This window comes from Cheilinus undulatus, linkage group 8 (assembly GCF_018320785.1).
Source record: "Cheilinus undulatus linkage group 8, ASM1832078v1, whole genome shotgun sequence".
Classification (NCBI taxonomy): domain Eukaryota; kingdom Metazoa; phylum Chordata; class Actinopteri; order Labriformes; family Labridae; genus Cheilinus; species Cheilinus undulatus.
Genome location: NC_054872.1, coordinates 41,864,786 through 41,936,874, shown reverse-complemented (window position 1 = coordinate 41,936,874; position 72,089 = coordinate 41,864,786). Strand labels below are relative to the sequence as shown.

At 39.1% G+C, this 72,089-nt stretch overlaps 1 protein-coding gene across 1 annotated transcript; it reads left to right on the top strand.

Moving 5' to 3' along the window:
- The first annotated feature begins 17,518 nt into the window (after nucleotides 1-17,518).
- nr2f5 (nuclear receptor subfamily 2, group F, member 5) lies at nucleotides 17,519-57,599 on the top strand. Its single transcript, XM_041792565.1, has 4 exons — nucleotides 17,519-18,649; nucleotides 42,602-42,882; nucleotides 47,247-47,493; nucleotides 55,716-57,599. Exons 1-4 carry the CDS (start codon nucleotides 18,283-18,285, stop codon nucleotides 56,033-56,035), a joined length of 1,215 nt encoding a protein of 404 aa, XP_041648499.1. The 5' UTR covers nucleotides 17,519-18,282; the 3' UTR covers nucleotides 56,036-57,599.
- The last annotated feature ends 14,490 nt before the right edge of the window (nucleotides 57,600-72,089 follow it).

Here is a 72,089-nt window from a genome sequence, read left to right as displayed (position 1 = left end):
CTTTTAGTATGAAGAAAACACAGGAAAAAATCAAACTTAATGTGTGCTGCCTGCCTTCTTCTGCCTATTTTATAAAAAACTCCCACACATCCTTACATCACTGCTGTGTGCTGTGTGAAGATTGATTAAAAGAAGTTACAAGTAGCGCTTTCTTTTTGAATTTGAAAACAGTCATGGGTTCACCTTGGGCCCCAGGATTGCTAAGTCCACCACTGTTTTGTATTCGTTCATCCTCTGATCAGCGCCCTCCCATTTTTGTGCACATGCAAGAGCAACCATACTATGCTGAAGCCCACCTCCATCCATGCCAGGACCAAGGAAATGAACAGTGCCTGAGCAATGTATGGCGCACTCAAACTGCTTAAACTTAGGACCCAAATGTGTGACAGCACCCTTAGAAATACTTTTTTTTTTTTAATTTTAGAATTTGTACTCTTATTTTCTCTATTTGAAAATCTCTCCAAAGGTCTTTTTTGGTAGATGTGAAACTTGTGCAGATAGATGGGTAACCTATAAAACTATGAACACATTATAGCTTTTTGAGAAATTCATTACTCTTTTTCAAAATTTGTTGATTTGTTTTACATAAAATCTATTTATATATAATATCTTTAACATGCGGAAATACGGATGAGTGTAAGTTTTCATGAACCGAAGACTTAAGTACTTAAAAGACACCTTAATTCCATCTTATTTAATTTAATATTCACGGTTGTAGTTAATTTATTTGTGTTGGAGCTGATTGTATGTTGCTCACTGTGCTGTTCTGTTTGCATGTTTACCAAATTTACTTATGCAATAAAACATTTTATATTATAAAACATGTCTGGAGGGTATCCTGATTTAAGAACAGAAATAAAAGAGTTTATATTGTTGGTAAAAAAAAAAATCATCAGTCACTCGACTGACTTGGTAATTCTTCAGAGACGACATAGAAACTGCGTACGTGGATTAGAACTCAGCCATTCTGAGACAGGCTTGGAGCTCATCCTCCCTCCCAGAACAGAAGCCACTTTACGATGAACCAAACTTCCCTCCTCTATCTCCCGCCTCATCGCTCTGACCTCTCTTGTTGTCCTAATTTTCCCCAGCCCCCTTATCACGGCCTGAGCATACACTAAGATGACATCTCTCCAAAGACACAAGTTGTGGTAGAAACACGGCAGTCACGTTGGGCAGTCATCCAGACTCTGCTCCGCGACCAGGAAGACGTAGTGAAAAACAAGGTTATCTCCTGACTCAACCCCTGTGGTGCAGCGTCAACACTGCGGCTTGCCTCGACCCGAGAGTCACAAGGGCTCTGCCTTCAGCCAGGGTCCAGAGGTTAATTTATTGCCTAATCGCATGACTGTGGTTTGGAGTAAAAAAAAGGCAGTAAAAGTTGCATTAAGACAGAGGAGGAAGGACGGAGAGAGAGTGTCTGCAGAGAGCGTACGGAGCTTTAAGAGCATTGGTCACAGTCTGATCACCTGACAGTTCAAATTAGGGGAAAATGACATAAGTACTAAACCTCTCCTGGTCATGGCTGTTGAATGGGTTAACTCTTTATTTCAAATGTTTCAGAAAGAAAAAAATTAGAGGAAAGTCTCTGTTAATGGAACGTTAACCACTAAAGGGACTTGTGTTCTCTGTCTCTGTAGCTGAGCTCAACATGAAGTAGTTGTAGTGAGTCTGAGAGGTTGTTTCGTATTATGTTTCCTATTTTTTATTGTCTTATGCTATAAAAAAGCCTTTTGGGAGCCAGAAGAGTCGTCTCTTCTTGCTGAACTGAGCCACATGACACAGACCACTGAAAAGAGCTGTATTTTACATCACTAATGTCTGTCATCTTCTCACTCTCACTTCTCATATTTACTTGAATACATGCTGTGGCTCTTTTGCTCATCACTTAAATTAAATTGAGAGCTATTTCAGTGGGCGGGGCAGAGATCATGCTGTGCTGTAAAGGAGAGGAGGGTGCACTCATGTACAAAACAAGTGCTACGCAGTGTGTGGCAAAGTAACGTTCAGTCTCATTCATCTTGTTTTCATAAATTCGGAAAGCAAAATTGTCATTGAAATTGAGACTCCATTCATCACTCAGTATTATTGTAGTATTAGTATTGACAAACATGTACAGCCTAGGTTGTCAGATGCCAGTCAGTAGCAGCACAAAGTAAACAAAGAGAAATAATCTGGCAGGAAACTGGGCGACCCTGAAGAAGCTACAGGCCAAACGCGATCTTTGCTATAATAAAATCAAATAAAGTCATTTTCAGAATGCGGCAGGTTTTTTTCCCAGGTGTTGGGTGAAGTTTGTGTCATAAGAAAGTTCAAGATCAGCATGCCAGTGGTGTATATACACTATAAAAGTGTATTAGGGCTGTTAAATAAAAGGGGAATCAGAAAGAGAATCAGTGAATATTTGAGGGGAAAACACTAATTTTTTCTTTTTACTTCAAGACATACAAGGAATGGGTGTGCAGATGGCCTAGCGGTCTAAGGTGTGACCCACGTACGCGGGCAGCCCAAGTCCAAGTGCGGCCTTTGTCGCGTGTCTCTCCCCACTCTCGTCCCATTTACGACTCTATCCACTGTCCTCCTCTGTCAATTTCGGCACTAAAAAGCCCAAAAATAAATCTTAAAAATAAAAAAACACTTTCAAAGGAAAAAAAATACTTTTATGGTTTAAAAAGTCAGAAATTTTCGCTCAATATACTAAAAATGTCAAGTTTATAAATTCATAAATGTGTGACATTAAAAAGTACAATCTAATCCCCTTTATTTATATAGAAAAATATTAATGGTTATCAAAGTGCTGCACAGTGAAAACACTGTAATAGCAAATAAGAACACCATAGAATTAATAAAAGAAAAAAAAAATGCATAATAAAAACAAATAAAAGGCATTAAAACAAAAGAGTTAAGAAAATACAGTTTTTTTCAATTGCTTAAACACAATTTTGAAAACAGGGCTTATTTTGTCAAACACTACACACAATTCACACAACCACACACACGAGTAGCAGAACACCTCAGATCCTTTGTAAAATGAAACATTTTTGTAAAAACTATACACTAATTTACAAAAAACACATTTTGTTACCATATGTAACACACACTTTTAATATGACTTAATTCTGTTTGAACCAGTTACACACTGCTGTTGCTAACCTAAAACACTTTCAGCATTTCTACTACTCAGTGATTAGAGTACTGTGAGTGCAGTACACAGAGAAAAAGCAAATATACAAGAAATTCACCAAACACGACACAAGACCAATGCTGACTGATGAAAATATAATTTATTTCTCTCCATATACCCAAATCAGTCAACATGTCAGCATGGAAAATCACAACAACACATGTCCCATGTTCATGCTACTACAGTAGTGTGCATAACACTGAAAGCTCAGCAAATATCAGACAAACATAATATACTGTATCCAGCACAGGTTACAATTACAGTTAAATGAAAACAAATCTGAAAAAACTGAAAATACAGAACAGAAAATACTAGACATTATCTCTTTACCTAGCTGGATCTGGCCAGAGAATTTCATTCGACTCCATCCTTGCACAGCTGCAGCGTCGATTTGGTCACAGGCCTCCTCCATGGCATGAATGAGGGGTACCTGAGCCTGGGGCTGGAGAACGTAAACCCTCCACTGCCATGCCAAGAAAAACTCTTTGATTGGGTTTTGATGTTTTTGATGAATTTGGTCCTCTTCTTTTTTGAGCGTGTTCTCTTCTTGCTTCAGGTCTTCCTCTTCCTCCTTCTCCTCCTTCGTGGATTCCCCCTCTCACCCTCACTCTTCTTCTGACTCCTTCCATTTTGGTTGAAGACAGGTGAACTCACCTGCTGCATTTTTATAGCGCTTAAACCTGATTGGTGTGTCTACAATTAAGCAATCGTATGTTTGTGCACCTGATAGCTGTGTTTAACCAATGACTCATTGGTTTGGTAATTTGACCGTCAGTGCTTTGGAATTGCAAGGAAGTGACATCGTGACATACTTCTGTGTCTAATGTATACAAGTGTTTAGTGTTTTGCAAATCACTGTGTGTATTGTTTTGCAGAAAGTGTGAGGCTGATATTGAGCTGATAGTGGTGCAAACCTGAGCCGATGTTTTGCTCCTTGAGTGTAAGGTTTTGATAATTAAAATAAAAGGATAGCTATCACAACTCTCCTGCTGGGTTGGAGATTAAAAATAAATTGCATGGAAGAATCTGATTCGATTTTTTATAACTGAAAAGTTAACAGCTACGTAGTCCTCAGAAGTGTTGGCGAGAGTGTGGGTCTTGTGATGTGGACCATACCCATGTTTTTTTGGAAATGCCTAAAAATGACTGTGAGACAGTTTGTAATGAGTTGAAACAAATACTAGGATATGAAGTCCCCAAGAATTGTTTGGTACTTTACCTGTGCAAATTCTGTGAAAAAAACCCTTTAGTGCTAGGATACCTATTTGATCAAAATGTTGTTGGTAGCATGTAAGAGAGCTATTACTAGAAACTGGGGTAAGGAAAAACCACCAACAAAGAACCAATGGACAGCAATTCTGGATGAAACTTTTTTATTGGAAAAGTTGAGCCACATATTAAAACTACAAGAACCACAGCTAGAAGGAAAATGGGAAAAGTGGACTCTGTACAAGACTCAGAACAACGGCATCAGACAAGAACAATAACTGACAGATGTCGTAGCCTTACAGTCTGTTAGAACATGAAGGCTCATTCCAACATAATGCTGTAACGTTTATGTGTCAAATTAGTTGAGCCAATGTCTGAATAAAGCAGAAACTATTTAGGAAAATGCACTACGAGCAAAAAAGGTTGGGTTAATCTAAATCTTGGAACTGTTGGCACCCCTTCGACCAAGATTTGCATAGTCATGACGTGAATAGATGAATGAGAACGAAGGTTGGGGTGAGTATGTTTATGTCATTTGTTTCACTGATATCATGCAAACAGTGTGCAACCAGTGTGATCATTGCGCATGTGATACCAATACTCCAATGCACTCTTGTTGCTTCATCTGCTATCTTGGATTACAGCAGCGTCTTTTTCTACGTCATGGTCGGCCCCCTGGGACAGTCCCCCACTACCATCACCTCTGTTGGACAAAGAAAACTTCATGCAATAGGGATCAAAAGGCAGGGCACTAGTACTCCACTGTTTTTCAGTCTGTATGAATGTTTTATGGTCTAATGAATACGGCACTTTGTTAAGGTGCTGTTGTGGAAATGCATGATGAAGAGGGAAAAGAAGGATTTCAAGAAAGACTGCATGATGTTATCCAGTCATTTTCAGATAGATAGATAGACAGATAGATAGACAGATAGATAGATAGACAGACAGATAGATAGATAGATAGACAGACAGACAGACAGACAGATAGATAGATATTTCTCTCTGAGTCCACCTCTGTCTTTATTTCTCTCTGTCCGTCCTTCTTTCTCTCTGTAGGCATCTTTTTATGGAGCTGACATTCCTGGAGTGGTCGAAACAGAAGCCCTTGTTTAGAGGCGAAACCCTCCCACCCTCTCCCCTTTTTTCATCTTCCTAGTTTTGGAGCCCTGAGGTCAAAGGTCGAGACCCCCTCCAGCTTCAGAGACATGTCAGGTCATGCAAGCCACATAGCATTCCCTGTATAGCCCCCACCACCCTATCCCACCCCCCCTTCCCCCCACCAAAAGGCCCGCTGCCTCCTAACCGTGGCAACCCCCCCCCCCCCCCCCCCGCTGCCTCCTTACACAAGAGGTGTGAGAGTATGTGCGGCTGAATGAGCGTGTGTGTGACATTTTGAGAGATAGTGAGTACTAGCGATCACTTGAGGATTGTTGAAGGAGGGTTTTGAGAAGTTGTCTTAGAGATGAAGTTGAAATTTTAACTCTGGAATCAGGTTTAAGAGGCAGTTAAAACATGAAATGTGATTTAATTTTGTAACACAGCAGCATAAATTGGCAAAGCTGCAAATCAAGAAAGTGGCATTCAACACAAAAGTGTTTTGGTATGGAAAAGACTGACTGATTTCTCCTTTAACTATAAAACATGAGTGTAGTCTCAGGGATGACAACATTGGTGTCTATAGAGGCATGAAACCCAGCAAAGGTCATCATGGTGAAAAAGCTGACGCCAACTTACCCTTGCTAAGGTGGAAACTGGCAAAAAAGTGGATTTTCTGGTCGGCAAACAGCAGGGGAAAAAAGCAAGTGCAGAAGTGCAAAAAGCTGCAGTTCCTTGAGTGACCACCAGAGGCCAGTTGCAAAAGACCCAAAAGTCAGAAGTAAACATGTTCTGTCTTTTCTTTTTCTCATCATATCACAGCAAAGCATTATGCTTACTTAGGGATGTTGCTGATTTGACTGACATACTGCAGCTATTAGCACGGAGGCTGAAGGCCCTCATTAGTGCCACCTCTTTGCCTGTTTCTAGGAGAACCAAAAGTTAGTTTGAGATGGTGCTTTCACCATCGGTGGGGTTCAAATCTCCACTACAGTAACCAATTGGTGACACCGCCTAGACTACATCCCATTTTTTATGCAGTAAATGGATTCTAAGGCTGCTTTCACACCAGAGTTTTTTACTCTGGGGGGGGGGCTTGAAAAACTCTGTGCATGCCACTGATTTGGACCCTGGTGAGCACCAAACAAGTGAACTTGAAAATGGGGGTCTGGGTTCCCTTCCAAACAAACCCTGATGTGGTCCCTGTTTTGTGATGTGAAAGTAAAGCGGACCAACTTGCGAACCCCAGGCAGGAATCCTTGCTTAATGGTAATAATGATACCAAATCAAAAGCAGAAATTCCAAGACGGCATAAATATGGTTTTGCTTTATTGTTTATGTGGTTAAAAAACACAGCTGAAGGAGACTGATTTTTGGTTTCACTTCTGGCTAACAGATGAGCTGTTCTCTTCTTCTTCTATGTCTCAATGTTAGCCAGATGGTTTAGTTTGTTTGGCCAAGTGCAATGTGAAAGGGAGCCAAACCACTTGAAAGAGCAATGATGTTGCAATTTTCATCCCCAATCACACTGAGTCCCCTGGACTATCAGGTGTGAAAACGACCTGAGCCATCAGTCGGGCTTACTGTTGTCATTTTAATAATTTTGATTTGGTGTTTTTAACACCAGCTCTGAGTTTACTTTGTCATGTTTCATCTGTTGTTTTGTCATGTTAGTGTTCCTCTTAGCCATTTTTTATCACTAATGATATTTCCAGGTAGCTTTTTTTCCCTTTTCAGCCAAATGCCTACTTAAACTGACCATTATAAAGTGGAGAAAATGCTCAGGAAACACTCAAATTCATCACAGGGTCATTGTGTCACTGTGTGTTTGATGTTAGGCCGCTGTGCTGAGAAGAGCGTGCCTTAAGTTAGCAAGTAGCACCGCTAGTCTTATTTCCTCTTTGCAGATTAATATTGTGCTTCAAGTGTTTACTCCTCACGTCAGTTGAGTAACTTTACATGGGTATAACCCTCAACAGCCTAAAAAACAACTTTATATCCATTTTCTAGTTCAAGACACCGTCATACTGCACTGTTCCTACAACATGCTGAATGCTAAGCTTCTCATATTTATGTCGTACGTATTAACTGAAGTTGAAGGGACTCAAAAGGGACGCTTCAGTACAAGTTCAAAAGAGCACCAGGTTTCAGGCCTGTGTTTATAAAAACGAGAATCAGTTTAACGAACTCCAAAATCTTACACCAGCGAATTTGATGCCCAAATTTAGCTTTTTAGCTGGCTGTCGATTTTCATAATTATTATTAGAATTATTATTTTTCTTTCCTTTGCTTCTTTACCTCTTTACCTAAACCTTTTGTTTTAATTACAAATATAACAACCCCATTAATCTGTGTAGAGTTGTTTTTAATTTAACTTTATTCATAAATGGCAGTTACTTTCCAGAAATAACCACATAGCAAAAAAACAAACAAACAAACAGAAACAACAACAACAACAACAAAAAAAAAAACAGAAAAAAATGGTCCCATGTCAAATCTCAGATTAAATTATGTGCAGACCTATTTTAGAAGTAGTTATTAGCTGTAGCAAAAGCTAACACTGCTTTGCTAGCTAGGTAGTAAATGTTACTACATAAGACAATGAAGCTATGTCACGTTAAAGCTAATGAAGCCAAAGCAAGCGTTTGCATAACTACTTCTAAAACTGGTCTAGCATTAGCAAACTTTGCATTGTCTAGCATAGCTAACCTAGCTTTGTTTGATTTAGCTTTAGCTACACGGGTTATGTTGTAACGTTTCCAACATAGCTAACCTAACTAGGTTAGCTTAATATTTAGCTATGCTAGCAGAGCTAATGTAGCTTCATTAGCTTCAGTTTTAGCTATGTTAGCAGCGCTAAAGTATTTTCATGGAGGAGAAGCTTTTTTCCTGTTAGCATGTTGTTAACTCTGCATTATTAAATTTTTTTTGATTAGGTTTTGCAGGTCAAATTTGGACTTTTAACTTTTGGTACCCTGGTCTGGCAAACTGATGACTGATGAAAACAACCCACCCCCCAGGACTGTTTATTCCAATAAACGAGCTATCGAGACCAAAACCATTTTTGCACCATGCTGTAAACATGTTTGTGTGCTTTATAAATGGGCACTTTAAAATGGATCTTTGTGGTGATTCCATGACTTTCAGCTAGCCTCTAGTGGACAGTGGAAGAAGTGCATTATTCTCTTTATAGGCTTTATTTTCAACCCTGGAGCCATTTGCTTCCTTTTCCCTCATTAAAACTGATCTAAAATTTTATTATTAAAACTTTTCATTTTCTAGGCGTTGTTTGCGATGTTCTGACACTGTGATGAATCTAAATAGCAAAAGTAAATAAGCATGAGTTGGTGGGATGCAGCAATAAATTGATGATGTGTACTGCTGATGTTTTTACAAAAACATTTTCCTGTGTCAAATGATAAAATAAAGTTTCATCTGTCAGGATTATAAACTGTGGTTCACCACCTTTGAGCAAAACACGCCAGCACGTTCATGAATTAATGCAGAAATAGGAAATAAAAGACCATAAATTCAAGTGGAGCTGAATTAAAACTGTCAGGAAGCAATTAGGAAAACACCATAATTCCTCTGAATGGGGGCCAAAGTTGAACAGATAGCAAAATACGTGTTAAATGAAAATAGCCAAATTTGGGAGTGCATCGCCGCCAGATGTCAGAGGCCAGGAGACTCAGCGGGGCCTTCGCTCGTGTCCTCTTCGCTTAGTCAGCAAATGGCACCAGCGCTACGCATGATCCCACCAGAAACGGGATGAAAAATGGGTTTGAGACACACAAACAGGGCTGAGATGTAGTGCAGAGAAAAGAGTGACCCCTCCGAACAGATAAACAAATAACTAAATAAATCCTGGGGACACTGGGGGTGAGGGAAGCTTCCCCTGAGGGGTCAGAGCAGGAACAGATAAATCTCCCTTAAAGACGCCATGCTTCTCTGCAGTTAACCTCTTAATCAACCCCAATCGGCCAAAGGAAACAGCTCTGACTCTCACAAACTCTCAGCTCTGTGTCTCTGTAGCCACGAAACAGCCTCATAGATTTGCACAGAGTCATTTAAAGCTGTTTGGGTAAAAAATGAAGGGCTATGTGCTCCTGCATAATGACAATTTAATTATAACCCACTCAAATCTCATCTTTCCTTTTTCTCTTCCTTGTTCTCTGTTTGCACATGCTCTTTTTAAGTAAACTACAACGTTCTTCCTCCTTGTCCGTCCGTCAGCGAGCCTTTCCACAGCAGATTGACCTCCAGCGAGCACAACAGCATCCTGATACTATCTGTCCAGCAGAGCTTCCTAACAAACATGTCATTCTCAGCTTTGAATTTCTATTTCAGTAGCACGCTCAGGTTTCATACCTGCTTTCTTGATGGCTCCTTTCCTCAATGGGATCATATTTAGCAGTGACTGAAACTGAGCGTTGCATTGTGGGCCTTAGTGTTGTCAGGCAGTCCATAAATTAAGGAACAAGGCGACGGCCTCTGCGTTTCCTAGGCCGTCCGCAGCGGTCATGTTTACCACCTCTTGCCCTCGTCCTGACACCCTCGTGTGTCAGAGCCCCGACCCGGGCCAGTTGGTCCAGACGTCCATCAACTAAGAATCAAAGACTTTTCTTTACATTTAAGATCATTTTAAGAGTGTTACAGATGCAAAATCTGGCCTTGGAAACACTTTTATTACTGCAAACATGCAAGTTATTGACTGCATAAAAGGTCAAGCTATAATCCTGAACTGGAATCTCACACAAGCACCAAGTTTTCTGAGCTGTTTTTAAAAAACTTTCAGGGTTAACTTCTGTTTCATATGTCGTTTTTTACTAATGATAAATCAATGCAGCAAATAGCGCTATATTGTTCTTACAGTCAAAGCTGATCACGGGGGGATGAAGGGGGAAGCTGTCTGAGGCTCAGCCAAGTTGGGGGGCCCATTGAGGTCAGCAAAATCATGGTCCATTTTAAAGACAAGCTGTGAAACCATGTTTTATTTTAAACCTGAATAATAACCAATCTTATTAAAGCGACAAAAATGAGTTTTATTAATTCATGCTATAGTAAATAACCTTTTTCAAAATCTATAATTACTAAACCATTAGGAAGGTAATGTCAGACTTCATAGCTTAGCCATGATGTGCACAAACATAAAGATGCAAAAAGATAGAGTAGAAGAAACTGAGGAAACTTTGATGGAGAATAATGACATAACCGTTAAAATTGACAGAAATGGAAACCAGTGGCAAAAAACAGCAATAAGTGGCAAAAGAATCTGCAAAATAGGTTAAAGTGGCAATAATGGGTTAAAAGCGGTCAAAAAAGGGTGATGATGGCAAAAGATGGGATGAAAGTGGTAAAAATTGATGTAAACTCGCAAAGAGCAAAAGAGGCAAAATATTGGCAAAATAGCTTACACTGGGAAAAAAAATGATTAAAAGTGTTGAAAGAATCAACAAAAATGGGTGAAAAGTGGCAATAGAATCTGCAAAAACTGGTTGAAGCGGAAAACACGGGCTAAAAAAGACAAAAATGGGTTGAAAGTGGCAAAAAAAATCAACAAAAATGGGTTATAAGTGTTAAGAGAATCAACAAAAATGCATCAGAAGTGGTATAGGGACCGACAAATATAGGTGAAAAGTGGCAACAAAAAAAAAAGACAAAGATTAGTTAAAGTGGCAAAAGAATCTGCAAAAAAAGGGGGAAAAGTGGCAAAAAAAATGGGCTAAATGTTTAAAAGTGGTTAAAAGTGGCAATAGAATCTACAAAAAATGGGTTAAATATTAGGGTTTAAAGTGTCAAAATCAGACAAAAAGTTTTAAAAGGGGTTAATGTGGCAACAAGAATTGGAAAACATTGGTAAAGGGGGATAAATACTCTGGTTTAAAGGAGCAACAAAGTTGACAAAGGGCATATGGGGGCAAAAGTGGACTAAAAGTGGCAAAAAGCTGCGGAAATGAGTAAAAAATGGTCAAAAAATGTAAAGCAGCAAAGTGAAAAAGGGTAAAAGTTTCAAACATGGGTGGAAAAATGGTGAAACAGGTTAAAAAGTGGTGTGAATAAATAATTGAATCATCAGATCCTAACAACAGTGTGACAGACTTTTCAGCTCTAAGCTGAGTTAACTGTTAGCAGGACTGACATCATCAATAAATCTCAGCTAAGGAGGACCCTTTCCCTGGGGTTATCAGGGGCCCGGCTAATTCTGCCCTCGACAGTACTTTAAAGGTCCACATGACCAGGCGGTCAGAGTAAAGCTGTTTCAGTTTTTTTAAAAGAGAGAGCCCTGAGGTTTTCTTGCTTTTTTTATTACTTTGTGTATTCCAAATCCAAAGAACACTTCAGAGCTTTAGTCTGAGAATCGCTTCTTCCTGCATTTTTAAGTGCTCACATGCTCTAAGGCAGCATTTCTGAACCTTTATTTCCTGTTGAGACACCCTTTTAGAATTTGCAACATCTCAAAATGTATTAATAAGGGAAAACATTCTGTACCTCTATGGTTTATGAGGGATTCATGTATTCATAGAATTAGGAAGAGAAATCTCCAAAGCAACTCTTAATTCAATTAAAATGCCTTCATTTTCATGAAACGGTGGTGCAGACCTTTAAAACACACTTTGATGTGTTTGTCACTCACACACCTGCTGAGCTGAAGAAAAACTCCTGAATGATTCTTGCACAGCATCATAATGTTAAACTCATTCAACTTCTTTTCAAAATTTACTGGTGAATAATTCCAGAGAGGCTGGTCCTGGTTTCTCATCCAGAAATCTTTGGTCCCGAGGCCTGAACATGTTGAAAACATCCAAATAATAACATTATTTATAAAGCAGATTTAGAAACAGATGCCTGTCGTTTCTTGCTCGTCAGTGTTCTCACTGTCTCTGTGCTCTCGGTGTCATCCTCTTGTGTTGAACCTGTTATCAGTCTCCATTAATGAGGGCATGTGGGGATAATGGCTGCTGGGCTTTATTGGTGTTTCCTGTAAATAGATTTTTAAAATGAAGTTTTTTTCTCTTGCCTGAGCTGTAAACCTTTTGTCCTTCAGTAAGATAAACCGGAGAGAAAACAGATGCATTTCAGACAAGTGTGTTTTCAATGGCAAGCCGACAGACTTGCAGTTTCTTGCCAGAGTAAAAGCGGTTCAGTTTTCTTTCCCTTCTCTCCCTGGTGTCTGGCTTTGCTTTAATGACATTTTAATGTGTGTTCAGTGGTAACAATGACGGGCTGGGTTCCTGGGTGGGGAGTGGAGGGATGTCTGATGAGGATTTGTGCAAGGACTTATCTATGTGTGTGTCAGGGCTGCTCAGTTGGTCGTAGTGTTATGGCTGTTTGCATGCTCTCGGTCATTCTCTCTGTGATTTTGGAGGTTTGTAGAGGGAACTTCTTTCTGGACTTGTTGCTGATTCAAATTGAAATATGAATAATAAAAGACAGAAGATGCTTATACAGTTCAAATAGATGTACCATTATTTATTGCTGCTCTGCTCTCCTTGTTGTGGAAGCATCTTTTAAGTTCTATATGAAGGAATTTGTGAAGAATTAAAGGCTTTGGCTGGCTTTTAATCCAGAAATAAGTCTTGTTTTTCTGTTGTTGTTCAACTTTTATGCCTCTGGCTGATTATGATGGTGTTTCATATACCGTGTGCATGCTTCTTCTCATTGCCTTAAACTTTAGACTCTATTCCCTTAGTTCTAAATTTGTGGGTTTGGACCTAAACGAGGATCATGAGGCAAGAAAACATCCCAAAAATATAAGATGTGCTTTTATTTTGAAGGACATGTCTCCATCTCTTTGTTCTGTCACATCTTTTGCTCCATCTCAAGTACAAAGTGCCACATTTTCATGAAAACATTCGGTTATGATTGAAATTTTTAGAAAAAGTTGGGCCTTATTTAGTTGTTAAGGAGGTACTGAATGGTCCTGATGCTCCATGAGGCTCTGGGCTTATTACCAAACTTCAGAGCACAGGATGGTCGAGCTGGGTGGCCTTCACTTGCTGATTAAGCCAACGGCGTATCCTTATTTATAAGACTATATTTAATTTACTTCCTGCTTACTGGTGTGATTTGATTCATGTGGAAAGTACTGGATACAGTCTTCATTCTGTGACTCAGTTATCAGACTTACTTTTACTATCTGTGCCCAAAATGAATCAGGTAAATGGAGGTTCAGGTATGCTGCTCCTGCAGGCTGGAATCTGCTGCAGGAGCATTTGTGTCATGGGTAGTGGGTCACTTTAAATCTTCTGGAGGAAGATTGATCAGGTTGTAGATGTTTTTGACCAATGACTGTCTGCTCTGTGACTCTGGATTTGGTTGATCAATGTCTGAGACTTTGTTTATTGTGCTGTTAACTTTTTTTTGGCCAGGATGCTCTGGTAAATAAGATTCATGATCTCAGTGAAGTTTTCCTGGTTGAATTAATATAAACAAACATATAAATGTTAATAAATTATGATTTTAGACATGACCAGTCCTTACTTTTTCTTTTGTTCTCCTGTCCTTTTCTCCGATATATATTCTTTTCTCTCTTTTTTTTTTGCCATTTTGTGCTCTTTATTTTCTGTGTTGGTGTGTATATTGTTCAGTTATTATTTCATAATTCACAGGGATATTCTACAATTGAAATAAATAAATAAATAATCATTTTTTAAGATTTAAAAATTAAAAATGGGTTAAAAGCAGCAAAAGAATAGATGAAAATAGGTTTAAAGTGGTCAAAGAATCAACAAAAATAGGCTAATAGTGGAAATAGGGTCTGCAAAAATTGGCTGAAGTGGCAAAAATGGGCTCAAAAGACAAAAATGGGTCAAAAAGTGGTAAAAGAACAGGTGAAATGGTTTAAAGTGGCAAAAACAGGTTAAGAAAAAGAAAACAATGAGTGCCGTTAAAATTGACAAAAAAATGGGTTAAGGTGGCAAAAAATGGGTTAGGTTTTAAAAGACTTGCCAAAATAGGGCAGTGGCAAAAATGGGTTGAAAAATTCCAAAAATTGGTAAAAAGTGGCTAACGGGGGCAGTAGTGTCAAAATTTTGTTAAAATGGCAAAAGATTAGAAAAATGTGTTAAAAGTGCCAACAAATGGATTAAATGTGCAAAAAGAGTAAAAATTTGCAAAAGAATGTGCAAAAAAGGATTTAAAAAAATGGACATAAGGTTGTAAAATGGGTTCAAAGTGGAAAAAGAATGGGAACACATTGGTAAAGGGGTGAAAATACTCTGGTTTAAAGGAGCAACAAAGTTGAAAAAAGGGCATATGGTGGCAATAGTGGACTAAAAGTGGCAAAAAGTTGCAGGAATGAGTAAAAAATGGTCAAAAAAAGTAAAGCAGCAAAGTGAAAAAAGGATAACAGAGGCAAGCATGGGTGGAAAAATGGTGAAACTGGTTAAAAAGTGGTGTGAATAAATGATTTCACCATCAGAGCCATCAGAATGTCTGATTCAAAAATAAAAACACATCTAAAAAGTCCCTACATGCATTTTAATGAGAGTGGATCAGCATCATCAGATGGGCTGGACAGAGATGAATCTAGAAAATTCAAACAAAAAGGAGGAACAAAACGCAAACACAAAGATCAGCAAGTATAAATACTAATAAAGTATAATATTCAAATGTAAAGCTCTCCTGTTTCATTGGTTTTTATTAGTGTTTCCCTCACTCTGTAAATGTGGGTGCCACCAAACTTTCCGTTAATACAGAGTGACCAACTGCATGTAAACGTGTTTATAGTGTTTATTTAGAGGCTAATGTGTGGTGATCAGACTCCTGACCAAACCTGTGGTTGATCCTCCTTTAATGAATCCTGTTTTCAGTGAAGTCCCCTCATATTCATCATAAGCCTGGCCCCCGTATAGAGTTACACTCTTAATTATCAGGCCCCCAAACCCCGAGGTGCCCTCGGTCTGCGCCTGCAGCTCGTGGAATCTGCTAATAGCGAGTCACAGGGCTAATTGGGAGACAGGTAAGGTTACATGTGACAGCAATTAAGCCGCGCGCGGGGCCAAACTCGTGGCCTCAGGCGTTAAAGGCAGGAGCCACTGGAGCAGTTTGGAGGGTTTGGTTTAGCGCCTTTTTTTACAATTATAACGAGAAAAGAAGGAGATTACTGTTGGCTTTCTATGCAAAGAGAGGAGGGGTTGTTGAAGAAGTGTGTGAGGATCTGTTACGGTTACGTCACCAGTGAGCAGGTTAATGATCAGCTGATTCACCATTCCTCACCATAAAACTCACTTATTTTATCATTAGACCTGTAAATTATACCTCTGCATTGTTGTCTTGTGTTTCCTTTAGAATTAATGATAATCTCTACTTCTTTCGTTCTTTCTTTCCTTTCGTATTTTCTACTTTTTTGTATTTATTTCTCTAATTAATTGTAAATTATACGTCTCGTTTATTTGTAGTCCAATGCTCATTTGAGAGCATTTTTATGTTAGTTTATAAGGTATCATTTATTAAATTGGGATTTCTTTAATGCGTAATGCGTAAAAGTGCACACAGATAGAGCAAAGGCACATCTAAACCTCCATAGACTTGGTTCCTCTGTGCGTAACCATTATCAGAAATAAAGTCCTAATCTGGGAAATAGCTGAGGTCCCTGCTGCTCTCCCCGCAGTAAAAGCTCCATTAGAGAACAACAGTGTCACTGTTAATTACTGCCGCGACCACAAACTGTACAACACAACAACTGCGACAAAATCAACACTTTCTGTGCTGCTAAACCCATCTCAGAGCCTGCAATGTCTGGTGAGAAGTTTGGCACCTTTTGTTTTCGTTGTTTTTGTTGACCTGGTGGAGCTGAGAGCTGAGGTGTGACAAAAAAAGAAGCCCATTAATGCTACGAGATTTGTCTGTTTTGGAACAATTTGTGTAAACGGTCTTGGTGTGCGTGCAAATACACGTTTTTTTTTTTTGATAGCAGTGTACATCAGTGAGATTAATGCCGGGAACAGCTGACCTCAGATTGATGGCATTGCTGCACGGAGGTAAAACGGTTGGTAAACTATGACCTCCAGCCCAGCATCAGAGGGCAAACCAATAAACAACAAGATGAAATTCTTGCAGAAATAACAAGAATGTTTATTTAATTTCATCTAAATGCTCCACAAACACAGTAAAGCACCATTTACCATCCCTTAGAGAAATTTCCAAACATTTCAAAACACTCTGCTTTGATGTATAATCTAGAGCACGGTCACTGCACAAAACTTAAAGGAAAAAACGCTTAAAATGTGCATTGACTTTTCCCTATTTGTGAAAACTGGAGGATATGAAAAATATTCCAGTAGGTATTCAGTGGAAGAAAAAAGAAGTCTGCAAATAATGCAGATGTTACATTACCAGTAAATTGCTCTCGAATTAGCTGAGGGCTCTAAGGATTTTGCGTCTAAAACTGAGATTTAAGGTCTGAAAAATAATGTGAAAACAGCCTCTAGCCTTCACGAGTTAGCACATGAAAGGTCATGCATGTAAATCAGTACAAATAAAAACTGAACAGCATTTTTAGTAGAGGAAGACGTATTTTTCTTCGTCTTGCTTCGTCTAAATCTACTCTTTATAGGTTTAATTTTCAAGAAAATCCATAAAACATTTAAGTTCATTTAAATTCCCTCTGCTTCTCTACAAATCTAAAATCTAACACAACTTTTACAGCTTCGTTCTAAAAGTTTTATATTCTCGTATGAGCTTACAACAGGTTCATTCTTTACTGTCAAAAATAACAGATTCAACATTTATTTTTCATCGCTTCGCTTCTGTAGCTCCACTTGAAAGCACTCGTATCACAACAACCGCTCCTGTCACTCAAACTCATCTTTAATCGACCGCCGTCCAATCAGAACGCTCCTTACATTTTAAGGGACTTTTGGGGCCAATCACAGCCGCCACTTCTCCTTTCACCTCTCCCGCTGAGGGGCGGGCCTATGACCTTATTTGGCCGTTATGACCTTACATGGAGCGCCACCAGGGGGGCAGCCGTACGAGGCAGAACTGCGAGTGACACTTTCCCCCAAATTGTAGCTTTGACTCCGAGAGGAGGGACGGACACACGGAGGGAGAAGCGAGACACTCGAGCGGCAGAGCTGTTTTCTGGCGAATCTCTTCTTCGCTGGGGATATTTCGACTGCCTCTTTTTGGCGAAATAAATATCACACGCGTTTTCCGAAACCTTTTCACGCGCGCGAGAGCAAGAAGAACTGGGGTTGACTTCTCCCTGGGACTGCGCTTTATTCTCACTCCGAGAGCTCTCTGGGACTGTATAAATCCTCCGACGAATACCATGAAATGTGGTCAGTATTAAATCAAGCGTGTCTGTCAAGAAGAAGAATTGATCTGAAGTGAAAGACAGGCTGTGTTAACAGCGAAATTTTGTTGTTTTGCTCCGTGTGATTTGACCTCTTTCGGCTTCGAGAGGGAAGCGAAAATAGGCTATTTTTGTTCAAAGACTGTACACGGACTTTTCGGACTGACTTTGGAGAAAGGTTTCACTTTGGGGAAAACGTGTTTATGGATTTGTGCACAGCGAGGAACACCGGGAGTTGTCTGCTACGATCCCATGCATCGATCATGTTAATATCTCGCTGTTTCTGCAAACTTTGATTGATGTTTCCTGAAGAAAAACTCACCAATATCGGTAAAAGGTTTAATAAATCAGCGTAATCAACTCGGTTTGACCTCTAGAGGAAGCGGGAAGCGTCTTTTCGCTCTTCCTCGTGTTTTTCTCCCAAGACGTCAGCACGGATCTCTATCACTCTCTCTCTCCTGTGATTTAAACAAAGACCAAAGTGTTTGGGGATAGCATGGCAATGGTAGTAAACCAGTGGCCAGAGAACATTTCTGCAGATCCGGGCTCACAGCTCCAGATTTGCGGACAGGAGCCCGGCGGGGCACCGGGAACCCCTAATGGTTCCACCCCGGGGAACGATGCTCTTTCCGGGGATAAGCTCCCCAACGTGGACTGCATGGTGTGCGGGGACAAGTCCAGCGGGAAGCATTACGGCCAGTTCACCTGCGAGGGATGCAAGAGCTTCTTCAAGCGCTCCGTGAGGCGGAATCTGACGTACACCTGCCGTGGGAACCGAGACTGTCCCATCGACCAGCACCACCGGAACCAGTGCCAGTACTGCCGGCTGAAAAAGTGCCTCAAAGTCGGCATGAGAAGAGAAGGTAAGGCTGAAGGTGTGCAGCGTGTGTGATGGCTGTCAGTGTGAGAGACATTTGTTTACAAAGCGTAATTCTGTGCGTAAACTTGCGCGTAATGACGTTAAATATCAATCTTAACAAGCCATTACGTTTGGAACTCGACCGTAAAAGATTTTACTGGGTTGAAATGAGTCTTAACATTGGATGTGGCTCTTATTCCAGCACCGTTTCACTTATTTTATTGTATTTCTGCAATCGATAATCCTCCAGCAAGTGCAAAAATGTCTCAAGAGAACGCGTGGAGCAAACCATGTGCAGACTTCTGGCTTCAAGAATATTCCCAAACATGTCACTTTAAAAGTGTTTGGTGATTTCAGCTCTCAAATGAAAGCGCATATGGGAGATTTTGTGCGTAAAATACGCGTCATGTTTTCACGCCTGTTGCGCTAAATGTTTATTCCACAGCCGCTGTTGTTATGGGTAAATAATCAGTCACCACCTGCGGCTCCACAATGCTTATTCCACATTCATTTACCAAATCTAGCGCATTCACTGCGCCGCGCTGTGTCCTGTGAAATCCCTCCTTTGTCCCTCTGTTTTAATTACGCTGTTTGCTCACCGACACCCCGAGCCGCTATAAGAGGATGCCGCTACATTTGTTGTATTGTGTTGGATTAACAACGGGTCAGTTAGTGCCAAAGAGGAGCAGAGCAAACGTGTTGGTGGAGAGGAGCGCTTCCCTTATTAATTATCATTCAGCCCATTCAGGATAGGAGGGATGCGATGGTGCATATGTAAAATGTGAAGCAAAATGGAGCCAAGAGTTCTTTCTGTGAACATCTGCGTTGGCAGAGATTCATTTTTTTGTTTGTTTACGCACTTTGGATCAACTCCAACCATCAATAAATCATTTAGAAACCTCCTGATGTAGAGACATTTTTGAATTCAGAGACTTTTTTTAGGAGGAAAAGGCAGTGAGATTAGGCAAATTTGGTTGTCTGTGCCATAGGGTTGGGCAATATGGACCAAAAATCATGTCTGGATATTTTTAGCTGAATGGCAACTTTGTATCTGGAGTTTTGGTGTCTCAGTGCCAAACTTTGATATAATTCTAGTAAACAGTAGCCATAGCTAGCCAATAATGGGCAATTTTTCCATCTTAAAGGACCAAGTTGCAAACAGATGTCTGCACACTGTCTGAATTGTTGCAAACATTTGAAAAAGTGGCTGGAACTGGCGAGAAGCCAGGGAAACGCTTCTTGCCAGTTCCAGCCACTTTTTCAAATGTTTGCAACAATTCAGACAGTGTGCATCACTTTGCATGCAATTTTGGCTCATTAAAACAATAATTTATAACTTAAAAACTGTATATTAATCAGTAGTGAGAATTTTTTTGTCTTATCAGTGCCAAAAAGGTGCATTTCATCCTCTTTTGACCCCACTTCCTCTCAAATTTCTCTGAAAAGGATGCCCTGCTTTGCCTCTGATGCATGCTCCCCTCTCAGAGAGTCAGCTGCAGCCTCCCAGAGAGTGAGCAATCTTGCTCAAGGACACTTAGGCAGAGGTTGTTGAAGGACACGCACTCGGCGTATCTCCACAACACGACGACCCTGCTGCCCTTTGTTACCGATCCTGAATGTAAACACACACGCCGGTGGAAATACCCATCCTCCTCCTCCTCGGAGCGGAGAGGAGATCATCCCTGAAGGGTTCTCGCTGCTTTTTCTCTCACTTACCTCATGTAAAATACCCGCAAGCCTCAGCACACGGACGCTGTGCTTTCTGGCTGAATGAACCCGAGGAGATCGCCTGACGAGCCGCAGCATGTTTACTGCAAAAAATGCCAAATTCAGGCACCCTCAACTTTTCAACTTTCAAACAGCTTCTCCTTTCCATAGCCCCAAGTCATTCATTAATCTATTTTCTCGTCATTGTATACACAACAAGATCAGTCGCACTCCAGAAGCAGCTCACTCACTCTTGCATGCACATGCATTTAACCACACAGTCCCTGGCCTATGCAACTAAGCTAAAATGGCATCAATTATTGCACTGATTTGAAAGAAACACAGCTAAAAGTTGCACAGCATGAATGTTTTCACTTTAAGAAAGTTCTGTCAGGGCTAAAAAGTCTAATGGAATCACTTCTTTCAGCAAAAGTTTCCTGAAAAACACATTTTTCTTGCAGTGGTGCCCTTACAGCCTTGAAGACAGCACATGCTTCATGAGCATGAGCCTTAAAATTCCATGAAAAAGGAATTTGCTTTGCTATTTAGATGAGATAACATTATGATGCTGTGCAATTAGACTGCAAATATACTGCATAGAAAGTGAAATAAAGTGAGAACGTGCACATTTACAAGCATTTTTGACAGGGATGCATGATGTTGGATTTTTGCAGATATTTGCAAATTAATTTTAGCTGACAGTATGAGATGTTAATGTGAACATTTTCAGCCCTTAGAGCACAATTTAAAGTTTGAGGAATGAGTATGAGAAGAAGACAGTAGGTTCTTGCTAAAACTCCACAAACTTATTCATACATATGGTTAAAGATGAGTGTCAGAATCCAGAACTGACTTGGTACCAACGCATCTGATACCTACTAAACCGAATTAAAACACACATATAGATGTTTCATTTTTAAAACCCCACCACCCCAAATTACAGGCGAGAAATCCATGATGGAATTTGTGTGATCTCTGCTAGCCTTGCAGCCTCCTACCAAGAAAATGATCACAGTGACTGGCACATTAACTTTATTTTGTTGTCTTTGACTACAAAGAAGTTGCACCAGGTTCCCTCTCTTATCCCATGCTCTACTGGCATCTTTCAAAGATATTTCTGTGACACCCAGACAGCTTTTATACCCCTGCCTACTTTCAACACACTTATCTTTCTCAAAGTATTGATCTAGGCACAGTTTAGGAGGCTGCACCATATAAAAAGCATAAATTTAGCACTAAAATCAGAAAAAACCTGACCGATACCCACCCCTACATACAGCCGATTTTTCACATCTGTTGATACCAACAGTTGACCTTTTATGGCTAATATCTGATACTGATATGCTGATGATGTCATGCAATTTGTAAGATCCTCCTGATTTTCTCAATATTGAGGAGAGTGGAGCACAACCTAACACATTTTGGATCTGTCTAAATAAAAATATTTGACTCACATTGATCATGTTGTACACATCCATGCCACAAACTAACTCTGGAATTATGTTTTTATGTTTAACTGCTTTTTGGAAAATTGTGCTGAAAGTGACTGAAGTGAAATGTTAGATTTAGAAAGAGTTCTATTTAACATCTTAGTTGTCAGACTTGCCAGAAAGTTAGTTTGGACACAATTAATTTAGCACAGTTCTTATCATAGATATAGTTTAGATAGATAATGTTTGTAGATCTATATACATGTTCACATCTAGTAGCGTTAGGAGAGTTGGAAAGATTATATAGATATTACCTTTTTACTGATAAAATATGTCATAATATAAAAAGAAGTCAAGATAAGGTATTTAAATTTATCTTAAAATGTATCTTAAATATACATATTCTTATCATTATATTATTACAAATGATTAATTGGGTCTTCTGCATATTATGCATGATTTATATCATATGTATTATTCATAATAATTAGATAAGGCTGTCAAACGATCAAACATTTTAATCATAATTAATCAAACCTTTTTTATTGCACTTTAAAATTTCACATTTTTGTTTCACTTTGGATTTCTCAAGTCTTAAACTAAGGGTAATTGACTTTCTGTTTGGACACAAACCTGTTTTTATGGGTAAATTAAAGATTTAAGCATGAACTTTACCACAGAAAAAGGAGCTTGTTATGGATTTTAAAGGAAATTAGTGGGCAGTGAAAAAGTTAATGTTTGTGTGCACAAGGTGCAGATGACTCTTGACTCGTCCACTGAGCTGTCTGAGAGTTTTTATTAAAGTGAAAGGAGACATTTAGAAGCAGTGGTGGACTTATTTTACATCACTGTATGGAGATAATGCTGTGGCTTGACCAAAGTTTGTTGAAAGAGACAATAAAGTGTGAGATTAATGGCAATTAAAACATTAAGTGCACTAATTGTGGACTTTGATTAATTGCAGTTGACTCAATTAATCTTGACAGCCTTACATTATTTCATAAATTAATATTAATAAGAATTAAATATAATATAAAGTAACATTATTCTAATTCTAAGCCATTACAGCTCTATTTTTTAATCTCTTATTCTTGTGCAACATGAGTGGGGTTAGCTGTGACACCATTAAAACTAACCTTGCTGTAAGACGTTTTTATTTAGCCTTCAAATTAGTGCTTTTTTTTAGATAACAACATGGGTGATATAAGGTTAGATTTTGTGACTTCTACAGAATGCTAAAGAAGTTTACTTTCATGCAGGAGAAATACACTTTCCCAGAAATCTCTGCTAAAACCCACCCAAAATGATAAAATATGTAGATGATACCCTGCTGGTGTTTAGCTAGATGACCAGAGACACAAACCACTCAATAAAGTTCAACACCCTAAAAGGTCCATGGAACATTTTACCCTGCTTTCACCCAAACTCTTAGTCACTGTGTTGGTGTATGATTCAAAAAAATATAGAAAACAGCGTGACTTGTGCAAAAGGATGAAAAGGATGTATGAGATTCAGCCATTTTCTTGTTGACTTTTAAAAATAGTCTTTTTTTCAGCACTGGCATCTGGTTGTGTGCAAAAGGCTTAAATGTAGAGCAGGTCAACTTCCATTGGCTGAGCTCATCTGGTGGTGCATCTGAGGTCAGTGGGATTAAACGGTGTCCTGAAATCCTCTTTGTTGGCTGACTTCTGTTTAAAAGTGATCATTTGTCTACTTTGGACGATTTTTGTGAAAACACACGCGATGACATCCTTTATTGCAATTTGGAAACAGGAGGATGATGGATTTCTAACTCTACTTTCCAGTTATCAAGTCACTGATTTCATGAGGCAGAAATCCCCACAAAGAATCCTTGTGTGGACATGAATATTCATGCTTGTATTTTTCTAACAAATCCTGCATCATTATTTCATTGTAGCATGTACAGTAGATTAAACACAGCTGCATCTTTGAATGCAGCGATTCGGTTTGTCAACTGAAAAGTGGGATTGACTGTAAAAGCGCTCAGCCCTGCAGAGGTCATACATTAGTCATGTTTCCTTTGCATTATTCAGCTAGGGTCAGGTGAGGTTGTCAAGGAGATGCAATGCCTATTTTCACTTCAAATCATGTGGGGAAATATGCATTTGGTATTTGGAGGATTGTTGAAGAGATACTTTCAAAAAAAGAGTGGAAATTTTGATGATGCAGAAGTGCAAATGCAGCATACGGAGTTGAAAGAGTTTGTTAGACTGTTAATTATTTAGAGACTTTTTTGCTTGCTTTGGATGTTTTCAGTCATAGCATTGAGGTCAAATGGTGCACTATATTTCCTAACAAAGTCGGGATGTAGTCTGTAGTGGTGCAGCTTTTATTTTCAAGAATTTTCAGACTGGTTTTGTGCACAAAATAAGAACTAAATCTGCTTAAAAATGATACTTTTAGATAGCCGAGCCCCTCGTCTTAAGCTCCCCTCCACTCCAAAGAGAAAGTTTTGTTTTCACTGCATCGTTTAATATCACTAACACCGCTGCGTGACTTCCCTGTTTAGACTGAATTAATATTTATCTGCCTGAGAAGACGTGCTAAAACTTTCATGATCTGACCGCGTCACACTCAGAACTTCTTCTGCTTTCAAGTGAGCTTGTCTTCTTTTTTTTTTTTTTTTTTTTTTTTTTCCCTCTCCCTCCCAAAGGGGACGGTTGACCTCTTTCTGCAGACTGCTGCGTACGACATCATATCATTTGTTGGAGACTTTTATCCCGAGCACCTTTCAACACACCGTGACAGCAAACATTTCTGTGGCGGCCTCGGTGGGAGTCAGACCTTTCTAAAAAACCTTGGCAGCATTAGTGTCATTGTCTCACCACGTAGACGCACACAAACACGCACAGAAGCTGGGCTTGTTTCTGTGTCGGAGCGCTGTTTGTGGGGCTGAATAGGAGGCAGGGAGGCAAAGAGAATCAGCCTGACAGATCCTTTGAACTGGAGTGAATGTTTTAATTTTTGAAGCAGCCCACGAGGACGAGATTCTGACTTCAGCGAGGACACAAATACACGTGAGGAGGTTTACTGTGATGATGAAGGCACGCAAACACAACACCATCCCGTCTGTTTAGCCTGCTTCTTTATTCAAACACCTGGGCAGCCGTGGGGACACCTCAAACATGCAGACATATGTTCACTGCCTGCATTAGTGCTCCACTGGATTTCCAACATTTTAGTGTTACAACCAAGAAACTAATCTCCTTTTTGAGATTTTTACAGTTTGATTTGCAAGAAAAGATAGCCCAAAAGACACATTTTTGGATATGAAAGTTAACCTGCAAGACTTTATTTCACCTTATTTTACAGCTAATCATTTTGAAATTTTAACCAATTCTACGTCTTCTTTTAGGGGTGATTGCATATGTGAAAAGTAAATTAAAAATAACATTAACAGCGCAGCTATCCTCCTAAACCTATATTGTATTTATGCTTTATTTAAAAGCATCCAATTTTAATCAATATACTACTTCAGATTGTCAGGATACCAGACTTTAATATTGTTCTAGTGAAAATACAATGGTATTTATGCTTGTTTTGATACGTTTTGATGCTATTTCATCTTATCTTGTGGTCTTCAGTAATTTCTTGTTTAAAAGTACCAAAAATGCAAGCTAACTCCTGCACACTGTCTAAATTTCAGAACATTTTGGTGATGAAAAAGTGCAAATGCATATCTACAATTTAGATTAGTGGTTCTCAACTGGTCTATCCTCAGCACTCACAATATCCTTCATGAGAAATCATGACACAATTTTCTGAAAAATTGCAACCACTCAGATTTATTTGATGAAAATCTTTAAGTTTATGATGAAACAAAACATAATGATTAAAAAGGGCATCATGACAAAAACCCAGGAACACATGCCTGCATTCATATAATTTATGACACTAGTAGAGAGTTCATATAAAAATCTGCTTTGTTTTCCCAAGATGAGATAAATAAGTCTACATTGCTGGAAAAGTACTTATCATGGCAAAACTGTAAAATAAAATATATTCATGTTAAATATGAATGTTTGGCCACTTAGGACTTCTGTGCATCATGTTTGTCCAGGCATGCATTCCTGACCCACTGAAAATAACTCTGCGACCCATTTTGGGTCCCAACCCACCATTTGAGAACCACTGCTTCAGACAGACACGCTAACTTTTGTTTCCAAATATGACTGAAGATCTACAGCTTCTGATACTATCCATCATTTAAATATCAGAGGTTGCTTCTCTTTATAGTACAGAGGTTTGAAAAGCACCAAAGTGTTAAACTGTGAAGCCTTAATACCTCTAAGCTATGACAACAGTTTTCTCAGTAACCTTTACAAAAAGAGCACGTCTACAGCTTACTCTTTGTTGTATTATTCAAAGGTTGAATAATTAATCAATGAGTGTAAACTCAGGGAAAAACTTCATTTTAAAGGCAGATATCTCCAGCAAGACCAGACTTAGTGGGAGATGAAATAGAGATAAAGGGAGAGGAAGCTGAGGGGAATAGATAGAGACTAATGTAAAGACAGCTACGACAGGAGTCATAATCATGGATCAAATGGTTGAAGAGTAAGAAATACACAACAACAGCTGTGAGAAACTTTCCTATTTTCACACTGGCTTTTTAATAGACATTTGGTAAAAGCTATTGGGATAAATGGACAGAGTCAAATGTACAGACAGCATCAGTAACTGATGATGACACAGATGTAAGAAATGCCAGTAATATTGCTGCACCTGTTACTGTTAATACAGCCGAACAGTATCAACCGTATGCAGACAATACAGTTTTGTTTTACTCTGATCAAAACAGAGCAGTTGTTAAATGAGGATAAAAATAGATAAAACCTGAAAGAATGGTTTGATATAAATAAATTCATCTTGATCAAGTATAGTTGATGGTAGTTAGTTACAGGGAAAGTATCAGTGCTTCCATTAATCTAGAGGGTAATAAAACTGTGGTGGACATGTAAGTTTTTGGTGTCATGACTGATAAAAATGTAAACTAGAAAACTCAGATAAATTGCTAAAATACTATGTTCTGCGATTTAAAAAATTGCAGCAGATCATATTGTGATTTCATCTCATTTGTGATTAATTTCCCAGCCCTACTTTTGGACACACTTTAAGGTGAGAGGATGAACAAGGAAACAAACTTTAGTCCTTGAAGAATGAGGATAAATTAAAAAAAAAAAAAGGCCTCAACTGACATAATGTAGGTCTGTTGGTTCAGCCTTAAACTCCAAATATATTGGTACTGTATGTATGGGCAAAATTTAGAGTTGATATCTGCTGAAATACACAGGCAAATTATGGAATGTAAATACTGGCAGAAATTTTTATATCTGCCAATACTAATACCAGACCGATAATAATGTGCATCCCTAAAATAGAGTTTTTTAAAATTCTTGTACATTTGATACAGTCTACAGTGTTAAAAACAAAACAAAGACACAGTTACATACAGAAAAGAAAGAAAGAAAGAAAAAGATTGAGAACCAAACTGATGTAACATTTCTGTTAAAGGAACGAGTTTAGAAACAATGCTGAAAGAGGAATCAAAATATCTAAATCACTTATTCTTTAAAAAATATTAAACCTACTGTGTTGAAAAAGTATGAGACATGAAGTTTTTGTCAGGTACATGATTTGCTGATGAGTGGTATAAGAATAATTTCTTTTAGGATCTAACAGTAGGATGGGAGTGGCTCTGTTGACCTGCAGTTGTTTTATTTTAGGTCTTTGTGCTTTGTTATAAAATGTTTTGTGAATAAGTGGCAGATATCATAGGATTATTCTTTGGGCTGCAGTGATTTATTATTCTAGTTTGTATTCTATCTGTTATTCTGTCAGTTAATCTGGTAATCTTATAAGAAATATTGCAGATGAGAAAAAAAATGATCATTAAAAAACTACTTGTTCATGTAAATTTGCTGTAATTACAGTTGTAACAGGTTCTCTTAAGAGAAGATATTTTTATAAAGTGCTTTGAGGAGCTTTAACCATTTACTTCCTAGTAACTGCCGTTCTCTGTGTGTTGCTAATTATAATTAATTTATTTTTTTTTTATATACTGAACTCTTTCAAAAGGCTTCAATGTTTCATTGTGCTCCTGACAATAAAGTAGCTATTCTATTTCATCCTAAAGACATAAAGCATTTTTTTTCACTCACAGTGAAATTTAAATAAATAATTGAATGAAATATTATCTAAGTAAATTTTTGGTCTTCACCAGCCTCAGTCTCAACTGCAAACATGAATTTATGTGAACTGCTGTTGTATTCTAACCATGTTGGACTGAAAGCAGAAGACTAGATGAGTGAGGTGCTGCAGCAGAGACGACATGCTGTGGTGGAATTCTCTTTTTACTCCTAGCATCAACTTTACATCTTAAGTTGCAACAACAGCCACAGTTAGTGCATCGTGCCACATAAATTACCATCCATGCAACACCCAAAATAATGTCTGTTTTTAACCCTTCATAGTTGTGAAGCGAAGTGATTTAAAATAGCCTCAAGGTGAAGAATTGGCCCAGAGGAAATGCAGTCATCAAGTTATTTGAATTATTCAAGGAAAGATTTTATCTTTACATGTAACTGTATTGTTCGGTCATAATATAGAATGAACTTATAGAAATAAAATACAAAAAGCTGTTAACCTAGTCTTACCCCCACACTTGAAATTTGAAAGGACTTTTCTGTTGTTTTTTGACGTATGAGTCCATTTGATTGTTCTTTGATCCTGACAGCGTGGGTAAAGTAAAGGTGTGGTGAAATCTAAAGCTAACTGACAGTCTCCTTGTAGCACAAGAATCTCCAACACTCAACACGCGTTCACCAAAGTGCTTCCTCTGACCCACAAAACACCAACAGCAGCAGAAAATATAGGTCAACCAAAACTAAAACATTAATAACAGACAGGCTGGAGTCAAAGTCCAAATGTGTGAGCCGGCCGGGGGGCCTGTGAACGCAGCGAGTAAATACCCCACTGCTGCTCCAAAGACTAACAGACAGCGTGTATCGACTAATCCATACTCCACAGTGGGCGATTTAACAGCAAAAAAACATGTCTGTCTGGAGCACTGTGCCTCTGAAAACCTTCACTTATCCCTGTTATTTAGCTATTGACAAATTCAAATACTTAACCTCTGTCAGCACACTCACAGACTCCATCATTATCAGGGGCCTCTCAGAGGAAAATGGCTCCCATTGACGTATCGTTCAGTCCGCTCTGCTTCCATTAAAAGTGATATGCTGGATTCCATTAACTTTAATATTACATCACAGCTTGTGTGTTTGTTTATGAATGAACTTATCAGTGTTAGAAAACTTCACCTCTTCCCTTTAAATGTTTGTTTTTGTCCTGAAGAAGTCAATCACTGACACGCTGACTCACTCTTCGCGTCACTAAAGTCGCTCAGCCTGTTTTTTGTGTCACTCAGGTCACTTGTAATCACTCAGAAAGAGGCAAATTCTCAGTGAGGAACGTTTAACCTCCCAACAAGGCTTCCTTTCCTTCACTCTGCCTTGTGTTCGCTCTAACACAGCACTGCAGGGAATCTGAACACATTTATATTTTAGGCAGATGGTTGGTGATCTTATCAGTGCTCTATGAGAGGAAGCACAGCAGGAGGGATGGTGGTCTAAGGTGAAATAGGAACAGAAGAACCAACAGCACATCTATTACAGCTCTAAAATCCTCTTCCTTGTGTGTCAAACAGTTTTATATAAACTTTCTAAATGATACTGGCTTATTTCATCTCTCTCTTTATACTGTGTATGGGTAAATTCGGCCAAATCCTCTCTGAAAAACATGTTTCCTAACTTGAGATGTTTATTCAAGGACTGCAAATGGGATTTGTGCCTCTAAATGGGTGCAAATCCAGACTGTTTGACTTGGGTGATGTTGCATAAATATGCACACCCCTAGACTAGGGGAATGGCCCTGCCAGTGCACAGACCTGCTGAAAATCTGTGGGGTGACTATAAGAGAGCTGTGAACAGGAAACGTCCTCATAATCTGACGGGCTTTGAGCTCTCTTATGAGGAAGAGTGGGCACATTTGAGATAGGTCACTCTGAGACACTCCTAACAGAAAACATTGTAATGACATAAAAATGTGTTTCCGCAAAGTAGAAGTCTAGGGGTGTATTTATTTATGCAACCACATTTTTTGGTTATGGTTTTTATTTTTTTTATGAATTCCTCTCACAGCTCTTATAGCCTGATTTTAATAATCACAAAATATGTCATTTTAAAAGGGCTGTGTAGACTATTCATAGTAGCTGTATTGCAATTTAAAGTTATCCACACAATAATGAGGAACCCGGGCTCTCCAAGCATGAAAAATGCAAAAGTTAGGATGGAAATACTCAAAAAGTTTTTATATATAATGGCTAAAAGCTCAGTGGTTGAAACGTATAGGCTTTTTATTATGATAACATGTTTGTCTTTATAACATTACCCCCTGTTTTCCAAGAGCACAGAGGACTTTGCACATTAGTTTTAATCTGCTGTGACTCCTCTTCCTCACACTTCAAAATGCAAATGCAAATAAAGCTACACTGTAGCAGTGTGATCCACGGGAGTCTTGAACCTCCTTGGGGTCCCAACATTCGTTGGGATAATAATTTTAAACATTTTCTGATGTGATTTAAGACAACATCAAACCGATGTGTGTATTCTTTTTAATGCAAATATTTCATAAAAACACACAAAACTCTAGCCAATCAGAACTGCTAAATTCCTGCTTACATTATTATTAAATTCTAAAAAGGAAAAGAAAAGGTATTATATATGTAAGACTACTTACAGAAAACAGCAAATCAAACTAATGTATGAGGATAATATTAGTTTTTGATTGAAAAAAGTGGACAGATTGTATATTTCATTTTTGTTATTTGACACTTTGATCACAAATGAATTTTGCGCGTTTTTCTAGAGGGAGGTCCCAACCATAGGTTTAAACTAGAGGGCGGTCCTTGGCAGGGTTTTTAGAATGACATCTGGGATGACCAATCAGATTTCAGGTGGGTCACTGGCTGTCATATACATAAAGGAACAATCGCAAAGATCTCAATTAGGGATGCACGATATAATTGTATGTTAATGTAGGCAGATATGAACATTTCTCCTGACATTTTGGCTTTGGAAATCTGCCAATAAATATATAAAAAAATGGCTGTATGAACAGTGGAGTTTTAGGCTGAACTCATTCTCTCCTCATCATCGTTCCTCACTTTAAAGTGTGATCTAAGGACCAAATGTAGTTATGAGTTTATCCTCAGAGCTAATATCGAGTGTTTTAACAACCAGAGATTGAGCTCTAAGTTGCATCTAAATATCGGTATCAGCTAAAACAATCTTTTAAATATCGGCCTATTGGATATTGGCACAAATCCAATATTGTACAATCCAATCTCAATTATGCTCTCCATGCAGCACCTATGGCATGAGCTGTTAGTGCGGGCTAGCTTTAGGATATGACTGAAACAGATCCAGAAAGAAGAGTGCTGTTTGAGGTGGTCTGGTGTTGACTGGTTTCTTTTGAAGGCCAAACTGGTCTTTTTCTCTGGATTTGTACTTCTTTTGATAATTGCATTGAATGTAATAAGGTTCAGAATTGTTAATGACTTTAATGAAAATAGAATAATAATGGTGCCATTACAGAAACAAAAACAGAAGTCTTGGGCACCCAATATTAGGAACTTCATGATTTTCAGTTACCAACAACTGAATGATATTTAGGAGTTTGTCTGCAAATTTGATGGATTAATTCCTTTCCTAAGCACCTGTCCTTTAAAACAAATGTTGTTCAGGCGTTTTTAAAGCCATGGTTAATTAAAAACAGAGATTGTATTGTTTAAAAGTGCCAGTCATCTGTTGGCAGGAGCAGTTTTAGAAATGTGGATGAGGCCATCCTTCATTTAGCTTAAACCATAGAAACACAGCCATAGAACTGCAGCACTAATAGAACATGAAAAGTTCACATTTCAGCAGTTTAATACAACTGAGACATGGTTTAACTTAAAAGTAAGTAAGTAAACTATATAAATGCACTGCATGCTGTTAAATCAGTTCTTCTTCCACAAATGAGGATTTTAATTTGTTCCATGTGGTTTTGCCAAACAGTAATTCACTGTTTCATTGATTTGATATTTCTTTATCATCTACCTGGCTATGATATGAATATATGGTGGGACTTTTTAGAGGTTTGAACTCAGTAGGGGGTCTGGGGTCCTTTCGAGGGATTTTTTTTTGGACTATCAAACTCTATTTTTACCTCTGCATTGAGGCCCCTTGGTGCATGAGGCCCCTGGCGATTGCCTACCTTTACTTATTAGTAAACTAACTGTATGGTTCAGCATCCATGTTTGGGCCTCTGTAGTTGCCTTTTCCCTCACATTTCAGCCAAAGCTGCTCAAAAATGAGAAAGTGCACTGCTTCTGCCCTTTGTGTCAGACCAAATTGATGGACGTGGCTTATGATATTTCATTATGGCACAGAAGTGTGAAGATGAAGGCTTTTATTAGAACATTAAAGGTGGCATACCTTTTCTGTTATTCTGCAAGAGTTTTATTGAACTGAATCTCCTCTAAATCAAATCTTTAAGTAATCTTACAGAGAGGAAGGTGGTTTTTTATGCTTTTATTTGAGTTTGTGTATTATTTAAGCACAGAATGTGGTCTTGCAGAGTTGAAAAATCATGACATGAAGCTTAACAAGGTCATTACCTTGACTCTAGCAGAGTTGCAGCAGAGCTTTCTCTAAAGTAGTTAAACTAAAAGTGTATGCATGGCTGCACACCACTAAAGTGGGAATATGTGTTTTGGGTGAACTAGTCCTTTAAGTGTCTTAGCGTCACAATATTTGGCTGCTCAAACAGTTTGATATCAGCTCACGTTAATCAAGCCTGGGTCCCTTTATTTCTAACTGTAGGATGAAAATTACAATATGAACAAGTATCAAAATATGGCATGTCTGCACAGCTTGAGACCTTAGGTCTGAACTCGCATAAAAACGCACACTTTGTCCTGATGTGCCCCGCTGGGTTGAAAATAAAGCGCAGAGAGGAGGAGGGGCTGTGTAAGTGTAAATAAGGATAGCGTGAATCAGAGTCGCTGAGTGCCGCCTGAATTTAGTTTACTAATTAATGCAGGAACTGCCTCATCAAAGTCTGAGAGAGAGAGAGAGAGAGAGAGAGAGAGAGAGAGAGAGAGAGAGAGAGAGAGAGAGAGAAAGAGTGAGTGAGGCGGCATGGCGTCCGCACAGCAGAGCGAGCAAAGTTCCTCACGCAAAGCTCCTCTGCCCTCCATGTCTCTGTCTCTCTCTGTCTGTGTCAGCGCTCACCCGCCCGCTCCTGCTCTGCCTCCGGTTCTTCTGCACTCTGGTTCTGTTGTGTCTGTCACGTTGGCTGCATACCTCTGCTCCTTCATGTTCGACACACAGACACGGGGAAAAGGTTTCCTTTGAGTGTGCAGACGGTCTGCTCTTACAAATGTCTCTGCAAATATACATAATAAACAGTCTGCTAGATTTATTTAATGCTCTTATGGGGGGTTTTGACTTCATGAGGGTGCAACAATTAACATTTTCAGCAACTCTAATAACCCTTCAATGCCCACCTCATCAGTAGAAAACTGAACTCTGAAAATATCCCCATTACAAAGACACATTATGAAGACACTCCAGTCATTGCTTTAATTCCCCAAGCTGGTCTTTTTCAATATTCCACTTTTCTTCAGGCACGGTTTTGCTCATATTTGCTATCCTGTTTAAAGGTCAACCAATGTTGAGTTTTCAGAGCCAATATCAACGATTAGTTTATGACAAAGATAACCAGTATTTAGAACCGCTAAGCATTGGTGATAAGAAATAAGCTTGTTATTTCAGTGCTATGTTAAATTAAGTTGATTGGCCCGGTCAGTCTCTGACCAGGAAAAAATGTTTTTCTTGAAGCTTTGCTAGATAGAGCCACCTGATGACAAACATGGTCACTCTATCAACTTTGCAAGGTTAGATAATCAGCCAAATACTGGATGCCGAATACCTCAGTGATTGGCCAGGGGCAATTTTTGCATCTATTAACCTATTTTGCCTCTTTTAAACCTCTTTTCACTGCTTAATCCAGCCATTTTTTGCAACTTTTTGGCCTCTTTTTCTCCATTTTTGATTATTTGACCCGTTTTATCCACATTTTAACCCCTCTCACCACTTTGTCCTGCCATAATGTGCAAGTGTTTTGCCACTTATTACCACATATGTTTTTCTTTTTTTTTTTGCCAGTTTATTTGCCTCTCTACTTCTTTTCGCCACTTAAACATTTTTTTTTTGCCACTTTTTAACTCCCTTTCACCATTTTTCCCACCAATTTTTGTCCCATTTACCACTTTTATCCAATTTTTGCATCTTTTTATCCCACATTTGACACCTTTTCACTGCCTGTCACCACTTTCTCTGCCAATCACTTTTAACCAAACTATGCCACCTTTTTCTATATTTTACCATTTTATAAGCACTTTAACTACTTTATTCTGTCATAATTTGCAAGTGTTTTTCTCCTTTTATAGCTGCTTTTTAATTTTTTTTTGCCAGTTTTTGCCTTTCTCTTACCCCTTTTCACAACTTGAAACAAACATGTTTTTTTTTGCCACTTTTAATCCTTTTTCACCATTTTCCCCACCAATTTTTGCCCCTCTTTTGCATTATGTCTTCCAATTTACCCCTTTCACCAAGTTCTCTACCAATCACTGGCAATTTTTACCAATGTTATCCAACCTATGCCACCTTTGTCCCTTTTTACTACTTTATAAGCCCTTTAACTTCTTTGTCCTGTCATAATATGCAAGTGTTTTGCCACTTACTGTCCCTTTTTTCATTTCTCGTACTTCTTTCCTCGCTTAAAACAAACTTTTTTTTGTCTTCTTAACCCCTTTTCACCCTTTTCCTCACCATTTTTTTTTTGCTTCACTTTCACATTTTGTCATCCAATTAACCACTTTAATCAAAATTTTGCATCTTTTATCCCATTTTTGCCCCATTTCACCACTTCCTCTGCCAATTGTTGGTAGTTTTTTACCAATATTTTCCACCTTAAACCCATTTTTGCCAATTATTGCAGTTATTGAATTATTTTCCTTTAAATTTGTCTCGGTTCCTTTCACTTATTTTCTGACCTCCTTACATTTGATCATGGCTTAGCTATGAAGTCTGACATTACTTTCCAAGTAGTTTAGATGTCATTGTGCTATCATCAGTGTTAACATTACCAATAAAAGGTAATACTGTTTTAAGAAAAGGGGTTAACATTTTCAGAAAGGATTTATTTTACTACAGCATGAATAAATAAAATCCATTGTTGTTTTAGTGGTTATGATTCAGGGTTAAATATAAAATATGTTTAGCATAGATTATAGAAAGCTCTCCCCTTAATTCCCCCTTATGGGCAGCCTTGATGGAAGCTACCAGCCCAAATGGAAAAAAAAACTGCCCTAATTTTTCTGTCAAACCTCACGTCTCTCTCTCTTTATCTCCACTCTCTCTCCTGCCTGGTTTACTCATTAGCCCCTATCTGCTGCACAGCGCTGACCTGCAAGTCAAAGTTCAGGGCCAAAATAAAACCAGGAGAGCCACAGGGACCTCGGTGTCACATCACACGCTGCCCTCTGATCCGGATCACTCACGCAGACGCACACATAGACACAGTGAAGGGTTTAAAATTACATCTCTCTTTTATCCTTCCAATCCCTTTTTTTAAGCTTTAAACCTCGTGTTCAGATATTTTGTTGATGGCTGAATTTTCTAACGTTCTAAACCTCTTTTGTACACAGACGCACACACGCATAGAGCCCCGGGTTCATGCAGGGTAACATGTTTATTTTCTGCTCGCCAATAGAAGCTTTAGAAATGGAAAAGCTACTTATTAAATGCAACTGTTCAACTGAGCCAAATCTTTAATGCTTCTGTGTTGCCCCGGCACGGTGACCTTTAAGTCCAAATGTTGATAGGCCTTAATTGTATTTAGCTGCTGTAATTCCACTAACAGTCTGACCCAGAGGCTAATCCAGGGCAGCCAGGCAGTGAACTGTGCACTCCGCCAGCTGCCATTTGCTGAAGTGGCATTTTGAAAGTCGCAGCTGAAATGTCCCATGGTGCCTCTGTTTGCATGCACTTTCCTCCTCTGCTTCCGTCTCCTGCCCTCGTTTTATGCCCTACCTACACGCCATGCTGTTTTGTTTGGGGTTTTAGGGATTTGAAGCTCTTTTTATAGAGCTTCGATTCTGCGTCAGAATAAGTTTGATTGCCAGGAAGAATAACTTCAAGTTTGGTTGAGTTTTCAAGCTTTTTTTTCAGCCATTTTTCTCTGTGATGACAACCAAAGTCAATCACATTAAGCTCAGCCATGCTGCAATTAAAATGTAGGAATCAGCTTATGGCAGACAACCAAATTAGACTTTATACTCCCATCCCCCTTTTTGTTCTCTCTGACCCTAGTTTCCCTTTCCCTTATCCTCAGGCATCTGTTTCTCTCTAATGTCATTTCTGTCTCTCCCGCTCTCTCGCTGCCCTCCTCTCTGTCACGATACGACATCTCTCTGTCTCTACAAATGTCTGTCTTTCTCTTTATTTATTCCTTTGGACCTTTCTACAATCACCATGCTCTTTTTTTTCCCCTCTCCGCTCCCTCTGTCTCGTCATCCAGCTGTAGGCGAGGAAAAACAGAGAGTGATGTGTCTCGTCTGAAGGACTCGAGTGCTGTGCCTCTCAGCCACAAGTGACCCCCACAATGAGGCTTTTGAAAAGTCAAGTGGACCGAGTAGATTGGCCACCATCAGGATTAACCACTGATAAATGTGAGAGCAGATTAATAGTTGTGAATTCATCAATCATAAGACTGAATTGTTTCATAACTCGGACTCCCAGGGAAGCAGAAACCAGGCTGTTTACCAGACTTTTTCTTTTTTAGGTGAAAGACATTAACAAGCCACGGCAGAGTGACAGTTTTGGGTTATGAAAGTGCTCTGACTTAGATATGGACAGTCAGGGAAGAGTCATGTCCTCCTGAGAAAACTCACAGAATCCCTCAAAGTGTCCTGAAAACGACATATGCTCACATTCAAGCGACCCAGCTCCCTGGATGCTGAAACTATGCTGCTGTACACTGAGAGCATTAGGGAGCCATTCAGTGGTGTTGTAGACAAAAGTAGCAAGTTTACAGGTTTTTCTGAATCAACACAGCAGATCTAAAAGTTTATTTCTACTTTTGTACTTAAAATCAGAGCTCTCACCATAACAGCTTTTTGAATTTCGATATTGAAATTGCAACAAAATAATCTCTTAGACATCAAAATTGGTTGCACATTAGAAAGATTAACATTCAGACCAAAGATTTGCAACTAGAACAATGCAGCTATCTGCTGTGGGCCACTCTTATCTCTCTTATCTTGTTTCTCTAAAATATCAATACCAAATGAGGACTATAAAATATGTCTTCTCCCCAAGTGCTTCCCTGTCTCTCTCCTCCAGACTGTGTTGCCTTTACTGCTTGTTTGGGTCACGTGACTTTGGAGACCAATCAGACATGTCCATTCTACTGTACCATGTGACTTTGGGGACCGATCACACACAAGTACCAAATCTCAGCAGCTTCACTCCGTATAAACTCGACCATTCCTCTCACTCAGTGTTGCCTCCAAGTCAATGAGACCACATGTACATGCCGCAAATGTAAGACGACCAAATCATAGAAACATAAAAAAAATATTTTTCTGAAAATCTTTGATGACTTTTATTTCTTAAATTCTCTAGTTTACTGCATTTCCCATGCAAAAGCATTTTACTGGTAGCCAAAGCTTGCATTGAAAAGTAGTAACACAGAGGTTTTCTCGGTAAAAACAAAAATAAAATGCTTCAAAATTTTGAACAGTGCACACGTTAAAGTCAGTATTGTTTTGTGGCCCATTTTTCTGAAAACTTGCTAAATTCTGCAGAAAACCTGTCCCCATCTGTTACACTGTATAGCCTAACTCTGTGGCCAGTACAACCAGCAAGTTCTACTTAAAGGAGCAATGCTCACTGAAATCACTGGAGGCTAATGCCTCTTCTACTGCTAGGTACCTCTACTTCAAAAATACTGAAATATCCCTTTAAGAAAAAAAAACATAACTATTCAACTATTTTTGTTTGTATCCAGCGCCCGCTCTCTTTTAATCATACATTTCGGGTTAAATATGTCACTGTATGTCTGTTTTTTTCACTTAAAACTTAGGAACTCCCTGTACATCCAAATATAAAAATAATGGATATATCTATAAGGCAAGTTGTATTTCAAGTATTGGAAATTTTGATGAGCTTATTTAACCTAAGGTTTTTTTTTTTCTTCGATACAATCATGGGTCATCTGTAACCTTAGACAAGAGGAAATCATCATTTTAAAACTGCATTTTGTATTTTCTCTGGTTTTCTTTGTCTAATTTTAAAATTAGTTTGATGGAGTGCTTTTTTCACAGCACTGTATCTTTAGTGTTTTATTTCAGACTGCTGCTCCTCAAAGTGACTGAAAACATCTTTCTCAGGGTAAACTCTGAGTAAATTGTCAAGCTCCAGTCCTCCATCTTCACCCCATCTCCTCCAAGCACTGTTTTATTTTCTTAGTTGAATAAAACCCTGCAGAGACAGACACGTGTGGCTAATCTGACAGCCGTCCTCAAAGCAACAAGAGCTTGTGGAGTGCGAGTGACGAGGAATGTCCCGTTGTGCAACGTCGTCTTAGTGACATGCAACACCTCTACGTTGCCTGCCGCTGTTTGCCGTAGGAGAGCACATTCTTTTCTGGGGAACACGGGTTGACACAAGTTCACGGGGGAAAAACTAGTAGTTTGAGGTCAACACCTTTTGTGCTGCGGTATTTTTTCAGCTCAGAGGACAGGCGAGAATTAAAGGCATTTTTATCACGCTCTTGAGTGATTTGACCTCTCGTTTTTTAGACGTGCCACGCTGCGTTCAATTGACACAGCTGCTGCGTGTGAGGTGACAGGTGATGTGGGGTTGAAAAGCATTTTTCCAAACCCTCCTCTCCCCTCCCTTTTTTCTTCCACCCCTCCTTCCTCCACCTGTCTCTTTATGTAAACCACTGCTCTCGGTCTGAAGCTCCATCTCTGACCATGTTAGGGCTGGGCAGTGTGTTGGAATTCAAGATATGTTGATATACTTCCAATGAGATGTAGGGTAGAACAGTATCCTTTATGCTGATGTTGATTTAAAAACAGAAAATAGATTCCAGGCCTGATGCAGTATATAATAGTTATTTACTGAATCACCACAAGATAATCCGTTTGAAATGTTTAGTCTCAATGTGGAATTATAACATTTATTTTGTTTTATTTAGGAGCATTTACGTAACCAGCAAAAATCATATCATATTGATACCTTTTTGATACCTCTGCTACCAAATTGGAGGTACTAGACATCCAAAATGGGTCTTATGTTACCAAAATTTGCAGGCAAAAACTGTCTAAATTGCCCAAATGCATTGGGAATTCTGAGGAAAGGTTGGAGGTGAGATAAACAGTATTTCAGTGGGGTTTTCCACAGACACATGGAGTAGTGGGCCTAAACATCCCCTCCTCCCTGGATCATTTAATGAAGTAAGGCACAAATGCTAAGATGGCTTGAGGGATCCCCCGAGCTTTTGAGCATCCAACCAATGGAAAAAACAATCTCATTAAACATTTGTTTTTACTTCTTTAAACAATTAAATTAAATGAAGACTTTCAGAGTTCAAAACCTCTGCCACAAACCTCACTTAACAACCAAACCCAAAATGTATAGCCTAAACACTGCCTGTTCCTTTTTTCCTCATAAATGATTGCTGTCGTTCACTGTTTACATGCCTCAGTGGGTTTTAACCAACTTTAAACCAAAAATAGTGTCAAAGAGATGCTATGACTGTTCAGTGTTAAATTACTTGAGTGGTGGATAAGCGGAAGAAGATGGATGGATGGAAGTTTTAAGCCTGCAGCTAGGGACATATTAATTCCTTATGGACAACAGCCTGTACATGCTGTTTGAGGGGTAGATCCTTTAAAAAGAAAAGCATCAGAGAATGACTAGATGAACGTTCTGTCAGATTCATTATGGGCCAATTAGAGCTACAAACCATAAGGGATGGGTATCCAAATCTGGTTCTACCTTCCACTCAAGCACAACCCTCTTCCACTCTAAATGACAGGCATGAAAATGCTTTTCCTATTTTCTAGGGGTGTTTTATTACAATATTTTTCTCAATCCTTTACAGTTCTGAAACAGCTTTGATTCACTCACTAAGTTCAAACCCACTTTCTCTTATCCTATAGGTATCGATTTGAGCACCCTGTGGGCATGGCACTATCTAAGACGTATTCATTTAGCAGTAGTAATGTGAGCTCCGACACCTGCTATAAATGCTCACTATCAATAGAGCTAGATGGTAGAATAAACTCCTGCTGAAGCCAATCAAGAGAAAAGCAAAAACATCTTTTCCACCAAGAAAAGCTAAGAACCCCAAGCCAGTTTCCGCTGTTTTTGTCCCCCCTGTATTCTTTGTGCTAAAATGCCTCTAGAATCTCAACCCTTTTAAGCACAATCAAGTTATAGACATCAATTTTTTCAGGACAATCTGGACTATCATAATATGTGTGCTGCAAGGATGTCAGCTTAATGTATCAAAAGTTATATGACCAGAAAAACCAAGGACAAAACAGAAATTGAATCTTGTAGAACTTTATACAAATCAGACCCAGATCAACAGTGACCAAGACTTTTACATCTTTGTTTAGTTCCTACAGATCTTGTTTATCAGGAGAATAAACAACTTTCTAATAAACTTACAACAGAAGCTATCACAGCCATTTATCTCTGTAAAACCAATTCACATTTTGCACTCAACGGGTATTCCAGTGCGCAAAATGCTCATTAATCCCATTTTAGCAGACCAAATATCCTATTTTCATTTTTAGGCCATAGAGGACTGTTTTTTCTTAACTCTCCAAGTGGCAGATAACTATCTTGCCTCTTTTTCTATCTCAGGCTGGCCCTGATAAGTCACTATCACCAAAGAAGAAGAAATTAGAGCATAGTGATTGGCCAACAGGCTAACAGGAAGTTGTTGTCTTTTACTTCTTGTGTCAGATGGAGGAGAGCTAGCAAGCCTGCTGGGTTTTGTATAGCAAAAAAACGTAATAAAATAGTCATATTATCATGGATTTATGTGGATTGTAGTATCAAAACTATAAATGAGTACCACCCTTTGCACCTGGATTAAAAATGTTCTTTAATGCCAAAACCCATCTGTAGATCAGCAAAAAGGTACGCTTTTTATCACATTTGATTCCATAGAGATCCATCTAACCGTTCCAGAGATATTTTGAATAATATTGCTGCTTAGGATTGCTGGCGTTCTGGTGGGGGTCCAGCATGTGTGGGTCTTTGCTGCTCTTTTAATAAAGTAATGCCTTCCAGTTCTGATACAACTATGGCTGAATCCATGCTGATCTCTTCACCTGCAGCCATTGTTTACAGGCTTGAAGTACTAAACGTTATTCTTCTCAGTGACATTGGTTTGTCCAGTCATTCTCTGACCATGAACAAACGTGTGAGATTGAAGGTTTAACAGACAAATCTGCCACATGACAGTCATGGAATCAGTAATTTATCTCCAATTTATGATAAAAAAGGCCTAATATCAGGTGTCTAGCAGTTCTATTCTTGTTGCTGTGATGTTGATATTTCTATACAGAAAATGTGTATCATGTATCGCCATTCAGCTAAAAATATCGAGGTGTGATTTGTGGTACATACTGCCCAACCCTAGCCTCATTCAAACATATTGAACTCTGCTCCCACAATCTTCCTTCTTTCAACTTATCACCTCTCACTCTCTCCTTCCCTACCTTATCTCGCCTTTTCACCCTTTTACCTCCTTTTCTCCTGCACACGTGGCCTCCTTGCAGTGCCCCTCTCTCCCTCCCCCTCTGTCTCTTTCTCTGTGTAACAGTAGATGGAGTTATTAGTCAGACAGTGGGGATGACTGAACAGGTGTTTTCCAAATGGGCCTTTGAGCACTCGCCGCATCATCATTGCTCCGCGGGCTGGGGGGGCATTTGTGTATGTGTGCGAGAGCTTGGCCTCTGTGTGCCCTTTTCGCCTCGGGCTGAGCCATTTGCCAGCAGAGGGAGGGAGGGGTGAGATGTAAGCGTATGTATTCATGTGTGCTGTGTGCATAACATATGTAGGTGTGAAGAAGTGTTATATCTTTACCAGCTGCTGCTTGTCATTACTCATTGATGCACAACAGCGGTGCAGAATGGCCTTGGCCCCGACCACTTTCCACCGCTCTCCTGAAAAGACGAGCGCTGACATATTTAAGAGTCAGAGAAATGTTCCCGTCTCCACACTTTTCGCCCCCTCTGACCCCATTCTGCAAAGCCCCCCACCCGACAGATTTGACATGCCCAATTTCACTCTTTCTTTTCTGTATTCGTCTCCTCTCCCGACTTCTTTCTCTGCTGCAGGCTTTTAGGTTTCACTTGTTTTGCTTTACGTGCAACTTTTTGGATGTAGACCAGGTTCAGCTGTATCCAAATCCTCCTAAATCCTAAAAGTATCACAACAGCCTGACAGTAGGTGTTCACCTGCTGTCTAAAAGTATGAGCTGGACTGAGATTAAGAAACACGCAAAGACAGCTTATAAAGAATCACTGGAACAAGTTATATAATTAAACATGCAGCTTCCTGCACCTGTTTTTCATCTTTGCTTTGTTTTGTTTCCATCAGCTGTACAACGAGGACGCACATCAAACTCTCAAAGCAGCCCTGGACAGTACCTGACCAACGGCACTGACCCGTACAACGGCCAACCATACCTGTCCGGCTTCATCTCTCTGTTGTTACGTGCTGAGCCGTACCCCACGTCACGCTATGGAGCCCAGTGCATGCAGGGAAACAACCTGATGGGCATCGAGAACATCTGTGAGCTGGCGGCGCGGCTGCTCTTCAGCGCTGTTGAGTGGGCAAAGAACATCCCTTTCTTCCCTGATCTGCAGCTCATGGATCAGGTGAGGTGGACACTTTGGTGACTCATTCAAGTTTGCATGCACCTCCGTTGCTCAAATATAAACATACATGTCTGCCATGAGTACATAAGCCCCTACAGAGGTTTTAAACTTAGGACAGGAAGCAAATACAAGGTGGGGTGTAAATCTGTCTGCTGGTCCCCATTTGCAACAAATAAAGGCAAATTTCAGGATCTTCTCCAATCTACAGATTATTAAGTCTTCAAAATAATGCAGCTTGTAGTCTTTTTCAGCATGTTTGTAGGGTTTTATCAGCTGATAACAACAAAGCAATTACCTAAAACAAAGATAACGTTTATTTGTTTGCAAAATAATTTAATATGAATAAAATCTGTGAACTTAAGTCAGATAAACAAAGCTTAGCTTTAGTCCATGCAGGACATGTAAGTCATACACCCAAATGCTATCATCTGATGGCCAGCTGATTTCAATTATTGCCTCCCAGCTCTCACAGCCAGTCATAGCTAAATCTCCCAAGGCAGTACAATGAAATATGACTTCCTCCTCACCGAGTCCTGCTATGTCATTGCCAATCACACCATGCTGTTCTGGTAAAACTTCATCTCACTCCAGCATCCTCCTTTGTAGCCTAATATGTCAGATATTGCATCACATCGCACGCTCGCTGTCTATACTGCATACGTTAAAGATTTAAAGGTGCAGTGTGTAAAACTGGGAATACTAGCAACATCTGAAAGATTCTGGATTATGACGCTCACTTCTCTGGTGGTAACTGTGACAAACAGAGGATTTAAAAAAACAGTTTTTGGGTCCCTTCTGAGGTGCATGCAAGATGCAAAAATCCAAGATGACAGACTCCACAGAGGAGACTGTCTACCTCAAAAGCAGATGATTAAACGGTAATTTAGATAGGCCTACTAGTACATGATGTGCTTTGTTTTTCAGAAGTTTTTTCCACTAAATTCTGCTAGCCTAGATATTACACACTGCACCTTTAATTCTCTGTCCTGTGAATTTCAGTTTCCCTGTGAAGGATATGACATTTAGTGCTTTTTATTTGAAAATCAGACACACAGAAGTGTGGTGCTTTGTAGCCTTTAACAGCTTTTAGCTGAATAGTTATGTCTCTGTGTTTAAACACGGATACGGTTATTATTAATGCACAACTATATCCACTTTGTAAAACAGCTAACACGCCTCTGTTAAGCGAGGAAAGTGAAAGAAAATCAAAGAAATATTCACACTCCTGATCCCTTGTCAACTACCTCTTCTCTTGTCCCATGTCCATCTTAACATGAGCAACAGACCAGGAAATAGGAATGGGAAGATGGGGGAAAACGTTCTTTGCGCTTCTTTGTGTGGAAGTCAGGATACTATAATGACAATCAATGTTCACTGTTTTTTTCTGATGATAGCGAGCATGTGTCCAGTTAGGACACGATATAAAGTGCTGATCATCAACTGGAGGCCTGGGGGCCACAACAGGCCCCCCACAGCTTCTCATCCGGCCCCCAGATGATTAATTAAGTTCAGAAAAAGTACAGAGGAAAAACAATATAGTTGTGTATGGTATAATTATTTCTTTTATAATCCCTACAGATTAAAGTAAAGTAACCTAAAGTAACCCTGAAATAAGTCAGATTGAAACTTTTTTTCCAGACTGGCTTAATTTTTAATTGAGTTTACAGAAATCCAGAAGTCATTAATAGCACATAAGTTGCATGATAAACACACACTCGTGGGTCCATTCTTGGTTAAACGTGCTGTTTTCTCCATCAGCTTATCAGTTCAGATGCTGTAAGAGTGCTTTTTTCACTTTCTGAGAATCAAAATAAAAAGATCTGTTTCCTGTCAAGCACTACATAGCAACTCCAGAAATATGTGGCTTAAATATGTCAAATTCTCCCTCGCTGAAGTTTAGGCCACAAATTTGACAACAATTTTAATTTATTTTAGTTTATTTAACAGTTTTAACAACGCTGGGGCATCTGCATAGGTATAAGCTGGCTCTTATACAAATGCAGTTGATGAGCTCTGGTGTAAAGTCTTTGCTGCACCTTCACTTTTACACTACTACTTTGTAGATTTCTGTTAAAGTAAATTTAATTGTATTCCACATGCAAAGTCATAAATGTATAAATGTAGAGGTGGGTAGATTTGCATTCAAAGTTTAACATGGGTGATTTGCCCAGGAAGCATCTTTCAAGCAGAGACTTCACAGCCAAGAGAAACGGTATTTTTTAAATAAATGTTTAAATCTATGAAATAAGTATACTGGATGACTGGAGCCAAAGATAAAACTAGAAAAGCAAACAAGATGAGTGTTGCTTTTGGCTTTCAGTGGCAAAGACTTAACATCCGATTGCATCAAAAGATTGGTCCATACAGGATATAGCATAAATAAGACACATGATGCCTCACCTCCTGTCATTATCAACCCCATTTTTTTTAATCAAAGGGCACTTAAAGATTTCATATTAATACCACAATTAAAGACATCATTTCTTCTGTTAAGGTTCATAAAATCCAAAAGAAAACAAAAAGCTAACAAACATCAGCAGTTGAGATGCATGATTAATAAGCAGCTTTTTATGACATTTCACCCTCTGCTTGCCCTTAAGAAAAGAATCGAGTCTATGAATACTTCATTATGCCACACTTTTCCTTTTTCATTCCTTCTTTGTTACTCATCACCTACTTTACAGGCTTCTATAAAGAAATCAGTTGTCTTACTATTCACTGAAGGCAGAAACAGACACTCATGACATTTAATATGAATAGACTTGACATCAATGCTGCACGTGTAGATTTATACCAGCTGTAAAGTCTTGGCACAGAGTAATCGTCCGACCTATAAATATTCACATGCACCTTGGGCAGACATAGTGATCACAAATATGTCATGCTATAGTTGAACCATATCATTAATATATCATTAAGGTCATGTCAACATGTAGACTAGCTGTTGTCACTGTCTCTCAGGAAGAACTTACGTACTTTTCCATTGGCTGTAAGCTTTCTTCAATGACTCTTTAGGTGTAATTTTTAAATCTGTGAAACCAGCTTCCAAAAGACTCACACAAACATCAACCAAGGCTTTTACATTAGCTGCAATGAAATCTTAATACAGAAAACACAACAACAGTACCAACAAATTTTCTTTTAAATGCTTCTTGGGAATAAAAAGGCAACATTGATTTATGGTATTAGATTGTTGTCATGATTTCCATGTCATGTTGTCAGAGTTTAAGAAAAGGCTCTGTCTGGATCTTTATGTAAGTCAAACGTGGAGTATAAATGAGATTTAAAGAGTAGGGACATGGGAGTATTGGGATTACATTTTAGTATAAGCCTTGCTCCCTGAAAAGTGAATTGATCCTCCCCAGTTGTGTGTGTAAGAAAGGAAGATTTATTGTACTACAAGATAAATAATTAAAATACAATTATGCTGCTATGGTAAGAATGATTATTATTTTCATGACCTCCATGTCCCGCCCCCCCCATTTGGCAGAACCCCAAAAAGCTCTCCCCTTTATCCCCCCATAGGCAGCCTTGCTTTAAATGAGACTGCTGTGTTGTTAAAGGTCCTCCAAAATGTCAGTATTTTCCCCCCTTTCACCTTTAATTATTAGCTTCATTAGCCTCTTTTCCATAAATGTTGTTACTTACACAAATGACTGCACTTCAGAGCTCTTAAATATACTTTCTTTACCATAATGCTTATAGTCAAATAGTCTCCAGGAAAGCTAATAGGGTTAACAGAATTGAACTCATTATGAACCAATTTGGCTGTAAAATTTAAATTTCTAGTGTGGTTACATCAAATTTGTGCATTTTTCCTTTGGTTTTATTTCCCTCTAAAGCTTGTTTTATGGTGTCTTGATGGTGAACTTACTTTATTCTTCCATCAGTGAATGAATAAATAAGTTTTTGGAATGAATTTTAGCATGAATGGAGCTCCTTTCCTGGCTGTAGTTTGCATTTTCTTTCTGATAACATGACCAAATTTGGACCATATCTGCTCTTGATTTGGAGGAGAAAGTTCAATCCATCTGGTCTTACATAACATTCAATTAAAATTCTATTGCAAGGTGCAAAAGGTCAAAAGTGTAACAGGAAGTACAACTGATCATTGAATGATGATGAAACATGCTATGATGTTTTAAAAACATATTAGCTGCATTGTAAGCCAAATGATTGTGTCTATGTGCATGCTATTATTGGTGCAAGACTTGGAGTCAGTCCTACCCTCCATTACAAATAACTAATTAGAAAACAATAAAATACTTAATTTTACATCAGACAGTTTCTGAGATGTCTTGCAGAGAGATAACTGAAAATTGATTTTGTCCAATAACGACCACTCTTTTCTACCCGTGTCCTAGGTGGCGTTGTTGCGCATGTCATGGAGCGAGCTCTTCGTCCTGAATGCCGCTCAGTGCTCCATGCCGCTCCATGTGGCCCCTCTGTTGGCAGCAGCAGGTCTGCACGCGTCTCCCATGTCTGCAGAGCGTGTGGTGGCCTTCATGGACCACATCCGAGTCTTCCAGGAGCAGGTGGAGAAACTGAAAGCCCTGCAGGTCGACACGGCTGAATACTCCTGCCTCAAGTCCATCGTGCTCTTCACTTCCGGTGAGTTTTAATGAAGCAGAAATAAAGCGTGAAGTCACAAGGGAACTGCATGAAATACAATGATTTCATAGGCCTGTAATTTAATGGTGAAAGAGGATGTTGAAACAGGATTTAATGAATGAAGTAAAGGTTTCAACATGATTATAAGTTCATGACCTGAAATGTTAAATCGATTGCATAAGTGGTTATTGTTTTGTAGCGAGCCTTTCATAACCTCATTTGTGTTCTTTCATCCTAAGCAAACTTATCCAACTTTTATGGAGGTTGTAACGTCACTCATAGAGACAGCAGCTTATTTTTCAAGTTGGCTCATTTAAATATCAACAGTGGAAAAGATTTATGTTTGTCAAAAGAAGCAAAACGATGCAAATACTAAAAAATCTTATTTCAAGTATGGCTGTACTGTAGCAATTATGCTGGGTTGCATTGCAACATATTGAGTGTAATAAATGAGAGATAAGTTCTAAATAAATACAGTTATAACTGATTATTACTGAGACAAATTGTAAAATACTGTTTAAAACAAAGACACTGAATAAATCAATAACAAAGTTATAAATGTTAACAAATAAAAGCAAGAATGTTTTCAAATTTTGACTTTTTCTATCCAAATGTACAAGGCATTTTAAAAAATGCATGAGGTGAGCTAATGCTACATGGGGGTCTATAGCATGGAAAACTCTGGGAACCACAGCTCTAAGAACTGAGAAAAAGTTTTTTATAATGAGGAGAATGATGGAAGAGACAATTCAAGTTTACAGTGAAAAAAATCAAGCAATGGAATTTTAGATGAAATTTTAGTATTAGAAATCAAATCCCCTGATTGAGAACAAACATCAGATATTACTTGACTTTAATTAACCTAAAAGGGATAACAGCTCAAGGTACGCTCATTTAACAGTTTGCTCTAAAACGTTGTCCTCCTCACAAACTCAGCCGCATACAAGATTATAGGTAGAATCTGATGTCAACATAAACACCACCTCTCTCCTGTGAGTAAACTTATTTATTGCTCAGGTTGAGAAGGAGGAATTAGCGGGCAGATGATCTGAATTCTCCTGGCAAAGGAACATTCTGGTAATTGGTTTATTTGTGTGTACAGGAAGACTTAATCGCTGGTATCAAAGCACATGTAAACAGATTAACCTTGGTTAGAGAGATGGCCAATAGGAGGTTTTATCCTGTGCATCTAAACATGACCAAGGTTAACACAAACAGACATTAAACTGCTTATTCATTTTCTATTAAGATTTTTGCTCTACTATAATAAATGTAATTTAAATTTTCCATCACAAAAAGACACTATCAAAACCACAAATTAGACTTTTTTTAATAGTTATTAATTAAATATTATTTGCTTTCTAAATGCTTGCTGTAGTAATCCAATGCGCAGCTGAGTTTCACAATTCATCCCTAAAACGTACTGTAAAATACAATAAAAGAATTATCAACAGAGACAATAGAGGTAGTGCTGCAATGAAAGATATATACCATATTCACACTGACTGAAGCCATTTTCCTCTGATGCCACACAGGGTTGGATGTTCAAATGCCTTTATCTCCTAAGTTTACCTCGAGGTTGTGAGGGAATTATTATTTTTCATGTCACTGCTTGATAAATGAAACACAGAAAAAATATTTTAAAAATGGTGGGAAATCAGTATTTATTTTGAGGTAAAATAGCCTGATATCCTTTTAGAATCCTTAAATTACAGTCATCGTGAAGCACTAACCACTTACTAGCTAAAACTGCAATATCGTGGGACTAGCCTTTAACAGAAACATCATGACAGCTAATATTAACTTCATGTCACTTCTTAAAGTATTGTCTTATGAATTTCTAACCATTTCAACACTAGCTGCCTAACTAATTGAAAACGACACAAAAAAACAAAAGTAAATGTAATATTTGCTGTTGGCCAATTCCTAGCTTAAAGAATTAACTTCTAAGTGGCTTTAAATTTATCTGCTAATCTAGCACTCAGAAACACTACAAAATAGTAATATTTACAAGTAGTCACTGCCTAGCTAAAAGTCCACTATTATCTTCTAAATGGTCAAATGCTAACTCTAGCTGCTAACCTAGCTCCCAGAAAGATTATAAAATGGAAATACTTGCTGTTAGCCATTTCCTTGCTAAAGATATTGTCGAAATGTCTACATAGCTGAATGCTAACTTTTGCTAACCTAGCAAACAGAAACGTGAAAACAAGATTTACTGTAAGACACTTCCTTTCTACAGATATTGTCTTCCTGTGGCTGAATGCTAACTGCTTACCCAGCAAACAGAAACATATTAAACAACAATATTTGCTTTAAGCCACTTCTTACTTAGAAATATTTTTGTTGGTGCTAACTTTTGCTGCTAATTTAGCAAACAGAAGCATACAAAACGGCAATATTTGCCATTAGCGAAGTCCGAGCAAAAAATGATTGTCCTCTAGATAGCCAAATGCTAACTTTATCAGCCAGCCTAGCTAGCAGAAACACTGCAAACAATAATATTTGCTTGTACCCTCTTCCTCGCTAAAAGTATTGTCTTATAAATGGCAGAGTGCTAACTTTAGCTGCTAATCTAGCAAACAGAAACATATGGAGCATCAATGTTTGCTTTTAGTCAATTCCTAGCTTAAAAAAATATTGTCTTCATAATGGCTGAATACTAACTTTTGCTGCTAATCAAGCAAATAAGCATAAGAAACAACAATAGTTGCAGTTAGCCACTTACTAGCTAAAATATTTGTTTTCTTGATAGCTAAAATATTAACTTTATCAGCCCGCCTAGCAAACTGGAAAGCCTAATAATATTTGCTGTAACCCTCTTCCCTGCTAAAGTATTGCTTTCTAAATGAATGAATGCTAACTGTAGCTGCTAACCCAGCAAACAGAAGCACTATGGAACAGTAACATTTGCTGTTAACCACTTCCTAGCTAAAAATATGGTCTTCTGAGTAACCAAATATTAACTTCAGCTTTTACTGAAGCTAATGGAAAAGATGGAAAGTTAGTTTGAAATAAGAGAGACTAAGCTGTTAATATCTCAGAAATGGTAAAATGACAAGACCTGTCAGATAGGCCACCTGAAATTTATTTGAATTAAATTCATAAACTTAGCATTAGCCATAGCATTTTCAACATTTAAGCTTCACCACATATTACATTGGATTACTGTTGGAGATTAGCCAGTCAAAAGGTATTTATACACCTAAATAAAAATTAGAATTGATAATAGTGCATAAAAACTAACTAATAGCTGCCTATTGAGTAGAAATCATTATTTAGCCTATTTGCTTTTAACCAGTAACAACTGTTCATCCTGGGGTCAAACATTACACAACATCAGCTAGGAAACCTGAAAACAAATTAAACCAGCTGACTAGATTCACAGTTAGCACCATAAATTTTGAAAACATATCTGAATTGAATATTTAGCATGGCTTTTCTTAGCTTAGTCAATAAAATATGAGTTAATTTCAAATTCACATTTCAGCAAAATGTTTTAAGTTGGTTTCTTAATTTCTCTCTAAATCTGATCTTATTTGTTATTCATGTCAAAAGTAGTGGCAGTTAAGTCTATTTCAATGAAGCCCTATCAACATGACAGTCCTCTTTAAAGCATTTGTATGTAAGTAGGTAGGTGAAGCACTTATTCTCCTCTGTTATAAAAATGGCTCCACACCAATGGAAAAACCAAATTCCTTTTCATGACTGATTTAACCACAGAGCAAGTTTCTTAGATGGTCTTAGCGCCATGAAACATTTTTTCTTTCTGCTCTGTTGGAATCCGGTTTGATCTCACAGACAAATGAAGCGGACTTCAACTGTACTTAACCCACAACCTTTTCACCTCCACTGAGCATGACCGATACGTGACCTCTAACGCTGCAGCAGATATTGTCTCATTGGCTCCATATGTAAATGCTGAAGCTACAGTCGGTCATGGTCTCTGCCCTCTGTGAATTTGACTGTAATTTAATCGCTCTCTTTTACTGTAAAAGGCAGTGTTTTCCTTGCCCTATGTGTAGCTTCCTTAGCCTTACTTTAATCAGTTTCAAGCTTTTACCTAAAGCATTTATTACATTTGATTTGGAGTGAATCATATAAAGCTGTGCATGTGACAGATGCCATATTTATAGACAGTCTAAGCTCATTAAAACATTTGGGTACTTCTTTGTCACAAAAGTATCTCCTAAATCACTCCCATGTGACATTTTTATGCCTTAATCATATGCTGGTTATTTCTCCACCTAATCTGGTTTGAACCACTCTTTTTGCCCTGGTTATTTTATTCAGTAAGACTTGTGACAAGGAAATGCCCTCATGCTTGCGTAGATTTCCTATTTTTTGGCTGCCTGCATCCAAATCTATTTTAAAAAACCCAGGGAATTTGAGCCTACACCCTCACCTTGTTTTACAATGCTCTCCCCACTGACTGCAGACAAAATAAATCAAAATATATCTGTTTTACATCTTGGAAAACCCATGAGATAGGCATTGTTTTGATACTGCTTTCATACAAACCCCGTTGAGGTTTATCCCAACAGTCACTGGGCTGCAGTGGCAGCCAAAATACTGTCACTTGTGGGATACTTCACTTAGAGATCATGCTTTGTGACCCAGGGGGAAACGGATTGTGAAGAAGCCAACACTGAGATGTCTCTTGTCCTTGTTTTTATTGCATTTTCCTCTTTTCCCCCTCGCATGGCTTGTCAGATTCACTCTACGCGCACCTAGCATCCCTCATCCTTGAATGTGTGTGGCTGTGGATCCACCTCTCCCTTCTCTCCCTGGCTTTCATCAGCCATCTCTCCATCATGATCCCATCTATTATTGAAACCAGTCATCCACCCCTCCTCCCCATGCTCCCCAAACCCAACCCCAAGCCTTGCCCAGGCCTCGGGACCCCTGCCCCCACCATGGGAGTTGAATTATGTATGGTGGGGTTCTAGTGAGTTGCAGGATTCGCCACAGCCCTGGCCGTGACCTACATAACCCCTGTAGCCCTGAGCATCCCATGTGACTTCCCTGTATGCGGGCAGATGTACCCACATGTACAAACACAAAAAAACTGCACATGTCTCGCCAACAGAAGACAATACAGTCAGTGGAACATGCAGATATTAAAAATTTGAATTTAATCGAGGCAGACATGCACACACGCATACACTAGATAGATTAATAAACCTGACTCCTGCAGACCTGCTAGGATGAGCTAACAAGCTCGGACAATCACCAATCGTCTTTAACCTCCCTCTGAGTCCCCTCCCTCCGCTCCCTCTGTGAAGCCCAGTCCCATCACGCTGCATCAGAGGACGGGCATCTCAGCGCTGCCACCCTGATCCCTCACCCGAACTGACCTGGTGTGTGCCCAAGGATCAGACAAAAGAACACGGCGCTTGGCGTGGAAGGGCGCCCACAGAGCTGTCGCTTCGGCACGCGAAGTGGTTTCAGTCACATAGACAGCTTTGCTAATCCCAAACAGGCACTGACTGCCTTGTCACGCAGGACCCAAAATGGCGGCCCAACGAAAAAGCAGTCCATCTGCCCCCTGAGTGGAGTGAAGTGCAGCTGAAGCGGGAGCAATTATTCACTTAGAATGATGAGAATAGTGGCCGCGGAGGGTGGGGAGGGGTTGACACACTCGATTAAAATATGAAGTAAATTAATTTTTTTGTGGTGCAGGACTGAGGCTCAGCAGGGCAGGGTTTACACAGGGGACAGATCAAAGTGTGAGATGACAAAGGGGAGCTACGAGGCAAGGTGACAGGTTAAAACCTACGGGCCAGTGCTTTTAGACTGAAAGAACGAGCTGGAGAAGAAATTGCCCTCATCAAAACCTTTCTTCTAAATGAGGGTTCACACAGGGGGCACAGCCGGAGAGCCCTCCCCATGAATGTACAGTATGTGGCACAGTGTGGTAAAGTGTTTCTTTGTTTTGAGTTCACACATCTCTGACCTCCTTTGCTAAATCCCCCGTGCTCTCCCCTGCACACAGAGGGTGCGAAAAGTACCGCGCGCTGTGTTACACGCTCTCTCTGCTGTGCGAGACTCTTGCCAAGGTGTGGGGGAGAGGTGGAGGGTGGCAGGAGGAGAGGAGGAGGAGGCAGGAGGTAGAACATGACCTCCAGCTGCTGGGAAAGGGAACGCTGTAGAGTGCTGTGAACACAGACCACAGGAGTGTAGCAGATATGAATCTCTGCAGTGACAACCTTCATTTCCTCAAGTTTGAGCAGCACTTTTTTAGCTTCAGGGATTTGTCTGCTCCTTTTACACTTTATCGGCATCATCTTTCCAATTTATCTCTTTTAGTTGACTCGATGACATTTTATGTGTAGTGTCAGGTCAGGACTCCACTTGAGCCTGAGACTTTCAGTCTGAAAATCTGGATTTAAAATCGAGTTAACATGAGTTTCAGCACAAGCCCAATAACTGGTCACACTGAACAAAAACAAATACAAACATTGGGTGTTAGTCCTGTTTAAGAATGCACCAAGTTGTCAGATCTTCAGCTATTACTCATTCGATTTTTCTTGGTTTCTCTCATGAAATTTGAGGACACCTATTATGTATTCCATGAGACCCTTTGCTGTTGGAAAAACGACCACAAAACTTGCTTAATTCACATTTACAATCATACAGTATGTAGCTGAGTCCAGACTATGAAAAGTTTGGCTTCTCTGATATGTCCTCATAAAATCAGGGAGATTTAAAGACACTGGAGTGTTTCCTTAAATTAACTGTTGATCTATCTATATGAGTGGTTTTTTTAAATTACAAAATCAACCTCTTATTTCCCTCTAGCTTAAAGAGGAGGAATTTCTTTTAAGGTATGTGTACTTGGAAGTCAACGAAAGAAAGTGTCCCCCAAATCTGATGATGTTAATTTCAAATTTTTGTCCAAGCCAAAAGTGTTTTGAAAAACTGGATCGCAAATAAAAGGTGTGACTTAAGCAACTCTTCTTCCACCAGTTCTCTGAAACATAGGTGCCAAGTCTGACTACTGAGCTATAGAGGGCATCATTTTCCAAAAGTCCCTCTGCTAGAATTCGTTTTTTTTTTTTTTTTTTTTTAATTTTGCATAAGAAACAACCTTCCTTTAGATTGCACATACAGTACTCTGCAGGATTTTTAGCATGTTTTGGCCCAAAACTGAAGCTAAAGAACGGCATAGACGTGGTGGGTAAGATCCAGATCTTTGTCAAGTGAACAACTAGTCTCGATTGAGGTTCTTGAAGATGTTTTGCTATGCCTCCAAAAGGCCTCTTCAGTTCTAATGTGACTTGGGCCACAGTTGGGGTTTATAGCCTCTGCTGACCATCCGCATGCAAATGATCTGGGCGGTCCCTGAAAGTCATTCCCAGCTTAGTCACCTGGGTCACCTAAGAGTCGCTGGCAATCATTGACCCAGTCTCAGTGACCCAGTGTCTTCCAGGGACTATACCGGCTTGCCAGAGTGTTGGGTTCTGGGACCATGGTGTTAGGTCCTGGGATCCAGCGTGAAAGCATCTGGATTGCTGTCAAAGATATGAGGACGACAAAGATTCGGATAACCATGACCGGGATGAATGAGAAGCTATAGGGACGGCATGTTTGATATGGCAAAAATCCAGTATTGTGCATCCCTCATTAACATGAGACATTGCACCTCAATTGGTGCAATGTAGGCTTTGAGAAAAGAGGAGGGAATGATGGTCAGCAAATACTCTTGGGTGGTTTTAGAAATCCCAAGTATTGTCAATGTGTGGAAAACACTTATTAAGTTTGTGGGGGGGAGTTGGAGTAAAACTAGGAGAGGAGGCATCTTCTTGTTGTGAGAGGGCAGTGTTAACCACTTGACCACCATGCAGCCAGTTTCAGCAAAATGCCTGATAAACTTTGTGCAAATGCTTTTGATATGTTGTAGCTTCTTTTTTTAGCTTGTGTTTACCAACCTGATTGCTTTTTTGTTGGTTGCTTATGCTGGTAACACTGCCCAGAACACTGGTTTGGCTGAATTACAAGAGATAAAAATGTTTCAAATACTGTTTAATGTGAGGAACCATGGTCAATCACTCTAACAACGTAAAGTGTCTAAACTCTATCATCTACATCTTTACCAGATTTATGAAGACATTAGATTTTTATTCCTGAATTGTAATAACATTTTACTTTTTTGCAGGGTCTATACAGACATTGAAATAAAGATACAGAATTAAACTTTATATGTCCTCTCTTCCTTCTAGATGCAATGGGTCTGTCAGATGTCGCCCACGTGGAGAGCATCCAGGAGAAGTCCCAGTGTGCTCTGGAGGAGTACGTAAGGAACCAGTACCCCAGCCAGCCCAACCGCTTTGGCCGTCTCCTCCTACGCTTGCCCTCCCTTCGAATCGTCTCCTCTCCTGTGATTGAGCAGCTGTTTTTCGTCCGCCTTGTTGGCAAGACGCCCATTGAGACACTACTTCGCGACATGCTTCTGTCAGGATCAAGCTACAACTGGCCCTACATGCCCACTGTGCAGCGCGATCGGCCGATCTCCCTCCACTACAATGAGAACGGGCCCTGAGGTTCAGAGACAGACAAAGACAAAGCTGCCGAAAGAAATCCAGGCTGAACATCCATCCATACATCCTTCACTTCCTTTAACTCTCTGCGTTCAACTTTTTCCAGAGGAAGCATCTCCCTCACCATTCCACTGATGACATACTCCGTTGCCGTCCCGGTTAAACAAACCAGCTAATCATTCACCTCAGCCACCATAGAGACTTGATGGCTTGTTGCCGACCCTCAGCCGACGGTGCAGGTCTACACTTCAGATGTGGCAGGAGCTGGACCAGTTGGTAGAACGGGTTATTGCGCAGTTCACCAGCAGGTCTGTTGGACTCCCTTCAGATGTCAGTCTCAAACCTCATAAATACGAGCAGCAAAAGACAAAAATTTGCTTTACTGTTGGTGCTATGCCTACTTTTAGAGGTATGAGCATCACAGTATTGCAATACCAAGCAAGGGCTTTTCCAAGGACTCAAGAACAAGGAGCAACAAGGCCCCAATGTACATTCACCACGTTTTGAAAAGAAAACCAGAAGCCATTAAGAAAAAAAAGAAAGACAAATGCCAAAATGTCTTGGACTTTTGCAGAGGACATGTTTTAATGTGTGTGTTTGTATTAGCACTGTTTATATGGAGAGAAAACTCATGATTGTGTCCATATGTACAGTATATCGTTGATTCATAGGCATCTATAGCGTATTAGGGTTCAGTGGGAAAAGCTCAGGTTCAAAGGGTGGGTAGACAGACGGACAGACATGCCAATATTAGTAAAAAAGTAAAAGTCAAACCCAGCTAAATTCACACTTATCAGCTGCCTGTGCCAAAGCTGAAAAGAAAAAAATATTGTTTGGTATTTTTGTGGGAGTGTTGGTGATAACAATATAATATTTGGTTTGTCTAAAATTGGACTTTTTACTTGTTTTGGGGTCTGAGGGGGAAAAAGAAGTCTGTAAAGGAAAAATACAACTAAAAGCTTAGGCACTTCATTGTAAACTAGTCTGACCTACACTTATTCACTCCTGTACAATCACAGCACTGGTAGATTGTCGCTACCTTTTACGCAATTTGAATAAGCGTCCTTTTTACTTATCTAAAAGGCTCACTAAACCCCGTACATGTTATCACAGGAGTGACACAACAATCCTCAGTTTTGTTTAATAGTTATGATTGTCATTGTTGAAGAAATTTGGGATGGGGGGGGCGCATTTTGCAAAATTAGCTGTACTTGCCTTAGAACAAAGATTTTGTCACTGAGCATTTATCTTATGACTGTGCCATAATCTCTCGTTACCTGTTATAACAGGTATTATGTCCTGTCAGGAGTGGTAATGAACCCACGTGATGTGAAAAATGATCGATCATGGAGAAACTAACCTGGAGATGTTCATAAATTCGTAGACATTTTTGAACCTCCTGTGAGTTCTTTTCCACTTCCTGATGATATGTCACGTAGGGAAATCCCCCTCGACTCATGTCATTTGAGCTTATCGTTCAATACCGTAGAGAAAACTATCACTAACCTCTGAAACCTCAGTATATGTTACAATATAATCCCAGTTGGACTTATGACTGTGACTTAGTTTAGGACTGTTTTTTTTTTTTTTTTTTTTTTGCTTCCCATTGGTGGAAGCTTGTTTGTTTTCTCACATTTCCAACATGGCTCTGTTGTATCAAGTATTGATATTGGTAAAGCCATCTGGGACCTTAGAAATCTGTCTGTTGATAATGAATTCACAGAAAATTTCTACATGTTTGTTTTTATCCCCTCTTTTTTTGTTTGGCAATATGGATTATCCATTAAATGAAATAAAATTCTGTTGTTCACAAGAGATTTCCTGTTGTCTTTTTATCATAATAAATGTTAAATTTTAAAGTCTATCTGAATATGATAAACTTAATTACTAGATAAACATTAGCACTATTTATCACCAAATCAACAGGAAGTCTGCCTTGTTGAATTTATTTGGTTTGTAATAGAATACATTGCTATATATTTAGAAGGTTTATAATTGGAATCCAGCCTGTTTTCTCTCATTCTCTCTGAGAACTATAATTTTTTAATTTTGGTGCTAAGCAAATATAATGGAACATTAATAGTCATAGTAAAAGATTAGATATTTAATGAACAGTGGTCATCTAATAACTAAATAATTTTTAGAGACTAACTATTACAATTGGTCCTGAATGTTCTCTTTTGGCTTTAAGTAGGAAGTAAGGAAGGTTGAAACAAATTAAGGCTTTTGAAAAGGTATAATGAACTAGCTAACTGCTGGTTTCCCCTTTCTTTTGCTCACTTCTAAACTATCTCATTTAGTCAGAGAAATAGTCTTAAACTTGTCCGTTAAAGGGGACATATTTTACCCTTTTAAGACATGTTTATATCGGTCTAAGAGGTCCCCAAAACATGCCTGTGAAGTCTGTTGCTGAAAAAACACTCCAGTATTGGATTTTTGCATGTCTAAAAACCCTCCTGTTTCAGCCCTGCTCAGAACGAGCTGTTTCTGTGTCCGTGGCTTTAAATCTTACTGAGCAGTCTGACTCCGCTCCTCTCATGAAATGGATGTGGCTTAATGGATGTGGCTCTCCTGATCCTCCTCTCAGCCGGCAGCAGAGAGGAGGATCAGGAGAGGAACTTTCTTCCAAGAAGGAGGGCCAACTGAACCTGGGGGTGGTGCTAACTCCCCACATGACATCATGAGGGGAAAATCTGAGGACGGCTTGTTTCAGCACACATTTTCTGAAAGGTGGAGAAAGATAGGGAGAGAGGGAATGGATTTTTCTGGTACTTGATGGGATTGTGGACAGGCCAGGGGCACATGTTTTTGTTTGAAAAGCCAGAAAATGTGATTTTTGCACATTATGTCTACTTTAACATTTTAAGCATGAGCTCAAAGTGTGACAGGTAACCTCCTGAGTCTCTAAAGATTTTTTATGTTAATATAGATTCAGCGTAACTTTGAAGCAAATTGTTGGCACATTAGAGGACATATAGCATATTTCAAAAGGTCACCTATTTTTAAAATGAAGAAATGTCTGAACGGCATGCTTTAGTCACACTCAGACTAGGCGGTCTGTATTATTCCCAGGTATGTTTGACCTCCATCAGGTTAATCACATTTCCTCAAAATTTGGGAGGACACAATAATTTAGGGGAGTTTCACATAAAGGACCTGGACCTGGGTCTGAGTACACTCAGCCTCAAAGCCCAGTTCCATTTGGTCAACGGGAATCCAAGTGTACTGCACTTGGGCATTGTGCCTAATTCCACATGAACTGTCCCCAAGACCAGGTCTTGAAGCAGGCATAGTACATGGGAAATGTGAATGCAAACAGCCTTGAGTACTTGTCAGCGAGTATAGCTGAGAAGTCAATTGTAAACATCTCGTGTCTCTAAAAATGCTGTATTCATGCAGCACAGACTCCATTCAGCCTCAAACAAATGTTGGTCCACGTGGGTGCCATAGCTGTCTCTTCTTCCTTCTTGGTTTTTCAAACCACCTACATGCATCATCATTTTTTGCAGATCACAAACAACTTTAAGGAACACAGAAAAGTTTGTAGCATCATGTTATTCATAAACAAGGTCTGTCAGTTACAGTCGTGAAATTATCATGTTACAAACGTTACAGACTGGACAACATTTCTGAATAAAACAGAGGAAAAGGTCAGAAGTCTGACCCGGGATTAGATTATGTATAGACCTGTTTTAGAAGTAGCTACACGAACAGGGATTTACTTCATCTCATTAGCTTTAGCCAAAGCTAACATAGCTACTCTAGCTACTTCATTAACCTTACTACATAAGCCAATGTAGTTAGCTTTAACAATGTAAGCTTTAGCAAATGTAGCTAAAGCTAATGTAGCTGCATAGATGAAGTACTTGCATAATACATAGCTGCTTTGTGAGCTTAGGATAACAAAGTTCAAAGTAAAAAACCTGACCAGATAAACCTAAATACAAAATGTTGACTAAAGCTGAGTAGTCTGTTTACAGGAAAAAGCTCATCCTACATGAAGACATTCTAAAAAGTCTAGCATAGCTTGTGTAGCTCTCTTAGCTGCATAGATAATGGAGCTACATGGCTCACATTGCTAAAGCTAACAAAGCGTGTAGCTAACAAAGCCTGTAGCTAACATAGCTAATGTAGCTAAAGCTAACCGTTACCTTAACCCTTAATAGAAGGTTAATCCAATGCTATTTTGAAAGTTTTAGCGTGTATTTCTATTCTGCGATATACAGCGTCTTAGACTGTCTTGTATGAATAGGATTAGCTAATACCATTGGTGTGTAAATGTGGAGTGAATGGAGTGAAAGGATGTAAATGTGTAGGTTTGACCTAAGTTGTAAAAGTGCGTTGAGCTGTCAGATGACTAAAAAGGCTCTGTACAAGCTCAAGTCCATTTACCATCTTGGTTGTTTTGAGTTGTTTCTGTTTCAGACCAACAGAAATACAGTAAAAAGAGACATTATTCAGGTATGATTTCAGAAGAGATTTTCAAATGTGTAGCTCAGCAACCACAATTCAGCCCACAGATTTTGTGAATATTGAATGTTGCAATCCCTAGATTACATTTTCCCATTTACCCACAGTAGCAGTGTGTTTTCACACTGCATCTACTGACACCAATAAAACACTTTCAGCTGCGATCATTAAGTATAAACAATCCTATATTTCTCTTTCCAGCGAGCACTCTGCTCTAGCCAGAGAAAGAGGCACACGTGCTGATCAATATCTCAGATCAATCCATGATTTTAAACCAAATGGGGGTCTCCCTGAGCTCACGCTGGGATGAGGCGCAAATGTTGATACAGCCCTGCTCGGTGCGTGACACAGAGCAAACAAACATCATGACCCCATGAGTGTTTGTGGAAGACACAGAGAGAGGGAAAGAGCACACATGGTCTTTGACCTCTGGGTTCAAGGTGTGTTTCAAAGTGTGTACATGTGGTAGGTTTTGTTAAATATATTTGCTGCTGTTGACTCTGAGTGATAACGCTCTGGGATGACATGGACAAGAGAAGGTTTGTGCATTTACACCTTCCTGTGATGTTAAGTTGTCAAGTTCAATCCCACACACATGCATGCACTCGCTTACAAAACCACACTCCCTCCACATGGTAACCTTATGCCCCTTACACCTAACCTCCCCCTCCTTCATCTACCTCCCCCAACCCCTCCATCCCCTCCCTCTTTTCTGACCGCCCACAGCCATCCCTCCTCCTGTCCCAGCCGGCGTATGAAGAGTAGCCGATTGACTTATGCCTTCATTTCGGAGCTGTCACTCCTGGCCAAACACCATGACCCCTCAACCTCCATTTTGGAGGCGCACGTTTTTTTTTTTTCTTTCCCTCACCATATGAATATAAAAAACACATGTGGCCCAGAGGTGTGTGTATGTGTGCGTGCATGCATGTTTATGTGTACAGGTAAATCAAACTGACACAGCTCCTTTGAATGGCAGGAGCTGAATTACTTTTGCACTTCAATTTTGCACACCTGCCATTTATTGCAAACACCGGGCTCAGCATAAACCATAAAAGCAAAATACACTCCTTCAAGATACAAATCAAAGCCTGTAAATATAAGAACCAGGAGTGGCAATAATACATTATTCCTCTGGGGGGTAAATGACTTTGCATATTACTAATATTGGTGATGATTGTAGGTCTACCTTGTGCACATTCATATTGTTAAATCGAGCATTTGTGGTGCTCATACAACTTTTGTTTATTTTCTAAGTTGAACATAAAAGAAACAAATAATAGGTTTTAAAAGTGTTGTTTAAAGTAAAAAATTACAGAAGCCTTAAGTAGACATGAATCCATACATCTTATTCAATCAATATATTTTAAAATATTTCTAGTTATTTATCTGGGTTGCAAAGCAAAAAACAAACAAAAAAATAGACAAAACTTACCCCATAAGTATGCACAATGACAGCATGGCAAGTCATATTCTGGCATTTCACAGTAACCTGGCAAGTGTTGTTTTCAATATGACAGCAGATCATCCCATTATGGATAAAATATTCTGTTTCATAATATAATAAGATTAATTTATCTGTATTGATTGGAAATCCAGAATGGGTTGCAGCAGCTATATGCAAGTTTAAACATAGCCTTGTTTGAATGTAATTTCCAGTTTAGGACTGACTATATTGACTTGCTTTTAAGTTGTTTTAACAAAGGCATAAATTGCATTTAACCTACTAGTCCATAGATGAGAAAATGCTAAGAAAACAGTCAAATTCAACACAGGGTCATTGCATCAGCAGGTATGATGTGAGCCTGATTTACTGTGTAAAGCAGGGGTGTCAAATTCAATCACAGCAGGGGCCAGATTCTGAATTTAGGTCTAACCTGAGAGCCTAATAGGGTCAACATTTAACCATAAACTGTTATTTGTACCAGTAAAAAATAGGGAAAACCAACTGAGCACTGAGGATAAATGGTTTTCAGATTTATAAAAGTCAAAATTACAAGTTTAACGCCTCAAAATCTGAGATAAAAGTGAAACTTATTAGTTCAAAATGTCAAAACACAAAATTCAGAGTCAAAAAGATGACTTTAAAGGGCAAATATATAAGATAGAATGTGAAAGTTGTGAGTTATAAGAATGGAAATATTACATAAAATTCAAAATCATGAGTTTAAAGGGTTAAAACATGAGTTAAAATTTTGAATTATGAATCTAAAATGTCAAAATGTGGGATTAAAAGTCAAAGTTAGGAGTTGAAAATGTCAAAAGGTGAGGTCAGATTGGAAACAGTGAGTTCAAAAGGTCCAAATATGACTTTAAATTTACAACTGTGAATTTAAAAGGTTGAATTTTGCTGTAAAAAGTCAAAATGGTCAATTTTAAAGGTTAAAATATGAAATTAAAGCCAAACGATTAATTTGATTGTGAAATGCAAAATTGAAAATATGAAATGAAAACAAATTGATTCCTTTTCCACATTCTTGAATTTTAATCTAAACATTTTTACTCTTTTCTTTTTCACCTTTCAAAGGTTAAGTTTAAATGTTTATACTGAACTAAATCTGCAGACCTCATACCAGCAGGCCAATTACAATAGAAACATGATATGATCTTGCAGGCCGGGTACAACAGCACCACGGGCCTTGAGTTTGACACCCCTGGTGTAGAGTGTAGCTAATATTAGCAGCTAGCTAGCTCCACCAGCCTTCCTTTCTCTTTGCAGATTAATATCGGTCATACCACACTATTGCTAGAGCATGTCACCATTAGACATGCTAACCGCTTAGCTTCTCATGTTTACATTCAGTGAGGTGTGGGTTAAAGCTCTGACAGGAAGACCGCAGCCGTTAACTATGGCAGCTACTAGAGGTGGGAGGCGTCATTACAGTTTTAAAAGAGCATTTGACCAGGATTTCAGGCCTGTGTTTATAAAAAGGATAGGTAATTAGTTAGACCGACTTGTAGATCTTGCAATAGCTAATTTGATATAACAATTTAACAGTTTAATCGTTAGAGCACAGAGCATACACTGTAAAAAAAGATATACCATAACTAATCAATAAAATTGAGGCAACAGATTGCACACAATATGTTTATCTAGATCTAGATATATTTTCTGTGTTGACTGAACTTAACATTTTTAAGTAAACGCAGATGAATAATACAGATAAGTTTAACTTAATAATTTTGTGTAGAAGGTGCTAGTTTTTTTTAAGAAAAGCCAACTAAACCTAGGTTAACCAGACTCAAATGAATGGAGTTGAATTAACTCAATTTTATCAATTTTAGCAGTTGCACAAAAGAAATTTGCCTCAATTCCACATATGTTTTTTAAGTTGACTCAACTTATTGTTTTTAAGTAATTCCAAATTCATTTACTTATAGTTTTAGCTCAACAAATTAAAGGTATATTTATCATCATAGGTAACTACTTATCTTATAATGTTAAATAGTACTCAATGATAAAGGTTTTTTTAATGTTATCATTTCACCCAAGGTGGATTAACTTACACAATCATTTACAGCAGTGACTGTTGGCGATCCACTGAGCCAGTAGTTTAAGTTTCACCAATGTCAATCTGCCATCCAGTAGTCATTAACATTTACAACAGTAAGATCGCCCCCTATAGGTGGGACCTTTAATTGAGAGGGCAACTTCACTCATGGTGCATTCTGTTTAATTAGAAGAAAACCTCATTGAGATTAAAAATCTCTCTTTCAAGGGTGTCCTCACCAAGACAGTAGCAGCAAACTGTGTGCATACAGGTTTAGTGCCCAAAGGCATTCTGGGAAAACTGCAGATTTGTCATAACTCAAATAATTTGAGTAATAACCAAATGTTGGCTATGTCTTTATATCTATGGCTATAACCTTATAAAAACAGCAATATGTGTTCAAAAAATACTTAGAACAGAAACTCATTTAACTTCCTGACACAAGCTTCACCACCAAAAACAGTAAATCCCAAACGGGTGGGTAACTGCAGCGCTGAAAATGTCCTTGGAAAAGTATAAATCCCAACCAGGAAAGAACAAAATGGCAGTTTCTCCCTGCACATGCTCAGACAGGGCAGTATGTGGTCCTCATTTGAACACAATTTTTTTTATGTTCCTGGTACACATTTAAATCAACTAGCCTGAACACATTTTTAAGATTACCTTTACATAATTAAAATCACTTTAGTTTAACACAATTTTTTTTTACATTATTTTAACACATTTCAAACCATTTGAACAAAGTTTTATTATGTTACTTTTACACAATTAAAATAAATTCATTTGAAATGGAGACAGCACATTTTGAAATTAGTCAAAAAATATAAGAAGGATTGAATTACACATTCAAATTAATGAAACAAACTTGATAATTATATGTTACAAATACTAAGAGTCAAAATCTGTTTTTACAGTGTATAAAAACACACAGTACTGTATGTAAAATTCCGCCATCAGGGGCCTCTTAACCAAAAAAGTAACATAATAAGATGATTAGGGTAGAACAAGGTTGTTTGTCAGTTCTGATGTTCACATTTAGGCCCAACATTTTGATGATGGGCAACAACATTACTGATTGAAAATCTGGCTAAATTCGCATAGTCCTATCTGGCATATAGGGCTTCCACAGAAAAGGAGATGGTAGTATAATTTTTGATACATTTCTTATTTTTCAAATTCAGTGAGAGTGATAATGCCTTAATTTGCTTTCTCCATTTGTTTATCTATATGCAGAAGTTTTATGTATTTAAGATAAAAACAAAAATATTGTGAGCTTTGGATTCTCTAACAGCATGCCCCAGGCCATGACCTTTCTTTTACAAGAAGTATTTTGGAGTTTTTATTCTTTATTTTTCAAGATCAGTGAATGGAGTGGTAAATCAGGCAAACATAGTTGAGAGTGATGTGAAAAAGGAGCTGCAGGCTGGACTTGAATCAAAGCTGCCTGCTTGGAGGACCACAGCCTCAGTGCATGTGCTGCTACTTAACCACAAGGTCATCTGTGCCCTGAATGTGCTCTTTTAAAAAACAATGTACACTTCACAATTCATCTACAACAACTGAAGAGGCCCTATATGACAAGACCAAAATTTAAACCGCAACCAAGCATGGACACAAACACACAAACAGAACATGAATTTTTCAGAAGAGCAATATGAGATGCACCACTCAAATTCTGCTCACCTCCATGTGGTACACCAAACTTTCATGCTTTTATCTTTTCATAGTTTCTTGATGAAAAACTCATTCAGGCATCCATATTTCATTTCATGACACAAGGCTGTTTTGCTCCAACTTTAGTAGAGTCATGATGCACACATTTACACATGCAGCACAGACACCGTGCATCTGCCTGAACCGTCTGCAGGTGGGCGACCGTACCAATCAGGTCCCAGGCAGAGGTCGAGATGACAAACACAATAAGGCAGCAGATTCATCACCCCGTGTGCTCTGACAGTAATTGTCCTGGGTCCGTGTCACAGTCGACCCTGTTAAAAATACAGGGGATGCCGCTCTGACAGAGACGACATCGGTGCGAGTCACATACATTTAAGCCAGACACCTCCTCGATTTGTTATGACACACTTTCAATTTAGCAAAAGGGCCCCAGTGAAGATGAACAGTGCCCTACGTGGGAGGAGGAGGAGGGCCTGAGAAAGCAGGTCACTGTTTGTAATTTAGACTCGGGCGGAGGAGGCGAGACATGTGGACGGATTTTGTTTAATAAAAAGGCGTGTTTTGTCTTGTTGCTAAATGTGAACGCTGGAGGTACAAGGGCGAGCTAGACGTCCGTCTCTGGGGGATACGGCAGCTCAGATCGATAGGTGGGATGTCAGATTGAATTGAGGTCACTCTTTGTCTCCCCAAAGAGGTCCCAGTTACTGACTCACCGTCAAAATGTAGCAGGGCAATAACTGAAGAGAGGGGAGCAGGAGGGAGGCTGGACACTTGTTTCAGTGACCTCTGTCTTGTTGTAGCAGCGGCACTTTCTACTTTGCAACATGTTCGGTGTCAGTCGTCCTGAGAGAGGAGATGTTTGACACTGACAGTGTTCTCTGAGGGATCGATAACCGACTGAGACGTGATCAAGCTGTTGTTGTTTGATTCTATCTAAATGTTAAACAGATTCACTACAGAGGCTTTCCTTTCAGCTGAAAATTAAAATGCACCTCTGTTAGGGTAAATATGGTGATGGGTGGATGTTGTGGAGAGAATGGAATAAATGAAGTCTTGGGAAGTAACTACTCATTTAATTAGCAGAAACATTAGTAGGAAAACATTCAAACACAGCTAATGTAGCTCAGGCTAATGAAAATAGAGTAGCTCCATTAGTTTATGTAACGTAAACTAAAGCTATCATAGCTATGCTAGTTTGAGAAGCTAAAGCAAACGGAGCTACATCAGCATTAGAATGAAGCTATGTGAGCTTTGCCTATAATTGCTAAAGTCAGTATAGCTAAATCCAGCTTAGATACCTTGGCTTATGTACTAATTGTAACTACGTAGCTAGTGTAGCTACATTAATTTTAACTACAGAGTCAAAGCTAACATAGCTATGTCAGCATTAGCATGAAACTACATTAGCTTTAGCTACATTGCGTAGTTTATATACAAACATAGCTTAAGCAAACTTAGCTATCTTAGCTTATGTAGTTGACTACATGCCTAAAGTCCCAATGAATGCTAATTAGCTAGTTGCTAAAGTCAAGGGAACTAAAGCTAACATAGCTGCCTAAGCTTATGAAGTAATGTTGACTACATAGCTAGAGTACCTATGTAAGCTTTAGTTGTGGTGCTAAAGTCAATGCAGCTACAGCTAATTTAGGTATCTTAGCTTATGTAGTACTTATAGCTAGTGTTGCTATGTTAGCTTTTACTGCATAGCGAAAGCTAATGTAGCAACATCAGCATTAGCATGAAACTGTGTTTGCCTTAGCTACATTGCTAAAGTCAATGTAGCTTAAGCTACATAGCTAACTTAGCTACCTAAGCTTATGTAGTAACTTTAACTATAAAGCTAGCAAAGCAATGCTAGCTTTAGCAGCATAGCCAAAGCTAACACATCTAAAGCGAGCCTACATTTATGCTACTATTTTCACAACAGGCAAAAAAAAACCCAGCAAATGATGCACTTCCATCCAGACGGTGTGGGCGTCTCACAGTAGTGGTCTTGCAGAGGAGCTTCTGAGATCTGCGTTCTGCAGTCAGACCCCTCTCAACAGTAGAGCATGATTCCTGTCAATTTTTTCTTTGTAAAATATTTCATAAACACAAATGCTACGCATAAAGATAATAACAGACTTAACGGTCACCACCAAAGAAACCAAAAGTGCTGCAAGACAAATTTTCTAACCGGCCACAACTGAGAGGCGCTCTGAAATTGTGGTTAATGGCGCAGCTGGGGCGAAGACAGGTTTCTATGGTGCAATGTGGTTTTCCCTCACAGCGTTATTCAACATATGAGCCACATTATAAACAACTCTTTTTTATTCTTCAGCTGAACACATTGAAGATTTCAGCAGGTAAAAGGAGATATATTGAAAATCACAGCTGAGCTAAACTGTGGAGCAACACTTTAACTTATCAGGTGGCCAAAAAGTACAACTCTGAATTAATGTTATTAGTGCTTGTGTGTTTGTACTTTTCATTGTTATTGCTGGATGTAATTTTTGTCTTATGACTCATTCCACTGCTCCAGAATGACACAAATAGTTAAATAATGCTGTCTTAAATTTTAACATTTCTTATCAGCAGAATGTCTGCTGCTGTTCTCATAAAAAGATTTAAATGTGATTTATCCTAAAGTTCTGTTTTAATAAATTTGCTAAAGAGACTATATCTTTCTACTGTCACAGCTTTACAAATCAGTAATTTTATTCAAACATCTTTGACTTTTAAAACTCAGAAATGTTTTTTACAAAGACAAAGGCAGCTCATATTTTCAGCTATCAGTGTAGGCTTTACAAATAACATGACAAAGCCAAAGTTCATTCTGAGTTTCATTAATTTCAGCTTGTTATTTTTCTCTGTTTGATTTATATCTGAGAGCATGACAAAAGATCCAGGCCTGAAACTCTTCTCCGAGCACGCCCTCTTGACACTTGATATATAGAGCAATGCATCTCCAAAGCTAATATTATAATGAATTGGATCTGTGTCTACGTGTGTGGCCCAACAGCGGACTGTTTGTGAAGATGTCCCAAAAGCAATACCCCCCGTCTCCAGAATCAACACAGCCTCATTTAGCATTCCCAGATCCCCTGAAATGAAACGTTCATTTTTCCATAACTATCATCTCCGGCAAAGCATTGCGGAGGGAATTGGATCCATCCCTGCACAACCCCCCTTCACTCAGATCTCATCAAGTGTGGGTTGCAGGCGCCCCTCTCCCATGGAAATTGCTGTGAACGGCAGGGAAATGCACATCATCGAGGTGCAGACCAAAAATGGCATTGGCCTCCTTCACATACAGACAGCACCCCCCGCAAACGTTCCTCTTATAAATCCTTAAAGAGGGGCCCGACTCCAATGTATGGCAACACCATCAATATTGATGTGGGAGAAAGTTCCTCCAAAGCCGCCTCAGTCACAGAACATTAATATTGATAGTGTTGTGCAGCAGCCTGGACGCTTGGTGTGACTCTAAAATGGTAATGGCATCTGGACGGAGGGTTAGAGGCCAATATCATTGCTGAATATGGACATGGCTGTTTAGCAGCATGCAGGACAGAGGGCCATGCCAATCATCGTGTCCTCTTCGTCAACCTGAGCAGCCTGAGAAGGGCATGTCTGCGAACACTGAGGAACTTTGACTCGCATGTCTTCTGATGAACTTATTCCAGGATAGAAAAAGGGAGATTAAAGATACTTTTCAGTGGATGTTTCATCAGCATGAACCATTCACATTTATCAAACAATGATTTCTTCTGATTTAACTGTAGCAAAGATTGTTGAATAACATGTATATTATACTAAGGTATAGTCAAATTTGTTGATACCTACGCTTTAACCAGCCAGAGTGAATATACTGGCCAGATTCCTTGTCTGTCATCAGGCAGATCCATCATGCAATTACACTGATAACCTGTAAACAGTGGTGGTTGAAGAGCAGCACAATTCTGCTACATCATGTTTTGCTGCACTGATTGGATTTGAATGTGACATTCATCCAGTACTTTTTAAAAATCTCTCTGGAATTTCTAAAAAAAAGGCTCTGCCCTTCTTAAACCCCATTTATGGGGTGTTGCCCAGATGGATGTGAAATATGTCCCATTTCAGGCTCCATCAACTTGCAAGCAGTCTGAAATGTTTTTATGTAGAATTCTGTTCGCAGTTTCTGATAATTTGAAACTGCAAAATTCCCAATAGTGGGTGCCAAATACATGGTGTTACAGGCTAAACCTGGGTAAATAGATAATGCCAGAGACTAAAGCCCTAACATCCAGTCTATTAAAGAAAGAGGAAAGAAAACAGGACTGGTTTTCAGCGTTGGAAACACAAGCTGGGTAAGCTCACCTGCACGCCACTGTCGTCAGGGCACGCATTGCATGGTTTGGCGAGCCCAAGCCGATGGCAAGTTTCATTCAAGTCCGTGGGATTTGGGTTTGCTGATGAGTCAGGGCTAGCATCTTCTCCTTGTCTCAGTGGCAGCGTTCCCCACTACCTGAGTCTTCTGACATCATTTAAAGGTGACACAGTTGCAGCTTCACACACACTGCTGTCGTGTGCATTTTTACACGGATGTGTAAGTTACTTCCTGTGTTTCAGCAGCCAGCTTCAAGTGAGCACTTGAGAAACAACACGTGTCAGGCTGAACAGAGCAGCTAGACCAAGAAGCCAGAAATGGGAATGCATGGAAAAGTTACTCAATTTCAAAATAAAACACAATGTACAGACTGCTGATTGTACTGTCAATCACTAAAGCAGCAAAACACCAAAACAGAACAATTATTTCTATTTGTCTCATCCATTGTAGCTCAGTAGCTTGCTGTAGTTCAGCCTGAATTTGAGCATAGCCATCTACATTTCACAACATTAATATCTCAGCTTTTGCAGCTTAAATTCCTACTATTCTTTGTTTTAATCTGTCTGTCTTCATCTCCCCCCAGCGTTATAGAGGCCTGGCATTAAAATGACGGCAAATGACCTGATTTAATCACTCTTTGCACAATTTCCTTAGCCTTAACTGAATGACTAAAGAGCTGTGACACGCACTTCCTTTGCGTGCGTCTTTGATGAATTAACCTGCGGCAGACAGCCGAGTCTGGAGCGTGCGTTTTGTTAAGAGTTAGCGTCAGGCCTGATGATATCATGGCCGTGCCGTCGTGGTGCCCTCTGTTTGTGCAAACATATTACGCCTAGGCTGTTTTCTGGGTCAGTAAGTTAAATATTTCAGAGGGTTTATTTTTAGAGCCGTCTGTTTCCACTTTGTGAACGCTCTGCTCGCTGTGACTCTGTGTCTGTGTTCGTACATCTCTCTAACTATCTGCCATAACTGCAGGCTGCATTTGACCCACTAAGTCATCTTCACATGGCCCCCGGGGTTTATCAATTGAGTGTTGTGTGCAGAAGGGGGCCATCGTAATTGGTTGCCAACTGACTGTTAACACCAAAAATGAAAATAAACAGGACATGTTTTGTCTGTTTGTCATTAAAAGTAATTTATTCTTGACTGTGAGCCTCCACTGAAAACAAAACAGGAAAGTTTCACAGTGCGCTCCTCTTTGTGAGACCCAGCTCATGCTGCTTTTGCTCCCTAGTCTATAAGCCTTTCAGTCCTGTGAAAACCACACAGATCATAAGGGAGCTGACCGGTAAATCAAAGGCACATTGGGTCACTCACATGAATGTGTATCATCCTACCATAAAATATTTCTAGGCTGTGTTGCAGGCTAACTTGGCATGACAAGTTTTGTCTATTCATTGCATGAATATATTTCACATTCATCTGGGGAACATCCCATAGAAAGTGTCTGAGAAGGGCCGGACTTTTCAAAAAATTCTCAGAGGGTGATTGGACGAAGGATCTGTCTGTCACATTCTCGACAGGCCGATCAGAATGACAAAACAAAATGAGGTGGCAGACGTGCAGCTCCACACTGACCTGAGCTCTCTGGTGGAGGGCTGATTAAACTGCTTCTTTTCTACAGCCACACTCCCCTCACAAAGTATGGGAACAGTAGGGTTGATTCCTTTATTTTAGCTGTAGACTGAAAAATTTGGGTTTGATATCAAAAGATGAATATGAAACAAGAGATCAACATTTCAGCTTTTATTTCCAGGTGTTTATATATTGATCCGATACACCACTTTGAAGATAACACCCTTTGTTTGAACCCATCCATTTCTCATATGAGTAAAAGTATTGGAACATGTGACTGACAGGTGTATTTTGTCACCCAGGGGTGTCCTATTACATTGATTATTCACTTGATAAATAGCACTGAACGTCCACGCTCAGTTTCAGTTTTGGGTTTTGCCTTTGGAGACTGCATTTATAGTTAGAGGTGTAACCAACATGAAACCAGAGAGCTGTCAATGGGTGAAAAACAAGTGATTGTGAAGCTGAGAGAAGATGGTAAATCCATCAGAACCA

Bases quoted from the DNA above. Each gene is read 5' to 3' on its own strand.
- nr2f5 (XM_041792565.1), top strand. From the start codon at position 18,283: ATGGCAATGGTAGTAAACCAGTGGCCAGAGAACATTTCTGCAGATCCG. The intron at 18,650-42,601 runs GTAAGGCTGAAG...TGTTTCCATCAG, and splicing joins AGTCGGCATGAGAAGAGAAG to CTGTACAACGAGGACGCACA. The intron at 47,494-55,715 runs GTGAGTTTTAAT...TCTTCCTTCTAG, and splicing joins CATCGTGCTCTTCACTTCCG to ATGCAATGGGTCTGTCAGAT.